Source organism: Ornithodoros turicata, chromosome 2 (assembly GCF_037126465.1).
Source record: "Ornithodoros turicata isolate Travis chromosome 2, ASM3712646v1, whole genome shotgun sequence".
In the NCBI taxonomy this organism is placed as follows: domain Eukaryota; kingdom Metazoa; phylum Arthropoda; class Arachnida; order Ixodida; family Argasidae; genus Ornithodoros; species Ornithodoros turicata.
The window spans coordinates 4593789-4665877 of NC_088202.1; the positions used below are offsets into that span (position 1 = coordinate 4593789).

Sequence of the window (72089 nt, forward strand, 5' to 3'; positions counted from 1 at the left end):
ACCTACGAAACGATTGTGGTTATCTAGCACTGTGTAACAAAATAAATATGACCATGCAAACTTTCACCTCCATCCATCAGTATTGCGCATAGGAAACACATGAAGACGAAAGTTTCCGTGGCCGTGTTTATTTTATTACGCAGTGAATGGTAACCACAATTTTTTCGTAGGTTTCTCTGGCATAAGTGATTCACTGTATGGCAGCACAAGTCCGTCTCTCAAATAGATATAGTGTCACGCGCGAAAATGTCACTGACCTTTTATAGCATACACCCTGTATATCAAGCATCGCCTTAGAAAGAGTCTTTTAGTAAACGACAGCGGTGCTTTGCCTCGCAAATATGGATACACCGAAGCAGCCCAAATAATTACTTCACGCAATTAGATCACACTCGTTAGGACAGTTAACCAGGTAGTGATGTAAGCTTAATCAATTAAGTTACTTAGAAAGTGGTAACACCTCCTTGAGACACAGGACTTATCTCTTTTTGAAGTACAGCCCTTCTATGTTTGTTTGCTTCTTCCTTTATTTGTTCTGATTATTTGCAGGCGCGGTTGTGCCAAACTGAATGTCCTTCTCCAGCACTCATGCTTTTGTTGAATGCAACTGCAGCGTGAGAAAAGCTGCTTGGGGACGGGGTCCTGCTATCCAGTGCTGACTTTGTCATGCTTGTCATGTGGAGCATGTTCAAAAAAATGCAGCTCCACGTATGGTCTTCAAATTGCAACAGGACTATTTGGAGCTTGAAACAGTTGTGATTTTGTCATTTTGGCCCTCATGTACCCAGTCTGTGAAACGCAAACAAAAAAAGCCTAACACGATATGCTTTTGTAATGAAGGCCACTGATGATGTGTAGAGATAATATACAAGCTCAAGTTTATTCAATATTTTATATCATTCATTATATTATTCAACATTTTATGTCAAGTTTATACAACATCAAGTTTATTCAAGTTCAAGATTTATTTCTTGCACTTATGCGTTCAGCATACAATGAACGTGCAGGGAGGACGCAAAAGACTACATTTATTGTTTTGTGACATTGCTACAATGGCATTATATATTTTAGGAATGACAATGGTCAGGTACGCTCTCTAAATTTGTAGCACTCAATTTTAGGTTCGAATGAGCAATGAATAGCAACTTCCGTCCTGATATTTTCTCATATATGCTAAATTTTAAATTTAATGTGATCGAATATGTGATAATATAATAATAATATATAAGAATATAATATGTGATAAATGAATGTGATCAACAGTAGATGTAAACAACATGAGTAGCCAGAGAAGTGCATTCTCAATAAATAATTTTCTTCTTATAGCGTATATGTGCATGCCGATTAACTGAAACAATTATCACAGTTCCCTGACAAGTTTTAATTTCTGAGAGTGTACTGTAGAGGCTGCTTAGATCAACAGTTCATACAAGGTATTATACACTGTGAATGCCTTTAAAAATCCCATGTGACACATATGCCTTTACTTTCTGGAGGTGCTGTGGTAGCCAAAGTTTGTGGGCATTACGCTGGTTCTGCACCCATTTCTTGAGTATGTCGACGCAGCTGTGAAGTAACCTGCATTGATGATGATTATTCCAATTTTTATGGTGCATCGACAACAAAGGAAATAATACACCAGGACATTGGTTTGGGTGCAACCAGTTAAAAATGAATATGTTGTTTAATAAATGCATTGGACAAATGTTAAAACATCAGTTTAAAACATGGTTTACAATCCCTGTATCTTCTAAAAATTAAAAAGATTACAACCTATTCTGAAAAGAATATGGGGAACTCTTCTAAAAAGAATTATAATCTCTAATTATTATATTGCTGGGTGAAGGAACCTAAAGTGTAAGGTGTGTTTCTGATGTGAACATGTAAGAAAATATGCAAAACTGAGAGAGGCTAACCACAGTGCGTGCACTGAGGTTGTTCCTTCCTGTAAAGTAGAAACCAGTGGATGAGGAACGTGATACTTACCTGTACACCCAGCCGTATCACACTGCACAGATTATTCACTGGGTAGCCCTCATGACGAAACCTGTATTGAGAGACCACTTTTGCCTTAAAAACTGCTTCAAATAGCACGACACGCTACAAATTATTACTGTCGTAACAAGCTGACGATACAGCTCAGACACAAAGGCGTTATTCAAGTCGCGCCACACCACCGTTACGTAGGATTCTTTGTCACAAATCAAACCAAGGCACAAAACAATACCAATACATGAAAAAAGGTGACAATCGTGGTCTCATTATGATGTAATACCGAACTTGTGCGTGAAGGTAATTCAAAGAAATGAATGTGGCACTTGCTTCCGCAGAGAACACCGTGTACCATGCTAGCAATGCATGCAAAAAAGCGCTCGAGTGCTCGCACATATATTGATGACAACGCTACCTGTGTAGTGTAACGTGTTCTTTCAAGCATATTATGCACTCAAACTGTATTTGCCGCCGGGTAAAATGCAAGTGTGTTCGATTGAACGTCGGAAAAGCGATCAAACTACCTGCATCCTGTGCTCGTTTTGGGCAAATGGTCAACTAAATATACAGAATGGACGCCTATTTATTCCTCGATAAAGAGTGACTCACCTGTATAAATTTAGGCCCTGTAACCTTGACAGTACGGTTGGTACGACCGTAATTGCAAGAAGTTGCCATGATCGCTGCGGCGACTGTTGTAGGTACAGTAAGATGGCGGCCGGTTTCTTCACGCTCGCGCTCCCTATCCGCGATCCAGCCTTTTACAATCGAGATCAGTGATCACCCCCGTAAAATAGAAAGGGTAAACGCTTCCCCGTTTTAGAGCTAATGAATTAAATCCTACGGTTATCCCATATCCGGTTTCGGCTTCTCGGTGACGTCACTGTTGTTCCCGACGTCAGAATTGTGCAAGACTACACAACAACAATCGGCACTTGGTTGAGGCGCAAAGCGAGATTTTCAGGTAAGATTTGACCAGTTGGAATTCGGTTTAATAACTTTGGTTAATACGAACTGTGTAGCGTGTCACATTTGTTATGCAGGTGTCGCTGCTGTAACTCAGAGAGACCCGCCTGACAAATGTTTATGCTGTGTAGGCCAAATCTGTGACGAGAACGAGGTCGACACATAATAAACACTTCGTTATATCTTAAAAAGGTATTGGTACTGCACCGAGCTTTTACCTGAGACCATGAATACTGGCAATTCGCAACTGTTTTAGGTTTGGTCTCCGCGAACCTGAAAAACGACACACACGTTGTGCTGTCGTTGTTGTTCTCACGATGCACTAAGCAGCACCTATGCCTCATGGCTCAACACCGTCACATGTCCAGTAACCAGTCACTGTTTTTAAGAAGCAGGAATGCCATGCGTATTGGAAGTACGGGAACCAGCAACGCACAAAGCACAACACACAGCTCGCCAAGAGGAGCCCATGTTCAGTCCGAGAGTTCTCGGAACACAGTCGGGCTGAGCTTTTGTGAGCCATTCTTTCGCAGTATTTAATCCTCGACATACGTTTTGAAAACAAAGCAACCGTGTACCTGGTTGCTCCCTCTATCTTTCTGCTAAAACACTACAACATAGGCGTCCAGTTATTCTTGCCTTCTCCATGTTGTGGATCTTGTCGTCGCCCCGGCGTGCATCGTGGACAGGCGCGCTAGACTCAACGCCCATGTGTTACTACAAGTAGAGACAGCTTCAAAAGCTGTGCTTCGAGTTCCGAGTTTGTGTGGTTTACGCTGTTTGCTGTGTACAGTATCTGCCACATTGCAACTACGTTCAGGGTCTCGGCGGGCATTCGGCAGCTGGGCCGGGTTCGGGTCGGGTGAGCCTCCATGGCGTCGGGATGGGCCGAGTTTTTGGGCAGCCAGGTCGCGCCGTCACTTCGTGTACGGGCCGGGTCCCGTGCAGTGCTCTACGACAGGCGCCTTGAAGGAATTACATATGCATTGTAAGTTGTTGAGGCGTATGACCCCCACCGTTACAGCAGCGCTACGCTTCCTTTACTCCTGGTGCGGGTTGGGTTAATTTGGTAACTCTGCGAATGATTCTGGCTGTTACCGCTGCAGACACTTGTCCCATGCTACAGTTGGCGTTAGAAAAAGCTGCTGAGGGGTGCTCGCATATGTTTTCTGTGATGGGTAGCTCTGTGGGACTACCGGGTATCCTAGAGCAAGTGGGATCTTACAACCTCACTTCCACGTGCCACCGTTGGCAAAGTTGGAGAATCTACGCGATAAATATAACTAAATGAACGAAAGAGAAATAGTGCTTTGTACAGTGGCGCGTTCCGTTGTCGTGCTGCACATTAAAACTAGACTGGTATAGCAGTACCAGCTACAAGTCATACATCTTTTTGAGCGCAGCTCTTGGGAGCCCGTGCCTGGGTTTGCGGCATCGGCGTTGTAAACGGCAGAGCCAACAAGGAACGAAGCGAAGGATGAAAGTACGGGAAAGCGTAAGGAGGAAAGCAGCGGGGGAGTGGACGGCGAGAGTGAAGAATGGGCATGGAGGTAAGTGAAGAAGGAGGGCGCTACGAGAGCAGCCGAATGAGCCACTCTCGATCTGCAACTTCCGCCTATCTAAGCACACACACACACACACACAAACACACACAAAAAAAGAAAAACACGCTCAAGAACTTGGATAGGAGTGCTACCTGAAGAAAGTACTATGTGTGGAAAATAAAAACAGCCGTGTATAACTCAACCGCAACAGCTGCGCCCAAATTTCGCATTACCGACTATCGTAATCGCACAGCGATTTTTCATTGACCCACCACAAACTTGCTACATTGGACCAATATTGGTAGTTACATCGGAGCAATATCAGACCAAGTTATACGGTCAATATTTGACCAGTGTAACTAATATTGGCTGCAATGTTGAACCGATATTTGCCCAATGATGGTGTGCCTCCAGGGTCTCATTTATGTTTGTCAACGTCATGTAAGACTTCTGCTTCGGATGATAGTTAACGAAATCTTTAAGTGGTTTTTCGTTATTGTTTAGCAGATTAGGAAGTGAAACAGGGGAAAAAAGCCTCCTTTGCGATATTTCTTAGAACCGATCCAACTTTGAGGTACGTGTCCAATTTTCCCGTGCACAGTGAAAATCTGACGGCTGTGTTTTTTTACCATTCTTCGCACAGCTCCGCTGTAACAGGGAAAACTAAGATATGAATGTATCATCTCGAGGGTGTTGATTTATCTGTAAGATTCGATACCTTGGTTTTAAACAATGATCGCTTATTTTCTTCGGAACGAGAGCACACACATACATGCATTGGATGGTGATGAGGTGTGCGGAACGAGAAGCAACCAATAAAGGTATTCAAACATGAACATCAAGTTAGTTTTACTATAATTCTTAATAACTTTTATACTCTTGGAAATTTCTATATCGGAGTGCTGACAAAGAAACTGTACGACCACTCGCCGCCGGTTGCACCAATCTCGGCTTAAGACGCCGCTCCCGCAAGCGTGGCTTATCTCTTGCGCTCCCTCACACCACGTTAAGCGGAGGGAGGGCGTCAACTATGCGTTGCACCAAACATTACGCTAACTTAAGCCCGTCATTTTGCAGAACCTAGTCCAGTCTAGGGAATTTCATTTAAAAAAACCCAAAGGGTCCGGATGACATTACATGGGGGTGAGGACGTCAGTACATTGGAACAGCATTGCATGGTACATTGACAAGGTATAGACACAAAGAAATAATAAATCAAAGCAAGGACAATGTCTTGAAAGAACAAGATAAAAACAAGAGAAGCAAGTAAACAAAGCGAAAACTCAGCAAAATCCAACGGGTAAACAAGCGGCAAAAAAAAAAAAAAAAAAACTAACACTGGTAATGCGGAAGCGTATACGATGTAGTCCTGTAGTCGATGTCCTGTAGATCACATCAACGAAAATGCAGAAACCGACGCTGAAGATTTTTGTTTAAGTTTAATTAATACCAGCTTTCGCGTGGAGGACCACGCTTCTTCAGGTCCTGAAGAAGCGTGGTCCTCCACGCGCAAGCGTGTACAAATTAAACCTACGCAAAAATCTTCAGTGTCGGTTTCTGCATTACTGATATTGCGGGTGAAGAAAGCAAGAAAGGGACCTACGGAAAACTGCATGGTCGTTAATAGTTGCGGTTGATGATGGGAGGTTGTTTCACTCAACGGTAGTGGTGCAAAAAATGATTTAGAGAATGCGTTAGTAATACAGTGGAACCGAGTGACCTTGTTAGTGTGATCGAAGCGAGGGAAAAATACACTTGAGCGGGTGTTGGGTGAGTATTGAGGAGGCAAGGTAAAATAATATATGGAAGAGGGTTTACCTTGCAAAGCGACGACGATGTTCGAGTGGCTCGAGGTTGAGACTTCAATTTAACGCGGAAACGCAGGTTGTGAAAGAGTAGTCGTTGACAATGAAGCGGGCAGCGCGATTTTGAATGGCTTTAATGGCTCCACAGATATAGTTTTGAGGAGGGTCCCATATTGCGGATGCGTATTCGAGCTTGCTTCGTACCAGAGTGGGGAAAGTGAGAACTTTGAGATGATCAGGGGCCAATATTGGAGTGAGTCTGACAAACCCAAGGAGCGAAGCATTGGACATGATGGGATTGATGTTTTCGTTTCAAGTTAAGTTAGAAGAGAGGTGAACGCCAAGAGATTTGTATAGGGCTCTGGTCGGGTTAATGCTATATCGTTCACTGCGTAGCGGAAAGGAGGGAGACAGGAGGCACGTCGGCGAGAAAATGACACGATGCAGCACTGAGATATATTCAGGGGCATTTGCCACTCGTCGCACCTACATTGAATTAGGGCAAGGTCGCTTTGTAAGGATACAGCGCAATCATCAGCAAATAGTCTGACAGTGGATGATATACCTGAAGGAAGGTCGTTATGAACGAAACAAGCTAAATGCGTTTCACAGGAAAAGTATTTGCGAAAACCGTGCTGCAGCGGGTAGAAAAACTCTTTTTCCTCAAGGAACTTCACTAAGTTCGAGGAGATTATGTGTTCGAGAATTTTGCATGCGATACAAGTGATCGAAATGGGGTGATAGTTAATAACGTACTGACTGTTGCCAGATTTGAGAATGGGGACGACAAACGCTGCCTTCCAGTCCTGCGGCAACACGGATTCCTGGACTGACTGTCTAAATATAAAACATAGCAATTCGCTTGAAATTACTCTCGTGTTGTACAGGAACTTCGAGTTAATTGAGTCAGGACCAGCACTTGAGGACAGCTTGTGTGACTCAATTGCCTTACAAATTCCGTGGGTGCTGACATCGATGGGGTTCATAGGAGAAGAAGGGTTCATGGAAAAAGAAGGGATCCCTGGTAATGTAGTTTGTGAGCAACCGTCGCCGGTGTTGAAGACAGATGAAAAGAAGAAGCAAACTCGTTGGCGCAAAGATTGTCGGGGATGATATCCCCGTTGGGGTCGGTTAGACTAATCAAGGGAGATTGAGGCGGGACAGAACTTTCCAAAATTGTTTTGGTTGTTCACCTGGAGTAAAGAAAATGTCAAGGTTGAATTATTTATGTTTCGCTTGTTTTATCGAGCGCGTGTACGTACGTGCACAGTCATGAAATTAGATCAGTCAGGAACCTTTGACATCTAATGAGTACCCAAGAATCCTTTATTATTATTATTTATTATTCCATGAAAGGGAATTGTAGGCAATTACATGAGAGAGGGAGTATGCACTGCATTGCAAGCAACATCATCAACAGTAACCAAGAGAAAAAAAGAAAAACAATAACAGCAATGATAAAGTTAAACGAGATGAGTATAGTAGTAGAAACAGTCAATATGCTAAGGTAAAGGATAACGATCTACGGATGTGCACATGGAGCGACAACGGTCAAGTGAATGGAGCTATTAATGCGTTAACAAACCGGTTGTGGTCCAGAAGTTATGGAATATGATGTGCGAGGTTACTCCAACCTGATGATGTCTGTTAAAAGAACGATACATCAACTGATGTAGTACGTGAGCGAGTTCGTAGTACCTTATGCTGGTGGTCAACGCGTTGGGAGAGATAGCAGGGGCTGCGAACGTAACTGCTGCGGAGCACGGGTGGAGTGGTAGAATTTGTGGAATAATAATAACAGTTGAATCATGCGGCGTGTTTTCTGGTTGATGAGCTCGGCTCGGTTCTTGAGTGATGTCACACTTGTGTGAGGTGAATAGTCTTTGAAAAGAAATCGAGCGGCGCGATCCTGGACAGCTTCGACATTGTTGGAGAAACAAGCTTGGCGGACGCCCCACATGACGCTGGCATATTCGAGCTTGGGGCGGATGAGGGTGAAATAAGCCGCTTTATATGTGAGCAATGTATCGCCGGACATACCCGCGACTACGATTTGCGTTAGAAAGTATGTGGGAAATGATGGGAGTCCATGTTAGGTCAGATGAGAAGTACACTCCTAGATATTTGTAATTGCTGGTGCTTTCAAGAGGTGATCCGCTAACAAGAAGTGCGATAGGGGATAATCCTTGTCTCCGAGAAAAAGCGATGTGCTTACATTTTGTACGGTTCAGTGACACCTGCCAGGTTTCGCACCATTTGCCTATTTGCTCTATCGCCTGTAATGCCATACGGTCTGCTATGGTATGAACTGGACGATACACTGCGTAATCGTCTGTAAACAGGCGGACATGCGATGAAACTTACTGGGAGATGCCTAATGAATATTTAAAACAACAATGGTCCTAAAACCTACCCTGTGGAACACTAGAGGTGCCTTGAACAGATGAGGAGTAGTGGCTGTTAACATATACCGTTTGTGAGCGATCCGTTAAGAAATTCCTTATCAATTGAAGTATTAATTGGTGAAAGTGGAGCGCTCATAGTTATTCAAACAGTTGTGAATGTGATAGGTAGTGATGTGTGTGTGATCCCATCAAGGACATTTGATAAGTCCAGGAACATAGCATCACATTCACTATTGTTATCTAAAGCGAGGCAGACGTCGTTAGCTAAAGAAATGTAGCAGCAGACCCCATATCCGGGTGTCACCAATCTCCAAAACGTATCTAGTTTACTCTAATCTACAGGGTAGCATACAGGTTTCGCATGGGTTGCAAACAAGAAATCGGAAAGCGGAGGAGGAGAAACTTTCATAGCTCGTACCGTAGACAGTGAATGTGACCCGTGACAGTACTCTGAGAGTAGCGGCACGACGCACGCAGACTGGGGCCGCGTTTTAACGCGGTAATCGCCAGTGTACGCCTTTTAAAGCATAATGTTTTTCGTTACATGAATGGTCTAACATCGGGCAATGCCCTGGCAAAATATAAATGGAATCAAAAGGGGCCTTTTTGAGAAACGGAAGCGCAAAATGCTTGTTTTTTTTTCAAATATACCTAAACATTTTCGTATTTCAGCAGGTACCTGTAGGAGGTATACGCATGGTGGATATATCAGACGAAAGAGCATTAAAAGCTGAGTACCGTGATACCAAGTATGGCTATGAGGGATGTCCACAGCAAGAGAAATCACACGTCGAAATTCTTTATAGCACATAAATTTTTTATAGCACAGAAAGTTGCACCTGCGCGCCAAGGTTTGCGCTCGGACTACTGGCCTTTATACATACTATAGCATAAAAAATCCACTACAAACTTTTTTTTTTAAACTGGGGAGATATTCGCGTGCAAACACGGAAAAACTGAAACACTCGAATTTAGGGCCGGATTTTTTCGACTTTTTTGCACGAAAACTATTCGGTAGAAATTATTCGTTTTACCGCTGCGATCATCATGTACGATGAGCTTCGGAATATAAAAAAAATAATGAAAATCCAGGAGGTCGATGGGAGCTCCCTGCCTGACCTGACGTGAAACCGGCCATTTGCATCTTCATGGCGCGTTAATTGAACGTTGTCGGTATCCTGTTAATTCTTCCACTTTTTCAAGATCCGTTTTGGTTGTATTAACGTATAAACTGCGTTGCAGTTACGTTCAATATGCGTCGTAGTCGCTGTTACTTTAACCCGTTTCTGGGGGTGAAATCAGCCAATTTGAATCAGCATCAGTTGCCAACGTTGATCCGGCGTTCATTTGGTTCATTTCCAACATGACTCTTTACTTTTGACAGCGCGAGCGCCTCTAACGCCAGCGTGGACTAGAGCGACAAATACGACTGAAATAGCGTGGAGTTCGACGGAGGCGAACAAGGTTTGTGACAGAATTGCTATTTGGCAGGACTGACATGCAGTCTTTTTAGAGCAGGAACCGAATAATGAGTCAGTTTGAGTCAGTCTGCGAGGAGGCGATCTTGATTACTCCTTCGCGGCTCACGAGATTTAGTTCCTTTGACTGTGTACGTTTACCCGACTTGCGCAACCCGCGAGTCGCAGTCGTGACGTCTGGGAATCATCGCACGTCATCGAACCCCATCGAGAGGACAGTCGCCGCGAGTCGAACCTCGTGGTGACCCAGTTTGGGGGATGCGTGGGGAATAGTCCCGTGACCTCAACCCCCCCCCCCCCAGGCGATCCCTGGAAATAGGGATTTTCCTCTGGCCAGTTTGGCCGCGTGGGCTGATTTGGCGCATCGAAGTAGGTCAGTGGAAGTTGTCGCGGAAGGGGACCCTGGGGAGGAAGAGGTCACTTGTGCCTGAGACTTGGAGAAGATCGGACACCGCAAGAATAAAGGGTGCAATGTGAGTTATTCCAAACCTGTGCCGGAGTCATTGTTGGTTGGCGATAGGGAACGTACCGGTTACTTAGACCACACCCCGGTTGGGAAGGCTACTTTCAAGAGCAATTCCCACATTTGGTGCCCAACATAGGGTTACGTTCTTTTGTGGTCAATCGAGAGTGGTTTTGAGCGCTCTACGTTTTGGGCTCTACATTCTACAACATGGACAATGAGCAACCAGCAACAAACGGGGAAACTATTATCCCAGGCGAGGCAGGAGCACGTGGCGGCAACGGCGACGCGGGAACCAACACGGGGGCAGGTGTGCATCCACCTGTCCCCACTCCACAAGCGGGATACCGCTAGCTTATTGCTGCATCACTGTCCCCGATGGGGTTCCCGTAGACGGCGTCCTCGATGCCGTCTGTGATTTGTCGGTGATGACCATGCCTCAGCTTCCAAGTGTCTGCGAAACATACACGTGCACGTGACTCCTTCCTCGAAGCCGGCGATGTTGTCATGGGCGATATTGAGGTACCGTTGGAACCTATTACAACTTCCAGGATAGTATACATAACTGTCAAGCGGCTCCCCGAGTATGTCCCCGACGATGCTCCTGTTCATGTCCTTGCTCCGTTTGGAACATCAGTCAGAGCGTTTTCGTTTCCGGTCTCCAAATATCGTCCGAATATCCGAAACGGCATCCGCCTGGTCAAGTTTGAGATGAAAAAACCAGTGCCCAACTTCCTATCCGTGGGGAGTGATCGGGCGATGATTGATTACAAGGGCATCAAGAAAGTTTGTGGCAGATGCGGCTCTGAGGGCCATATCCGGAGCGACTGTAAGGTCCCCCTCGTTGTGAACGATGTGCCGTGTTTGGTCACGCTACGGCGGGTTGTCGCGCCCTGTACCGTCGCTGTGGTCACAACTACGCAACGGCTGACTGCATCATGCGACGTTCGTATTCTTCGGCCGCGCGTGGCCTACAACAAGACTTGCCCAGGGCTACCACATCGTCTGAAGATGATTCACATCAAATGCAGGCACCAGACTTTCCTCCTCTGCCAGAGGTTAGCAATATGGCCTGTGCACCCGAAGAGACCCTTCCTGAACATCAAGCGGACGACGTCGCCGCTGATGGCGGAGTCAGTATTTCGGGAAGCGACTCTGCTTTGCTGGCTACTGGTGACGCTGAAATGGAAATGGACGCCGTCGCCATCCCGGAAGACAGAGCGGCCGCATCCGATGTGCTCGACCTGTGCATCGGCCAGTGACGTGTGCTCCCCCTCCAACTTACCCTATGATAGAAGAAGTAGTGGTAGAAGCAGCTATTCCCGACCAGGGCAACATGAAGGGGCTAGATGTAAGATCATCTCCTCCAAGCTCCTGCCCCAATGAAACTTCGACTTCAGTGTATTCGCTGCAACGTTCCGACAGCGATGAGCCCCCTGTTGGGAATTGTGTAAGGAAACACCAATCCAACCTCACCTCGTCTGGTGATGGGACTGATGCATCCAACGGGAAGCCGAAACGACATCACAAGAAGCCGCAGACTGGTTCTCCTAGGCTTCATGCTGTATCTCTTGAAGACGATTCATGCGACTGATATTTTGTGCTCTTTTGCATTCACTTATGGCTCTTCATGTCATGACTCTTAACGTGCAAGGGCTCAGATCAGCGGCCAAGCAGACACCTGTTATACAATTCGCGCGCAGCTTGAACTGTGACCTGCTGTTCTTACAAGAAACTCATTTCACGTGTTACGCGGATGTCATCTCATTCACTCAACGATGCAATGTCCGCGCATTCTTCAGCTTTGGCTCTGCGCACCAGTGCGGTGTAGGAGTTGTTATACTCAATGGCAACTTGTTGTCCCACAGCTATGCGAGATATGATGCAGACGCACATGCGCTTCGTTTTGATGTCTTTGTCGGGTGCAGGAAACTGACATTTTTCGCCGTTTATGCTCCTGCCCGTGTGAGTGAGACCAATTCCTTTTTCTATAATTTTCGCACTAGTTTTGTTTCGTCTGATGCCGTCTTGTGTGGGGACTTCAACTGTTTTGTGGACTCAGATCGCGATGTTCGTGGACCGGGCCGTGGCAGACCAACATGGAATGCCAGGGAGCTGCGTCGATCATTGGAGCAACGCTGCCTCGTTGATGCCTGGACACATTTACACGGTTCGATGTTTGCAGCTACGTGGTCTTGCGGCCAATCGTCGAGCCGCCTAGATCGCTTCTACGTCCCGCCGTTTCTCCAGGCACATATTTTGTGGTGCAGAGTAGCTAGCACACGTGAGCTTGGTGTTCACGTGAGTGATCATGATGCTGTGATCCTTTCCCTCAATATCGAACAGTTTCTGGTGGGCGGAAACGTTCGTTGGCGTCTTGATACCTCGTTGCTGCTAGATGACGGAGTTGTGGCCGATGTGAAGACCAAAATTGAAGATTACCTTTCGGTTCGCACGCCATCAGCAATGGAGTGGGAAACCTTTAAAGTTTGGGTGCGAGGCGTACTTTCGTCGTGGGGTCGTCAGCGTGCACGTGAGCCGACGTCTGCCCTCAAACGACTGGCGGCAAAGATACGTATCGTGAGAAGAGGGGCACCGCTGACGCCACTAATGAGAGAATACTTGGAAAGTCTACAGGAACGTTACCTTCTCGTCCTTCAGTCACCTTCTCGAAAAATGCGACAAAACCATTTGCAAGCGCAGGCCCTCGTTGGTCATGGTGTTGTGACATATCTACATTCCTCCCGGCAGATCGAGCACAGACCAGTTTCCGTCGATCTGATGGCAGCATTACTGAAGACCCTGATGAGGTTCTCGGCGGATTTGAAGATTTCTTCTGGGCCTTGTACGCTGATTCGCCGATTGTAAACGGACATAATGCCTTTTTGGATGGACTCCCAATCGTCCCTCAGGTGGATCGAGAGGCACTGGCGCAGCCTCTTTGTATCGGAGAGTTGGATACTGCTGTGCGAAGAACAGTACCAGGGAAAAGTCCTGGCCCTTATGGCCTTCCCTCAGAATTTTATAAGACTTTTTGGCCTTCTCTTCGGTGGGTCTTTTTCGAAGTGGTGCGCAATAGCCTGGATGGTGCTCCGTTGCCACAATCGTTCGGCTCCGGGAACATAGTGCTGCTCCCAAAGAACTGTGGTGATTTGGCCAATCCCGAAAACTGGCGTCCAATAACGCTTCTGAACTGCGACTATAAGCTTGTCACATCTATCTTGTCCTGTCGAATTCAGAGCGTTCTTCCTTCTGTGGTGCACCATTCCCAGACCTGCACTGTACCAGGGCGAACAATGTATGATACACTGTCAGGTTTGAGAGATATGCTGCCCTACGTGTCCATGCGAATATCGGATGGGTCCCTGTTGTCGCTTGACCAGAAGAAGGCGTTTGACCGTGTGGCCCATTGTTACATGTTCACTGTGCTTGAGACATATGGCTTCCCTGCAATGCAATCAAACACCTTTACCGCAACCATCGTAGTTCCTTGTACATCTTGCAAATGTTTTCGAGAGAATTCCCTGTTTCAAGAGGAGTGCGTCAGGAGTGCCCTCTTTCGCCTGCTTTGTTTACCCTAGTAATTGACCCATTCCTCTGGAACATTGACACGAATTCGGGGATCCGTGGTTTCCCTCTCCCACAATTAGGCGAGTGGAAGTTGACTGCCTACGCTGATGATGTAACGGTTCTTCTACGTGATGTTGACTCTGCATTCGAAGCATTGCGTGTGTACGAGTCCTATGCTGCGGTGTCTGGGAGTGCCCTGAATTACCAGAAGACCAGGCTCATGCCCCTCGGGAATCCTGCGCAGTACCTGTCTCTCCCCTTCCAGCACGCCACTTCGCTGAAGATACTCGGTGTTGTGTTTGACAATCGTGGGCCTACAGCTGACAATTGGACAAGGGCCCTTGAAGAGCTGCGAGCAAAATGTGAAGCTGCCTCGCCCAACGAACTTTCTTACCGAGAGCGAACGTACCTTCTCTGGTGTATTTTATCAGGCCGTTTGTGGCATCTGAGCCACATCTCAATAGCCCACAAGCAGTTGTGGTCCGGATTCATTCATGTTTTCTTTCTTTCTTTTGGAAGAAACGAAGAGGGCCTATAGCACGTGCAGTGTTGTCATTTGACGAATCTGCTGGCGGCGTGAATTTGCCAGACTTCGGTCTTATGAACCGTGGAATCGGCCTGAGTACGACCTTGCGAAGTCTCTTTAGCGTCGATGACACCCCTTCTAAGGTATTGTTAACCTACTGGATGGCGCCGTTTCTGAGTGAATTCCTGCATGTGGCCGTTGACCCGCCAGCAGCAGTGGTACCTCAGCGTTTCCATGCAGCCGTTCGCGCATATCACCAAAAACTGTCGTCCACTGTCCCCGTCCGCAGGTTGGCATCTGCTTCAGCCTCTTCCATGGCAAAGAAGGTGCTACAGAACAGTGTCACAACATGTGACGGTGTGCGAAGACGAATGGAGCATGCGGCAAACATATCGTGGGCAACTGTATGCGCTTCTCTGCCTGGATTTCTACGAGACGTCATGTGGAGCTTTGCCTGGGGAATCCAGCCTACTCGTGATCGTCTCCACTCGTGGAATGTAACAATGTCAGACATTTGTCAATATTGTACGCACCAGGAGACTAACCAGCATGTCATCTTCGAGTGTCACGTTGCTCGTACGGTCTGGAGCATAGTCAGACGGTCCACACGCATGTTGTGCCCTGTACAGTTCGACCGTAGGTGGCCACATCGGCTAAGTGTATTGCTCACCGCGTGTGGTGCTTCTGTGCTGTGGAAAGCTCGTTGTTCTGCTGTGGTCCGACGTCAGCGGACGACGCCTATCTTCTTGTTGGTTCGCAACGTGCGCGTTTTGCTCACCAAAGTGTTACAGCACGAACTACTCGCTTTAGGTGTGCAGGAGTTCGCGCGCAAATGGTGTCATCACCCTTCATTCTTGTATCACAATGGGTGTGTGACCGTCTCTGGTGCGCCCCCATGAACGTCATTCACGTGCTCTTATTTGCCCTGTAAATACTCTGCACCTGTGTACATATTCCTACGTATTATGTACTGCATTCCATACTGTACATAATCGCAGACATCTAGGGTGGTGGCCTTAGGGGTACTGTTTGTGTGTCTATATGTAAGGAAGTGTGAAGTAGTGGATCTAGAGTGGGTTGTAAGCATATGTGTATGTGAGGTGTATGTCAACTAACGTGTGAAGTAGCAGTTCGTATTCCGTTCTTGAGTTTAATAAATTTTCCTTTAACAACAAGTGACAAATATTGTCGCTTCATTGACCCAGCAACTGAACGCGGCGCAGACTAAGCCGCATTCTACATTTCCCCCACGGCTCCACTCGAGTATGGCAATTCCGACGTACTCGGGGTACTCTGATAGAAAGTCGGTAGCTGAGTTCCTATTGGAGATGGAGACCTATCAGGTTGCTTCACGAGCGTCCGACGAGGTAGTGCTAGGGTAGGTCTTGCCAGTAGTTCTAGTGGGGGATGCCACTCGATGGCGAAGGCTGCAGAAGACTTTTACCTCGATGACGGACTTCCCGTGGCGTTTTAGGGAGGAATTTTTGCCACCCGAATACGCGATGAGTGTGCGCGAGGAGGTAGGTTTTCGCACACAGCATGCTGACGAAAGTCTAATTGAATTTGTGCATGCAATTCAGGAGCTCTACGATAGGGCCGACCCGACGGCCACATTCCAGGCCACAGATCAGGATAAGGTTTCACGTGTTATACGGCAGGGCCATCCTATGTTCCGTTCGTATTTGCGTGGTCAAAGTTTCGAGAATCTTGATGCGCTTGCGCGAGAGGTCTTTGTGATTCAGGCTGATTTGTTGTCTGAATTGCGGTACCAACCTCCACCGCGCCCAGAACTATCAGTTGAGCCGGGTTGCACTTGGGCAGGTGTTCAGGACTCCATTCCACGGGGAAGGGAAGCAACGTCCTTGGTTGCGGACGCGGGGTGCCGGTCGGACGTCATCGTCCGGCCGCGCTCCCTGGATCCTTTCTCCTTTGAACAGAGGCGCCGTGCGGGGTTTGGCGAAAACTCACGCGGCGGTCCGAGGAGTGAAACATCCACTGCCCGGAGGGTTCAGGATAGGCAGAACCAGGTAGAGAGGGACCCCAGTAGCAGAATGCCACTGGCGGACCGCGGGCGGGCGCTAATCAACCAGGCTGTAATCAACCAGGGCATTATAAGCGTGACTGTCCTGTGCGCCGGGGAAATTTCCGCTGGGCGCAGGGAAACTAGTAACGCCGGCGGCGGGAGCCCTAATTCGTCGTCGGCAGTCAGAGAAAGCGCGGGGCGTGTGTTTCATACCTCGCCGCAGTCCTTTGCCGAGCATGGATCAGTTTTCGCCTCAATAGCTTGCAGGGTTCAGGAGACTGCTGATGTTTCCGGTCTGTACATAGGCGTAACGATAGCAGGAGTACATTGGCCTGGTGAACACCGGTGCCAGACTGTCGCTAATCGGAGACGCCGTGTGCGCGCACTCCCGTGAACGAAATGTCCGCGTCAGGAAGGTTGATATCCCATTGCGATTGGCATCGGGAATGTCCAGTGCTACAGGCGCAGTGAGACTTGTAATGCGCTTTAGCGAGGGACGGTGCAGACAAAGGTTCATTTACCTGTCAGGGCTGTCGATCCCAGTTATTTTGGGACAAGATTTCATTGTCCGAGAGGGATTGATTCTCGATTTAAAGGCAAACGGATATCGGTGCGGGGGGACCGCTAAGCCCATTGATTCATTTCGTCTCTCCTTCGCCGACTGGCCGTTTAACCAGTCGTATGGACACCCACTCGACAGAAACTAAGCTTGTGCAAACTGTGGGGAGAATTTCACAGGATATCGAGCGGGTGCTAGCGTCTTTCGGGGGCAGAGGAGTTGCGCGCGTCAAGCTTTTGGACGCTTTGCTACCCTTTTCCGAAATGTTTACGGAGCAGCTGGGAACGACCGATGTTCTAGAACATCGGATTGATACTGGTACGGCGAGGCCCTGGTGGTGTAACCCCAGGCCCCTCAGCGCGCGTAAGAGAGATCTCCTTGACGCGGCGCTGGATGAGATGATTGTGACAGGCGCGGTTAGGCGGTCGCAGAGCCCCTAAGCTTTCCCGTTGGTGCTGGCACCTAAAAAGATGGGACGGCAAGCCTATGCGTGGATTATCGCCAGCTGAACGCCGTGACGGTCAGAGATGCTTATCCTTCTCCGTCCATCGAGTCGATCATGTACGCATTGGGGAGTGCCAGCGTATTCACGATTTTTGACTGTAGCAGGGGCTTTCTGCAGATTTCTGTAGGGGAGGAGGATATCCAAAAGACGGCATTCACGTGTCACAGGGGCTTGTTTCAATTTACGAGACTCCCTTTTGGATTGTCCAACTCGCCCGCTAGTTTCCAGAGGCTGGATGACGCGACGTGCTGGATGACGCGAAGTTCAATTATGCAATGACTTACATGGACGGCGTAGTAGTATTTTCTAAGTCGTTCGATGAGCATCTCGTTCACTTGGGCAATGTGCTAAGTCGGCTGAGGGACGCAGGGTTGACTCTTAATCTTAGCAAAGCTCATTGGCCGAGTCTTTGTCGACTCTTGTGCTGCACTGGGTATTCAGCACAAGAGAGCAACGCCGTATCATCCCCAGGCGAACATTACTGAAAGAGTGAATCCCAACCTTAAGCATATGTTGATAGCTCTAACTGACAGGCACTCGCCCGCAGGCACAGGGATTGGGATGTGCGTCTTACTGAGTTGCAACCAGGACGACAGTAAACAGGTCAACGGTGTTTTCCCCGGCATACCTTAACTTTGGGAAGCAGGTTGCTTTTCCATTGGAGAACGGACTGAGACAGTGCACGGAGCCGATTGCTCGGAATCTGTCGAGGTACGCGAACGAGTTGGGTAGTTGGCTCTCGGGCGCGGTAAATTCCGCAAGGAAGGACTGGACGCCGTCCGCTCGGAACAAGCGCGTCAGTTTGATAAGGGGCATCGTCCTCTGTCATATGAAGTAGGGGATTTGGTCTTGAAGCACACGCACTCGCTGAGCAACGCTGCTGTAGGTTTCGCAGCAACACTGGCGCAGCGCTGGGAAGAACCTTTTCGGGTGATTTCCCGATTATCTCGCTTGTCGCACCGACTCCGTCGTGTGAAAACGTCGGAGGAGACTGGACCCGTTCACGTTGGCGACTTAAAGCGCTATCATGAACGCGACCACGCGACGGAACACGGGCTGTAGGTCAGCGCATAACATTCTCCGCACGTTCTATCTTTTCAGGACCCCGAACCCCAGACATGCCACTCTGAACGCCGTCATCAGGGACCGTTCGACGACCAGGAGCACCCGTCTCCCGAGCAGAGGCTCGAGGACTGCGCTCATGGCCGCACCCACTCCACGGGCGACTCACGTACCTCAGCGGCCAAACGAACACCGGCAGTCCCGGACGCTCCACCTGCGCCCTCCGCCGAGGACGCTGTCGCCGCCGCCCTGCAGATCCTTCGGGACTTTCAGCCCGAGCTTCTGCTGGAGGCCGGGTCATCGCCGCGCGGCGGAGCCATCGCCGAGGGCCTTCCCACCGCTGGCGTCACGCTCAACCCGGTGCCCCCCAGCGACCAGTCCCCGAAGTCGACGGCTGCGTTCGACCAGGAACTGATGGACATTTTAGGTTCGCCCCCCCCCCCCCCGTCGGGATCTTAGGTGGAAGGGGGAGTGTGGTGACCCAGTTTGGGGGACACGTTGGGTATAGTCCCGTGACCTCAACCCCCCAGGCGATCACTCGACATAGGGATTTTTCACTGGCCAGTTTGGCCGCGTGAGCCGATTTGGGCGCATCGAAGTAGGTCAGTGTACGGTGTCGTGGGAGGGGACCCTGGGGAGGAAGAGGTCACTTGTGCTTGGGACTTGGAGTAGATCGGACACCGCAAGAATAAAGGCTGCAATGTGAGTTACTCCAAACCTGTGTCACAGCCATTCATAGTTGGCGATAGGGAACGTACCGGTCACTTAGACCACACCCCGGTGGGGAAGGGGGCAGGAGCAAATCCCGCAACCTCGAGCACCTCGTGTTGAATCCTCCAATTTTAGAATAGGAGTTACTGCTACGGTGATGACGTCACGAAAGCCCCACAGCGCCATTTTGGCAAACTAAGAGTCGGCTCTCGACACTCGGTTGCTCGGGTATATAAGAACGCAACATTTACAAGGCGAAGAAGCATGCGTCGGCCATAGAAGATGTGTTCGTTTATTCAACTCGCGCGATTGCGAGGATTCGTCGCGTACGAGAAACATCGTAGGTCATCGAGTCCAGCGACTCACGCCGAGAAGCAAGTCGCTGGGAGTGCTGGAGTCAAGCTAGAGCATCTGTGGTGTTGTATCGAATTTTAGAACTGGAGTTGCCAGAGGAATAATGTCACGAGAGCCCCGCCGTTGCTCTAGTCCACTAAATGAACTCAACCAGAGATCATAAGCAACGGTGTTTGTCTGGAATGTGCCTGCGGTGTCTTTTTACCATTTTTGGTGCCATTGCTAGGGAAAGGAGCCCGCTGTCGGGGAAATGTGCGCCGGCAAAGCGGGGAAGTGTGTTGATATGTCTCGGGAGTGGGGGGCAGGCCTCCCTGGATTCTCCCATGATTTCTAGCGACTTATGGCCTAAGCTTGACGGCAGTATCTTTGCAAGCGAGTCCGCTTGGCAGCGGCTATTGTAACCAGGTTCTTCTCTGCGTAACTACCAGAGGTAGGAGGGGTGAAGCTCAGATTCATTAGGAATGTACCGTGTTCTACATGTGGGACTCTGTGTTGGTTGAATTAATGGCAGTTGAAATTGTCTTATCGTGTGCAAGCACTCGAGGTCGATAAGACAGATGTTAGCCACGCCACTCCCTTGCGGTAATGAACATTCAGTGTTCAACTTCGTAGTTGGAACGTGTGCCACAACAGAATTGAGTACCACAGGGATCACCTTTCTTGATTTCCACGAAGTGAAACAAGTTCAGCTCTAACTAACAGCTAGATCTGCTTCTAGCAGCTAACGAAAGATTGAGTATGGTATGCGTCGGGAAAATAAGCGTTAATCAAGCGAATAGGCGCGGCGGTGGTGATTTTCCACACATTTTGGAGATGGAGAAGGATGTTGGCAGCCATTTGGAATAAGTGTAATGCTTAATAGCTGCTTGGAAATTATAGACAATTATAATGTACTGGCTCTGCTTTTGAAGGTATTAAAGGGGCAATAAACGGGTGTACGAGGCGCACCTTGCTTACATACCTTTTGATACGTTGCTGACGGCGAACGTTTAAAAAAAATGATGTGGCAAAAAAGTAAACGATGGCTCCAAACCGACCGAATATTCACTGCACTCTTTCGCCCTCATGCCCCGCCCTGCGATGTTCTGGCGACAATAGCTCACGTCAGTTCCACGACGCGCGTCACCAGTAATTCAGAATGCGGGACGCTTATATATTAATTTTGTTGTAATGTCGATAAGTGAAATCAATTCTAAACATATTCCCACTTGTCAAATCCAAGATAGCCAATTCAAACCGTACAAAAAGCCTAGAATATTATATTTCACGTGTGCACTATGTTTTCAGTGCTGTATGGCTCCGCGAGGTGACCGCGTCGTTCCCGAACCGGTTCCCTCGCGAGCAGCAGCTTGTCTCCGAAGGGTTCGTTATTGGCTAGGACAGCGAAATCTCCCCCTCCTCAAGCGCCTAGAATTCGGTGTTGGTATTGTAACATAGTGACGTGACCCGGTTCCAAGGATAAGGGGAGATTCACGGGTATTATGCTCTTTGAATAACATTGTTTCGTGTTAAAGACGCCCGCTAGAAGCAAAAGAATTTAGTATCTCCATATTGTGAGCTGCGTTCTTTCATTATGCGCTATAATTGTAGAATGTTCATCCACCTGTTTTGCGCCCTGCCAGTAATAATGTCCAATATATTTAAAGCAAGCTTATGCTACTTCTGCGATACACTACGAATTTATCTAATTTATTGACACGTCAGTTTCCCGGTCAGCTTTTTATTGGCATCTTCTACCAAGAACTGTAACCTTGGATTATCTTAGAGAGGTGCACTGCGCGCATTTTCACGCGCACACGCATTTTCGTATTGCAATGCACGTGGGTATACGTCCACCAGCAGTTCACACCGGTGATTACTCAGACAGTTTATTGTATAAAAGAAGCAAATCCTCTTCGTATGCAAATCCGTTGCACAGGATCCAACGGGTTGATGGTGATAATTTTATTCACGATATAATCTGGCAGTATCTTTTGTATACTTTTTGCGACACTGGATCATCGCATAAAGATTTATAAAAGCCGTCACATGCCATAGGTACTCTCTCCGCTTTTGTTGCTACGGTCCACATTTCACAGTCTGAAAGGTAAACATTGTGCGTCATGAACGTCGGGAAATTGGGGAAATGCACACCTATGCAATTGGGTTAGTTCTCTCAAGTGAACGGGCATCCGTAAGCCTCCTTGTGTCGAAGCTTTCTGGAAACTTGCCCTTCAGTGATCATTTTTCATGGATTGTCCGATTTCACAAGGAAATACCAGGAAACAGGTAAGGTCGACCACACATACGGGAATGTATCCATCAGCGATCATTAAAATATACGAAGGAGACATTTAAAGAGAAAGGGCCACCCATCTCCTACTGGATGGAGCGCTCGTGCGTACCAAGGTCCCACGGAAAAACATAAAAGAACTGATGTTCTGAGGCTGGAACAACATAGAAGTGACAAATACATACAAGGCCTCAATTTGCCTAAGAACTTTCATCTTTCAAGGTCCCATGTCGCCAACGCCCAGCACCACACATCATGTCAGATGCAGACAGCCATCTATACGTTTATAAATAAAGAGAAAGAACGTCCGCAAGCGAATCACGCATATTCGAGAAACACGTGAGAGCAAAAGTGGACTTTTGTGCTGTCCACCATAATACACCGCTATTCGTTGTTGACAGTATTTAGAACTGAATCGAAGTGAATTTGACCAATATCAGGTGCTGCCTCTTTCGTGAATATGAGATTTTGCATTAGTTGGTGTATGTTTATGTGACCAAATATTTTCCCCTTCGTGCCTCACGTGATGGCTACTGTTATCAAAGTACATATACTTATGGTTACTGTCACTTTTCTTTTATTTGTGGCGAAATTCATTGGGAAGTACGAAATCGTAAAGCACTCAAATAAACCGAATCTTGAGCATTTTCCGATAGTATACCACACGTTTTTCAATATACTCTTTAGGGTTACATCTCCAACCGGTAACGTGGAAATAATAATTTCAGGGAAGTATAAAGTTGTTAGAGAATGAGGGAGGTACATCAGTTATGCCTTAGGCAGTTATGGCATTACGTTGGAGCTACTCCCAGCATAGTATTCACTCCGGGGCCCAGAGGTCACTGGAGGCAGTCAATACCAGTTGACCTGTACTTGGGGAATCCAGCAATTTACAGCGTTTTACCTGGGTGTATGGCCGGGTAGTTGGTACCAACGGTTATAGATATAGGTATATAAATACGTCTACACAGATCTAGGCCTATATCTATAAACGTTGATTGGTACGACGTAACTGGCAAAGCACAAAGTAAACGATAACACAGGGACACAATACACGCCCTGTATCGAGGGGCAGCGCCTCTCTCGTGTCCATTTGTCCTTGTCTGCGGTTCGCTACTTTCTTCCAGTTACAGCGTTACCTGCTTATACCCTGCCCCTGTAGCTTTGTTACCTACATCTTCACCTGATTGTAACCACAACATGATGCATCAGTCACTTATACCAGACTCACCACTGGCAACTTCGCCTACATCTGTTGCGCTGTCACTATCTAGTATCTACAGGGAGCCACGATTAAGCAACACATATATTGGACGATTGTCTGCTTGCCGACTGTGCGCGAAACAGACCAACAACACCGCCGTCCAGATGTTGGCAATATACCGTGTGTTTCACGAAGGTCTTTCGCTAATAACTGTTCGCTCACTAATTTCTAAGCAGGTGGCGCCACAAAGAACTCTCGCATACGCTCGCTAATTATATGCATATCCTAACTTTGCAATTTTACTTAGCACGCTTTCGGATCCGCTGTTTTATGTATCCGGACCTTCAGCGAAAAATATTCAAAGAGAAAAACAGACAAACAAACATGCAACACTTAGTGATTTTTCTTTTTTTCAAGTAATTGGTCGGCTTCGGTTTGATGTATTTCTTGCGCGGAACAGAGCATCAATGCACTGTTTGGATCAGCTGTACGGCTGCCAATTTCGTGTTCAACCGCATGGTCCACGCACAGAGACTACGGAAAATTAGGAACAGCCGCAAACGACGCTTTGGTATTCATTTTCAACGTGACTGGTAAACAGCGCTAGCGGTTCTGCCGTTCCATAGGCGAGATAGTGTGTTTTTATCATGGATAATGGCGAATACGCCACGAGCGCTGCTAATTAGACAGAGAAGGAGAGGAAAGAGCAAACCGTCTCTGACTGTCTCGCGGCTGTTCCTTATCTTCCGTCACTCCAGTGTGCAAAATATGAGGGGATGAGCAGACGGATGACAGCCGGGCAGCTGATCCGGAGAGCGCATTTGCACACTGCTTCGCGGAAGAAATATGTAAACCGGAACTGATTAATTTCTCGTAGACGTTCTTTTATATATATGTATGTATATATTTACTATTTGATCGTGCACTCCCAGCCAAGTACAGCTGTTTCGTCCTACTTGGGACTCGTCAGCCTGGCGCAGGGAAGTGACACGATCTTGGGTCGGCGCTAACAGTGCGTCTATAGGCGAGACGTCAATGTTCCACGGTGACGGCGCCACCTGTGGAGGCCGCAGTGCAAGCCAGCAAGTACATGTACATATATAAGTAAGTACTTATATGTAAGTATATGTACTTGCTGGCTTGCACTGCGGCCTCCACAGGTGGCGCCGTCACCGTGGAACATTGACGTCTCGCCTAGACGCACTGTTAGCGCCGACCCAAGATCGTGTCACTTCCCTGCGCCAGGCTGACGAGTCCCAAGTAGGACGAAACAGCTGTACTTGGCTGGGAGTGCACGATCAAATAGTAAACATATGCTCAACGTGCAGCTACAGAGATTCGGCTTTTTTCACTTTGTATATGTATGTGTATATATATATATATATATTTCACTTAGGGTCCCGATATGTAAAACTCTGGTTCCGAACTTGTGCGAAGTAAAATTTCAAAGGTAGGATATTTATTTAATTAGTGAGCGTTTGCAAATGAGCCGCTGTCCCAAGGATCGTCACCGAAAAGGAAGTTTTTCGATGCTGTAACATGTTTATGAATTATTCAGCCAGGGGTTCCAGGTGAAACATCCGGGATACGATGGAGTTTGGGCTGGAATTGTCGTGTCGAGCATTTGCTGCGATATGCTTCGAGACTGCAGATACTCTCGATATATCGAAAGGTGGGTACTTACATGCGTCGTGCGATATATGGGACATTCGGTTCGGGTGTTGCCAATCCCACGTTCGCAAAACGAGACATCCGTCGTTGTAGTACATTAGTATGTAATTCGCTAGGTCTGCAATGTTGGAAATACGAAAGACAAAGGTGAAAATATGAGAGAAAATGGCCAGTGCGGCGCTGTAACGGGCACGCTTTTATCAATTGCACGGTAGGGGAGAGCCAGGAGATATAGGACGGTTGGGTGAGTGGGACAGTAAAAATATTTGTTTTTTAAATCACCACGCAGTGCAGTTGAGGGTGCTCTCCGCACATGGCGCCACGGCGGCCACGCTTGTGAAATAGAATAGCTGACTGGTACGTAGTTTTTTACATCTTCTGAAGGAAGAGTAGTCGTTCCGCTGCGAAAAAGTTTGTGTCCTGCCTCCTGGTTTACTGATTCTAAAATCTAAATAGCATATGATGCGTCAGAAATGAGAAAACGCGTGAAATGTGCACTTAGAGAGTGCTTTTCCCCCACTGTACTTTCAGGTCTGTTCAGGGTAGTTTCATGTGAAGACAAGCTTTACTCTTTGCGGCGCGCTTTGGGAGGAATGGGACAGCGCAGTGACGGGAGGAATGGGACACTGTAATATTCCTGTCTGCTGTGATGCGTGCTTTTCTTTGAACTTTAATTATGTGATTTTACCGATATTTTCAGTAATTGTGAATCCCATGGGAAAACGGATCTCCAGAAGATGTCGAAACATTTAAAGTGTGTTTTGAGTGAATTGCCCCTCTCATACTGAAAGGTGTAGCAAAACTGGCCAAGTGTCGGTGGTGGTGGTGGTGGTGATAGGGCTTGCCGTTGTTGGCCTCACGTATGTGGGCAACGTCACGACTCACGCCCTGGGGGAATGTGCGTCCTGGGCCGACTTCTAAGGGAACTGGGCCGACATATGTCTGAATGCGTCTGAGGAAAACCCAGGAAAAACCCCAGACAGCACAGCCGGCACCGGGATTCGAAAGGCCAAGTGTCAGTATAATGAAAGACAGTACGAGCACCCATCACGCGCCAGTCATCGTTGTCGTTCGCACACGTCACAATACCCCGGGCGGAGGGATTGGTCATCCTGGTCAATCAGGAGGGGCAGAGTAGGGCTTTAGTCGACAAACGTGGACGATGTCTTCTTTTGCTGACGAGCGTGTTCGGGGACGGGAGAGGTTGGCATCCTGAACAACATAGTTGACAGGTGAGGTTTGTCGCAGAACGGTGTACGGGCCGAAGTATCCCCGCATCAGCTTCTCCGAGAGCCCAACCTTACGATCGGGCTTCCAGAGCCACACGAGATCTCCGGGTTTGTAGGTGACGCTCCAACCTCCACCAATTGAAAGGTGTAGCAAAACTGGCCAAGTGTCAGTATCAGGAAAGACAGTACGAGCACCCATCACGCGCCAGTCATCGTTGTCGTTCGCACACGTCACAATACGATGAGTGTCACGGCCTGCCACAAATTGACTGGCCTTGGAGGATCAATTAAGGTTTAAAGACACGACTTTGTCTTTGCAACATCCTGCAATAAACGGTCACTTGTCTTTTTTTATATTTTTATAGGCGACTTTTGGACAATCAGCATTGTGTGAGAGTCCTCCCAAACGACGTCCCAGTCTTCCCGCAGGGAAGAGTGGGGTGGGACAGGTTTAAGTGTTTACTGACTGTTCTTAAAAGCTTCCTAAAACAGGGTCCAGCAGGTGATTTTCAGAGTATGTGATAGAGGTTCTGCCTTACAGTTAGAGAACTCCAGCACAGTTCTATGTCGGAAATAAAAGAAGAAAAAAATTGAACTTGAAAACTGTCCTGTTCCTCCGCCTTGCCCCTATAGATACGTACATGTTGTCTGCGTATCCAAAGCAGCACGGAATATTGAACCCATATTCGCTGGTCATTGACGATACTGGTCCAATATGGGACCCGTTTTACCAGGATTTTCCCCATATTTGCTCAAACTGGGCAATATGGGCCCCATATTGCCCAGTTGCACATTGCCGTTTAAGCCAATACGGGGGAAATAATGGTAATACGGGTCCCATATTGCCCGTGTGCACACCATATTGACTGGAAATGTAGAAAGTGGTATGTACTCGTGTTGCACAAATGCCCAAGCAGCAATGCAAGATTGGACGTTGAACCGCGTGAACTGTCCAATTCAATACGTCGTTACATCCAACAACTTCCTGTAGACGAATTGTTGTTGTCCCGTAGACGAATTGTTCGACACAGTCAACATACGTGGCGATCCCACTATAACATTCTCTAGAACTCAGCAAGTCAACTATCCACTTGCTGGAACATGGAGGAAGGAAACACAGGAGCGCCCGGTTAGAACTGATTTCCGTGGGGCCCCTCTGGCGGTCGCTCCTGTCAAAACCGCCATTACTTCCCGTCCACCACGTGATCCCCTCTAAAGTTTCGGTTTAGCAGCGCTTTGTTTCTCGCGCTGCTTTCCGTGCTTTTATGCTTGTCCCCAGTCTTTACCCTTAAAAGGTGAGCACCATTGCGGAAACAACGTTTTGTTAATGTGTTCTTACCGCAGTTGCGGCTGTCGTTCAACAAAAAGCAGCTCTGTCACAGGAATAACGTTTCACTCGTAACTAGGCATGCTTTACCGCTTCAGCAAGAAGCAACAAACACACAAGACGCGGCCACGTCGTCACACAAACACCGCTGCCACGAATGATGTTTCTAGTCCTGCGTGCTTGTCCTGCAGACCCTGTCCGGTCTTGTAGTAGAATGGTAAACCAAGAGTAAACCTTGAAACACACACAAATAAAGCTGGACGCGCAACGTTCATCACAATGCAGATATCTGAACTTGCAGGACAATCACGACTCCCGTCGTCTGCTTTGGGAGCTAGCCCGCGCATGCTCTTTGGGTCATGTGAGCCGTCACATGGTAGACAGGAACATCCCAGATTGCAGTGCGAAGGCTGGCACGCCTGTCCCAATGGCAAAAAGTTGGAAGGGCCGCTCCCGTGTTTCCTTCCTCCATGTGCTGGAAGCAGCCGCTATCTTGCTTCACGATGCCAATGTCAATGCCAATCGGTCGAACAGACTGAGAGCGTGGTCGTTTGACCGAATTCACGCGTCCTACGACTAATGCGAGTGTCCGACATCGGATCGGACGTTTCATACGGACTAAACTGTGGCTGGTTCTTCTAATGACAACGGAATCGCGACAGGTCAAGTAAAAAAAAAAGTTTGACAGTGTTTGACAGCAAGGGATGTCTCTTCTGTAAAGCAATGTGCTTTCAAATTACTGCAGGGTGTGTGAGTTGCTGAGGCGTATGTCCGTCACCGTCACGAAGGTGTTTCTCTCCTTTGTACTCTAGGAGAGGGTTGGAAATTTTTTGTGCATAGACTATTGCGATCCCTATGAACGCTCCTGAGGGGTGTCTGGCATTTGTAGTTCCGTGGGACTACCTGCTAGCGCTAGTTGATCCTGCTCTTCGTTTTTAGGGGGAGAGCAGTACTATTTTTGAAATGTGATGTGGGCAAGTTTTCGCTTGTCCCATCTTACAGTTGGCAATACGCGCCAATACGCGCGATATTAATATATATATATATATATATATATATATATATATATATATATGCGATGCAATGTTGGTTTTTGTAATGCCATCCAACATGGATCAATAAGAAGGTCTGCAGAAATGAAAAAGCAAAGAGAACAGAAAAGGGATATGAGTGGTGGCCTGATGAAATTAAACCGGATAATGCATTATTATTACGGACCCCCTTGGAGTTGCTACGAAAATATTGGCGCAATATCGACAAAATGGAATTGCCAAAATGGGCTGCCCATATTGGTCCAATATGGGGCCTGGTTGCACTCGCTATATTGGTCCCATAGTGGCAGCCCATGATGGACCAATATTGACGTGCTGCTTGGGATTGCAACATGTACATTGTAGGATAACACTGCTTGAGTGTCTTTTCTAAAGTGCTCTACCTGGGCACGGACATAGTGGACATTACGGGAGGGTGAACTACATGATTCTCGACCCCGCAAGGTTTATTTAACAGAATCAATTGAATAAAATTTTACCAATGCAAAGACAGACGATACGCACATTATTCATTTCTCTACGCATCTTGACATTTCGACACACCTGCTCAAATTTGACTGTGCTCTGCAGCGAAAACTGGAAGCCAGACCTTCCCCTTAGCAGGATTAATTTTACACCAGGGGTATTTTCAAGGGCATAGGCTCTGTGAACTGATAGCCAACCACCGTGAATGGCCGTCTTGTACAGTATGTCTCTGGTTTCCCCTCGAGTTGATCAGAATGCACTCATTCAGCACTACAATGTATGGAGATCAAAGACATTTGTCGGAGGGGTCTATACGCACAGCACGAAAAAAGGAACTGCAGCGTCCAGATCCATCATCCGACCCGTTGACTAGGATTGTAAATAAAAATAATACAGAAACGTCCGCTATGATCACGGACGTACGCACGTATTTCTTCCGTCAAGACTGTTCCCCACATTGTGCGTGGCTGTGCCAACCACCTCGAAATCTCACCGGAAGGCGCCATTACCACAGGTGCGCGCCATTGAATAGGAATACCCACCACATTCGATTGGACTCACAGTGCACCTGTAGCGATGAAACACCTCAATCATCATCAACAAAAGAAAGTTGAGTTTCAGTTTAAATGTCTAAAAATGGGGGAGAAGAAATTTGAGTTTTTATTGGACTCGACGTAGTATGGATGTAGTTGTGAGTGTTTCGTTTCCATATCTCACACAATGGTTCCACGAAATTTGATGTTTAACCAGTCACTCGTCTTCCGTCTAGAATCTGTCCTGCAGCTCAAGTATACTAATGACAACGTAGTAATTACATCCGCGAAATGAATGATGATGTCTCTTGTCCCGCTGCAGACAAATAAACTGAACGCGGGGAAATCTTCTCCCGCTTCGCCTACGATTAGCTTGGACCACTTTGCAAAGGGATTCGCTGTAATGATCTATAACGGGGGTGCTTGGTTTTCGGCATTTTGCGAAACATGCCGAAAAACATTTACTCCATGTCTTTTGACAAATTCAGGGTATTCTGAAAAAATCCGAGTATGTGCCGTTCAGTTTGGAACTGCATAGACGATATACTGGTGCCACCGGCATTCCCCATTCTGAGGACAAGACTCCTGCCCTCATATCTTGGGTAAGGGCAGGATAAACACCACTTCGACATGAGAGAACTGATGTTCTGAGGCTGGAACAACATAGAAGGGACAATCACATACAAGGCCTCAAGTTGCCTAAGAAATTAACGATGAAAGATGAAAGTCACTGAGAAGGTTACCCAGCTGTAGGACTTGAACCCACATCTTCTGGATTACCGGTCCAGGGCTCTACCAATTGAGCTAAGCTAACACGCCTTCTAAGCGACTGCCAGGGTGCGTCATCTGAAGGGACAAACCAGTCACGCTCTCTCACTCATCCTTCTTTCACTCTTACATTTTTGCACACTCATACACACATTCATACGACAGGGATCGACGCAAGCGGCAAATGTTGAACATGAGAGAACTGATGTTCGATGTCGTGAAAAAATAAACACCGAAAAACAGAAACGTTGTACGCTGAGACTTTCAGTTTCGGATATCTGTCCTCGAAAAGCGCTGCCCTATTCCGGGAAGCTGTATTTCTCCAGGCAAGCTTTAATCATCTTACTTCAATACCTCTCGTGTAGAAGAACCCTGCTTTCGACTGTGTCCGCACTAGACACACTAGACTAGAGAGGTTTCACTGAATTGTAATGTGATGTAACTTCACTGAATCATACCTGCGGATGATTTTGGTTTTCTGATGGTCATCTTGTTGTCGAATGGCACCATCCCGTATTTTGATGTGGTCACTTGCATGGTCTGGAGATTGCTGTCGTAAAATCATCCTTATACTTATCCATATCAATCCTGACTGATATAAACAAAGCACAATATACTTACTATCGTTTGGCGGTTGCGTTACGGTAGCCGAAAACTGCGTTAAGCCGGCGGTTTTTTATATCCTTGCCGACTACCCTCATAAACTCGCATTCAAGCCTGCCTTGACTGTAATTACGCTTGATGACGAAATATTTGTCGGATTCTGTTATTGCCTGAAACAAAAGTTTAATTAATGTATCATGCTACACTGCCAAAGATGAGCATTTTTGGCACACAAGGATCTGAGGCTCACAGCCAAAGCTAGAGTCTTTGATGCTTGTCCACCATTAAAATCGAATCATCATCATCACAGCGAAAGGGTATAGCAACGTCCGTAGTGACACAAGCGCATGCCTTCAATCGACTCCATCCGGTTCTATCTGTTAGACCTAGACTCAAGGCACAGCATTTAGTCGAAAGAACACTGGTGCGTGGCGAAATCAAAATTACTAATTTGTTACTTTGCTCCCATGTCCTGAGTTAATATAATAAATGTAAAATAATCACCAAATTTGTTTTCAAGCACAACTGATAAATAAAGTATGCCAAGCGAAATGTATTTTGGTACAACTCTCTTATTAAAGCCATACACCAACGCATTTTTGAAGCCCCGGTGAAGCCGGGTCGCGTCACTTTTGGGTTCGTTCTTAAACCTACTCGAGCGGCTCGTGAGTAGGCAAGCCCAGTGCCAAAACGTACCCCAGTTACTGGACGACGTCATAACCTTGCACCAAAAGTAACTTGGGCCAACCTGACGAGCAGCTCAGATTACTCTCCCCAAACCTGTGGGTCGTCGCGCATGCTGTCGTCTGCTAATGTCCCACGTTTGTGCTGGTCTTCATTAGCTCCCCGTTCAAATGGTCTTCAATAATGTATCAGTGTGCGTTTTGTGACAAGACCTTTCCTTGCTAAAGGGAGAGACAGAGGGAGCTCATTGCGGTTGCAAAGTGGTACTTCTTAGAAAAAAGAAACATCGTGGTTGAAATGTTTGTTTTTCGGGAAATCTCGCGCAGAAAGCTTTCACATCGTTTGGGTGTGTAACTTCACCCAACAAATACTGTGCTTCGGTCGCAACGGATATTTCCAGACTCCCTTTATTCCGCGTACTCATACATTCTTTACATCGCGTTACGCTGTTTGGGATAGCTAGGTCTACGCTGTTTTGTGTATATGATACGACTACCTATTCTTAAAGGTACTGTAAAGCAGTAGACAAGCATGATATGCCGGTGATGTGACTAGAGACTTTGTTGCTTCTAAATACCATATGCGGAACCATACGACCGACAACGCGCTCTAAATATTTTTAATTTGTCATGAAAGATGCGGCGTAGTGGAGCGGCGCGACGCCTGGTGTCAAACAACACCCTGTACAGTGGGCAACACTGAAAATTGGTATTACACACTATTGCATCGGAACTTCGTTATTTTAGTAGCCATATTATTAGTTTTCCTGTTTACCTATGCATTCTGAAACCTCTGTTAACAGTGTTTTTTGCGAAGTAACCCAGCGGTGGCCGCATTTCGATAGAGGCCCTCCCTACTTCTCTACAGCGCCTGCGCGCTCCTTCCGTTCGCGACCTCTTTCGAACGAACAAACTTCTCTCTGTGAACCTCTGTGAACAAAGAAGTCCCGACGCTGTCTGGCTTCTTGAACGTCTGACACATTCTTTTCAACGGCTCAGCATTTCATTTCAGTTCGCTTATCCGTTTATCCTCAGATGTGGATCGTTGTGTGGATTGCAGGAGCAGATTTTATGGTGGATTGTGGTGGATTGTTATATCGGGCCCAGTGTTATACGCATGCAATGTGGTTGCCGCCGTATGTGTCAGGAGTACAGATTCATTTCGAATACCTATTACAGTGTTGCCCGTAATCTTTAATTGTAATTTTCGAATTAATTGCACCGTCGATTGGAATGAAACTTGCGCAGTTTTTGTCCGATTGGCTTGGACTATCGAATAGTCACACTAAATGACATTTGATCGGTGCTGCTTTACAGTACCTTTAACATGAGCTAGGAGGCATTGCAGAAACCGCAGAAGCGCATGCTGTTGTGACCGGACTACGTACTTCACAGGAGTCCGGTCTATAGGCCTGTCGCACTAACCAGGTGGCTCTGCGGTTTTCCGACACACGCGCCACGGGTGCGCGAGACACGGATTACTTCCTAGTTATCCTGCAGTCGGTCGTTCTGGGCCTGCTGTAATTTCTCCATGTAGAACCTTTCTGCAGTTTTCCTGATGTGCAATACTGTGCAAAATAAACCATATGCTAGCCCACCGACATTCGTTTGATGATGTGAAGTATGTGTATGTTACCTAGAACACGACAGACATGAGGTGTCCTATTCACATGCCAGATTAGAGTTATCGGGAGATTGTAAGCTTTTACGGACGAGGTCCCGTCGTTAGACCATCTTAATAAGTTACTGTGTTTCTGTTTTTTTTTTGTCTGCTCAAAGACAACGTAGGTGTCATTGTAAAACGTGAAAACTCATTTCCATCGTCTGTTATTTCAAAGCTAGAACCACGATGTTTCGCATATTTGTTGCCGAACTTAAGACACCTGGGGTGCTAGACTCGTCAAAGCAGAACTAAGTTCAAAAGATGACGTCGCGCGGGGAGGAGTTTTGAACTTCCGAAGTTCAAGTAAACTGTTTCCCTTTCCCGGCATCTGAAGTTGGGTCTACGTCAGTGCATGATCCATATCAGCGTGTGCGCGACCCGCCCACTGGCACGAGCGCGATAGAATGAAGAACGAGAAAGCGCACCACTTCTGTCCGCTCCGGTGAAGAGTGAAATGGAGAACAAAAATACACCTTTGAAGGACTTGAGGTCAAATCATGCATTGTCAAATATGTTTGGGCTGTGCGAACATCAGAATATTTCGGATTTCGAGGCGCATGAGTGTGTTCCGAATCGAATACGGAATTATATGTTCAATTTTGAATCGAATCAATATTTCTTCCAAACTGCACACATACAGGAACAGCATGACTCGAGGCCTGATCCCATGGCATCACAAAACACCCGCGCTACTAGGAAATGGTAATAAGGAAAATGAAATCTGTTGTACGAAAAAAGAAAAAAAAGTCGAAAAGACGAAGCACCCGGTGATACGGCTTTTCTTGTAACCTCCTCACTGTTGCTTCATATAGCTGCGTCATTTCAACCTTGCTGCCGCTATCAGAAGAAGCAAGGGAACTCAAGGGGAGACTCATCGTTTCTTTCCGCAGTATTTTACATTACGCGACGGAGTAATTAACACGGTCGAGATTTTGCTCAAAGAAAAATTTCCCCAGCTATTTTTGTTGTAGTAATGTAATGTGTTTTGTGTTGAAATTGGTTGAGAAAACGTAATGCCCTTTCTGTTTCGGGCAAGGAAAAACACAAAGAAAGACAACAAACAAACGAAATAAAAAAAAAGGTTGCGCTGAATTGGCACATTTCAGAGATCTATTCAGAATATTTCTCGCGACTGTAAATCGAACAAGTGCGCGCTAGTCACACCAAAAGTTTGTCGATGACAAGCGTCAGTGGCACCCCGAAGTAAAATTTGAAGCCTCTGTTTTGTGCCCCTTTACATGAAACACCCGCTGTATCAGCATGTGCGCTATACGTGTATTCGGGATCAATGAACACAACAACGCTTCGGTTGAAAACTATATTTGTTTCCTATTTCCTTTTTCTATGTATCTGCTGGCTTCTTTTTCAAAAAGACCCCTGTACATTTGAGCACATGTAAACAGACTAGTGCCCGCACTGCGACGACACAACCACTTCATGGTAAAATAGACGGAAAAGTCACATGTCCGAAAAACCCTGGGTCCGTGCACTTGCAAGCGCTCATTTCGAGGTGCTGCTCCGCTGCATAGAAGGGCACCGACGCTTTCCAATGTCCTGCACACGCAGTGTTCATGTCTCTGTTGTGTGCATCTGATATTTAGGATGCATCTCTAAATCAGAAGGAACGCTGTTGTCCTCCTCCGCGTCTCTATTGAATATCTCGTTTTTGTACAACAAGGAAACTACGTGAAAACAAGAGGGCATAACGGAACCTCCGGCCATGGGACGTACAGTGTCATATGTGGAGAACACAACAATCTTGTGCGCAATGATATCATTATCCGTGACGAGAAGCGCATCTTGCATGAATCCTACAATCTCAAAACGGAACTTCACCACATAGCACGTTGTCCGCAAACCATTGACACGAATGATAGGATTACGTACCCCTTCTGATTCGAAGAACGAGGGGGCGTATAGCAATTTGGATATGTGATAATTGCTATAAAAATGCCTATGTCCCCCTCTCTCTTCAAATCGGAAGCGATAAGCATATAATTCGTGTCTATACTTGGCGCACAACATGCTATGCGGTGAATTCTGTTCTGAGAGTGTAGGCTCTGCGCAGATGGTCACAAAGCGAACGAACAGCGTTCTTCGACAGTCGGTAACACTGACAAAAATCATCGTTATTTCAAACGACACTCATGATAAGTGTGGACTCAGAGGCGCAGTAGTAAAGCCACGGCAATAAAAGCGGCCGCAACTCTTTCTAACAAACTTCGAAGTTCGCCACTATCTTTCCTTGAACTTTTCTCGGGAGAAAAAAATGTTGCGCAACGTCATTTTGACGTCACGGAACTTCTGCCAAAAGCTGCATTTCCCTTTCCTTGTACTTTGGTTACCAGCTCCGGTGGCGCAGCGGTAACGCGTGCGCTTGGAGACTGGGAGGTCCGCGGTTCGAATCCGCGGGCCGGGTGTGCCGTCTGGGGTTTTTCCTGGGTTTCCCTCAGATGTGTAATAGGCGTATGCCGGCACAGTTCCCCTGAAGTCGGCCCATGGACGCAGCTATCCTCCCCCCGAGCGGATTCCACTCGGTCTTCCACTTCGCCCTTTCCTCTCCTCCTCTCCACTACCTTTCCCTTCCCGAGAAACATGCCGCCTAATCAGGCAGGCAGACCTCTCGGGTTCCTCCCAACGACGCTCCTCCTCCTCCTCCTGTACTTTGGTTTGATTGACAACACGGGGCGTCACGTAGGCCAGAGAAACTGTCCAACGGCTGTCTTTCCTCATATCTCCCGAATTGTTTACATTGCTGAAATCTGCAAAGACACCATCCTCCCGGGCAGCCAAAACGTCATTTTGACGTCATGAAAATATTTCAAACTGCGCGCGTCCCGGTAGCCTTGACCTGAGGTTTGATTGACAGTCAGGAGCGCTCACGTGGCCCACGGAAAGCATCCAATGGTTGCGCTCCCTCCCATTTCTTGAACTTTCTTCGTGTTTCACGAAACGACGAGTCTAGCACCCCTGCTGTCTAGCAAAGGACATGTGAACGTATTGTCTGTGCCCTAGATAAAGGCATCTGAAGTAACTTCATTGATAATCTTGTGAACATCGATATCACACGGGTAACAGCGCTAATCCAACGGTGGCTGCGATACCTTTCGCGCGGTTTGTTTGCAAAGCTGAAGACCCAAGCAGCACAATGTACCGAAAGTCGAGTGCAATAGAGGTGGACGGGTAGGTGGAAGGCCTTGAACAGACTGTAGAAACTAAAGAACATTGATAAGACACATACCGTTTACCCATATTGCACTCGACTTCCAGTACATTGTGCTGCTTGGGGAGAGACATGTTTATCTTCTGAATTTCACCTGCGCGACTTTCACTTTCCTGCGACCTAACTGGAATAACATCTCATTTTTAATATTGTCATTTAAAACTACCTTTTGGTCCAGTTGATGAATCATTGATGTAGGTAAAAGCGCTAAAACGGAAAGGGACGTAAAACAGTTCAGTGTCTGTGTTTCGTCCCTTTCCGTTTTAGCGCTTTTACACGCATCAATTAATATAGCGATGTGTTCGCTGTCGAGCGCTGCTCAACGTCTCGCATTCACAAGAAAACTACGAAAAAAAAATGTGCACACGGGAGGCCGCTTAACTAGGGAGTAGTTTGCCCATCGGTCACAAGCTGGCTCTGCGAAAAACTTCAGCGCGACAGGCCTATAACGTACCACTGGTACGTAACACCTGGTAGACTTGTGCAGGGAGGTACTCGATAAGAGTGCAGTGCAACGCACTCTCTCGCTGCGGTATATGTTATTCCCAGTTGTGTTCGCATATCATGGTGTATTGCATTTACCTAAATTCCACGGCTCTACGCATAGGACATTTTGCTCGAAGCACAACAGAGCTTTGTTGCACTACGAGCAAAAGGTTATGCCGCGTCAGCCACCCAGTTGGAAAACAAATGGAAGAAATTCAAAAAGAAATATCAAGGACCTGTAATTAGGACAAAAAGAGTGGAAACCACCGAAAAGTATGCTTGCCTGGACCACGTTAGGACGCTACAATCGCTAGAATATTGTCAGAAATCTTAGCATAAGAGAAGTGCTGTGGCACAGTTTCAGCTTGGCGGGCTTTCATGATATGCATAAGGTTTTCTCCGAAGACCCCTCAGGACTGCGCTAGTAATAGATGCAGTCTTGCTGCAAAGAAACTGAAACAGTCAGCAGCCGTGGGTAGTAACTTGTTAGCATCTGCAAAAGGCGGTGAGCTAGATATCACATGCGACACGCAATCAACTTTGTGATTAGATTAAACGCACGCTTGTTTTTCGTTTCATCTGCAACTTGGCATGATCATCCCAGTCGTCATTGTATTGGAACTGGAAAAGTTCGGTTTCCGGAGCCGAATTTAGGGAGCGTCGCTTCGTCATCCATTGTCGCTGTCATGTCCTCTGCAAACTGCGGGAACAATTCAAAACAAGAGAACGTCCTTTTATCGCGATCGTTTATTTTCATTCCCAACAAAGGAGCATGCGAGCAAAGGCAGATTTTAGACTTTTTAATCGTTCCTCGCTTTATAACAGTCGTTAGCCAGCCGTCTCTGTCCACTGCATCGTTGCAAACCCAAGCAGCACAATGTACTGAAAGTCGGGTGTAATAGGGATGGACGGGTAGGTGGAAGGCCTTGAACAGACTCGTGGCACTAAGGAACATTGATAAGATGCATACCGTCCACCCCTATCGCACTGGACTTTCAGTACATTGTGCTGCTTGGGAAAGCTACTAAGGACTGAGCTACTCATTCGTTCATGTGGTACAGCTTGGAACAAACGTTTACGGAACACGGCACCTGCGTATTTTTTCATCGGAGCGCTTCCCTGCTAGCTATCACGAAGCGATCGAATAGGAAACGGGTGGCGGGCTATTCTATCCATCTCTCAATATGTATGTCCATTCCTTTTTGCTGCTAGGTTGTCTCTCCATTGGACACCCCGGTGTTCCGTAAACTTTTGTCCCAAGCTGTACAACCCCGGTCACGTGCCTACAGCCTACCCGAGGGTTTGCTTAGGAACGCACCTTTTGATTGTAGCATGAGGCGGTGAGGGGACCTCACTGTCGTGACGCACGCTCTCCCCCTCGTACATCGCGCCGCATAGGCTGCGAGTACACGTGGCGGTGCACTACCACGTTTCGTACCGCCACATTTCGACCATGGGCGCGTCTCGCGTGGTGCTGTTCTCGTCGTCCAGCACTTTGGTCGCCGAGGATTACGGTATGGGCGGCGCGTTGAGGAACGTTCGCGCAAGCATAGAGCTGGCACATATGCCGCCATTGCTACAGTAGACGCAGACGCGTTGACTAAAATTGAGGAAAATTACAGGAAATGACGCTCGGTAACGCTTGGCGCAATTACTCTCGGTCACAGTGCGGCACTACGTTCGTCTATGCACGCAGGATCACAAACACCCTCTTGCAAGGAAGTAGACGGGTAGAAATCCAGCGAACCGGTAGGGAAGTAAAAAGGCAGTTGCCTCAAGACGAGAGCCGCCCATATTTCGAACAGATACTGTTCTTCTTCTGGGCGAAGAAGAACGGTCTCTGTTCGAAATATCGGCGGCTCTCGTCTTGAGGCAACTCCCTTCGTCCTTGGAAGGAAGGCGGCACGTCGAAACTCGCAATTCATCAAAGAGATCGCTCCATATCCAGTGATGGGCAGTAGTTGAAGCACCAAGTGCTCAAGTACTACTTTAAGTACATTTCTGCGTAATTGTACTTTACTTGAAGTACATTTTAAATCGTGTACTTTGTACCGTACTTAAAGTACTTTTTCCCGAGTACATTCCCACCAAGTACTCAAGTACCCAAACTTGGACTCCAGAGAAAATATCACAAAAGAGTATCAAAAAAGCACCCTACTAAAAGCGCTAAAATGACATGAAGAACACGAAAACACACAGATACCGGATGCAGTACCAAAAGTCCCAGTCTGACATTTTACCAAAAAGGATTTTTATGCTGTTAAAGAGCATATATTTGTTGAAGCAAATTTATTGTTGAGAGGCTTGAAATGTTGAAAAAGTATCAACGCTTCTATGATTATGTAAAACGAATGGAATGCAAAGACACGCACACAGTATGACACTGCAACCGGCAGCACAATGACTTGGTCAATTGTCATTTCAGTTCTCCCAATGCAGGGTTCTATGCTTTTTTTATATTGTTTCCTTCATTGATAATTAATAATTAATAATGAACTTATATCACAATGTGTAATTGCATTACATGATGAACGCTCTGAAAGACACACATGCTTTCATTTTTACATTTTACATTATTTTAATTGGTCACATGGATTATATCGCTGCAGATCACAGTCATATAAAAATGATGGCTTACATTGTGCTTCGTCCTTTTTTACTTTCTTCATGTTCTTTTTTAAACATGTTGTATTTCAAAAAGCAGCATGCATGGAATGCCCTGAAATATATAATCTCAGTTGGCCTGTACTTTTTTTCCCTTGAAATTTCCTAGCCTGTCATAGCAGAAGATTAGTACCGAAACACCACACTAGGCAGGTGATCTTGGATCAGTCAGGGTATAATACATAATCACAGCACAGCTGACTGATTACCTCTCTACATGTAACTGCAAACTATGTCATCTGATTAAGTTCATATTCACGGGTTAGCACTTAACCTAGGACTTGATGGCTTTAGCGCATTTATCAAGAATGCTCGCTAAAGTTTTGCCAAAAAAAGCAGGACACAGATACTAAACAGTGAAATGCAAAGTGATACAAATTAAATTCGCAATGTACTTGATGAATACTTGAAGTACTTTGCCTTGTACTTTGTACAGTACTTGAAGTACTATAATGACGCCAGGTACTTGGTACACTGTTAAAACAGAACTTCACCACATAGCACGCTCCTAACCAACCGTCATACCAAATGATATCATCTTGTGTCATGATTTGTTCAAAACAGGGGGGAGGCGCCTATCTGGGACAAGATAATCTGTCCCAGATAGGCGCCTCCTCTCATTTTCAACAAATCAATGCACAGAACGATATCATTCGGAATGATGGTTGGCTAGGAGCGTGCTATGTGGTGAAGTTCTGTTTTAACAGTGTACTTTACTTTAAGTATAATTTTGATGTACTTTGCCCATCACTGTCCACATCACAGTGCTTTACTAAAATCTATCGTCGACGATCTATCCTCCGCAGACACTAGAGGTTCCTCGTATTCACTGTCCCTGGTGCATATCACCAAGAAGCTGCACTATCATCTACTAAAACAGTACTGTCTGTCTGTGATGCCATCGTGCTAGGATCGCAATTTTCACGCATATTAGACGTCAGCGTCTTCGTTTGCATCAGGGTTTCTTGTACACAGCACAGTAGACAAGCAGAACGCCGTCGACAACAGCGGGAATTGGTAGCCATGCAGCTGGCAATGCAGTATATGGCTGCACGCCAGATGCTTGCGCAATGAGTCATATATTGCAATACAAAAGCTGGTCTTCAAGTCATAACATCATTCTTGGGAAGTCGCTGTTTGGTGCCAAGAGTACGCGACATTCTCATCGCATACAAGAAAGCACTCGGTGCTGGCCATGTCATACTGACTCAATGTATTCCTGGACATATTCGCATACGTCGAAATGAAGTTGCAGATGAGAGAGAAGATATAGCGCACCAATAGTCAACGAAACACACGGTGACATATTCCAAGTGTGATGCGAAACTCCTGTTAAGATTGCTTACCGAAAACATATGCAAAAAGCAATGGCTACGAGTAGACAGACGTTCATCCTTGCTTCAACAGATAGGTCCGGAGCTGAAATTTCGTGTTCTGTCCAGTATACCGCGAAATATAGAAACGCATCCGCATCAGTTTCGCCTTAACGTTCCGTACACTCTAAGCCCAGTGACGGATAGGTGCAGTCTGATCAACTGGCACATTTTTAAAAAAATGTGCCTGCTGACTTCAAGAGGCACGCGGTGCCTGCGAAAGCTGCAGGTGCTCTGTGCCTCCTGAAACAACTGGCACGACATCCCCGCTGATGCCAGGAGCCATAGTGTACTGGACGTATTCAAGGGATAATTGTACGCACACTCTTAATCGTGTGACGCGTAATAAGGGGCACTTTTTTGCATTATTTTGACACTTAGAATACGTGATGTTTTGTGCCGCGCAGAGAGTCGGTCGAAGGGTGCCGCTTAGTCTAGACGCTACGCTGTGCCAGCAACAGCATGTGGCACGTTGTACCGATTATGCCAGTGGTACAGGCGGACTGGCTCCAGCTCCGGCACTTCGTAGCACGCAGAATATACGGTAGTGTGTGCCGCCTCGTGGGCCTGGTAGCGCGTGCCACATAACATCGTCGACGGTGGCTTTACCATGCAAAATCAACCGCACGACAAAGTTGCACAACACTGTAACAAGAAGATGCATGACAACTTTACTTCTCGAAATGTGCACCGTACGCAATAAATGTAAGACAGGCTGAGACAATCAAATATTGCACACAGTAAAACAACATTGGAGAAAAATACCACCCGGAAGCTGTGCAAACGGTTAAACTAAAGTAAGCTGGTCCATAATCACCGGGAGTTGATAGTTGTCAACAGTAAAATAATAACATTGGAGAAAAATAAGACCAAGCAGCCTCGTTAAAAGTTAAAACAAAAATGTGTTAAAGCAAAAGTGAGGTGCTCCACAATGACCAGCAGTTCATACCCGTCACCGTTAAAACAATAACATTGGAGAAAAATACGACCAACAAGTTGCGCTAGTAGTTAAACGAAAGTGAGCGGCTCCATAATGACTAGCAGTTCATACTTCTCAACTGGGCCAGTGTACGAAACACAAGAAATCTCCATATCACAGCAATGTCGAGGACAGGTAGGTATCATGGAGTACGAAGACAAGAATAGGTGGCAAACCCTTTGCCACATCCGGTGATGTTACACCACAAAACAAAAGAAGACGAAAACAGCGAAGACTGGCTACGACGCGCTTGAAAATTGAAAATGGCGTGGTTGGCATGCTTGTAGCCTGGGTAGCTGATGTAGTCCCTTCTGTCTGGGAAGTAGAATTTCCGGTGGCTTGCTGGGTGTACTCAGTGCTGGGCTTGTCTGCCGATGCTACACCTGGGTGTTACAATCCGTTGTTAGGCGGTATGAAAATGGGTTAACTAGCAACATAGGAGGAAGAAAATCGGGAGGGAGTCGCGATTTACATGTGAGACGAAGATTTCGCCTCCTAAATGCTCTAACTACGGTATGTAGTCGGGCACAATGGAGGACAAGCGCCAACCCCGGCCCCCTTGGCTACAAAACACAACTCACCTGATTCAGGGCCAGCTCCGCCCCCGATTTGTGGCAAGTCCGGAAAGATGGCTGCACGCCGCTTGCATTTGGATTACCTTCACCAAGTAGGTCTGCTCATGAAAAGAAGTAAAAACAACGAGTGACAGAGACTGTTAACTTGTTCAAAATACGTCACAAAGCAGAAATAGTGCATGGGCGGAAGCTCTCACCAAGCGCGGCATGCTCCGTTGGCAAATGCCCGCAGTAAGCGCACCATCCGGGCATGAGAGGGGCACCGCAGTCGTTTCGATAGAATTCCAAGCAGTCACAAGATTTGCATATATCACGAACCACGCCTCGCGCGTCCTTGTTGTTTGACATCTAAAAATAACGTAAGATCACAACATATTCCAGATAGTGCGTGAGGCAATAACGATCACGTCAACGAAGTGGCGCGACTCCACTGCTTGGTGGCTGTGTGCAGTGCACTGTGCCAGTCTTTATTGTTTTAGTGCGAAATCATTTCTTGCCTCATGGGTAGAGAGAGAGAAATGCATGATGACGATGATATGGGGTAGAGGCAGGTTGTCACCAGAAAATATCCACCAGTTAACCATTCTAATTCTATCTAGTTAACCATTAATAATTAGTCAACTAATTAACTAACACCAATTAATAAACACTAATTACTCAACCAATTAACTGCCACTGATTAGTCATCTACTTAACTGTCACTAATTTGTCAATTAATTAACAGTCACTAATTAGTCACGACTAATTATTGAACTGATTAACCCTCATTAATTAGTCAACACTAATCCGGTGACCACAATGACATCATTAGTCAACACCAATTAGTCAAATAAGATCATTAATTAGTCAACGCTAATGCTTTCGCATTGACGCACGCAAGGACACCTAAGTGCCTCCCACAATTTTTGTCCTCTTCCTTGACACGTAATTTCGTTTCGTAGTCCTTATTTTCGCTGCTGCCGCTCTGTATTCTGGTAATCGAGCAACAAATCCAAACACTCCCCCTCGCTTTAGGCGACCCATCCGAAAATGTATTGCTTCCAACATAGCTGTCTGTGATCTGTTTCGCGGCTTCCGCGAATACCATAAATCCTGCGAATAACTATGGTAGCTAAGTAATAACCAGGCACAGCAAGCTCTACCGTACCTGTTTATTACTCAAGCACTGTACGCAGAGTCTGCAGAACGCTGCGGAACTACGGAACACAAATTACAGGCAATTATGTCGCAAGCAGTGCGAGGGGCCAAGCACACTACGACGTGGTCCCAAAAACTTACTGGTAATCTCAGGGGAATATTAGTAATAATACTTAGAGCTCTGCAGAGAGACGGAGCTCTAATCTTGCCCTTTCAATTTGCCACTTTACACTTCGCTGCCAATCGGCAATGCTCGTCTGCAAACGCGCACTGATGTGAATATCGTATCGCATCACAGCCTATGCTTTTTGGTCTGGCAGGCTTTCCAAATACTGTGGGAGCATCTCATACGCATTAATCGTTACAAAATGAGACGTAATCACATTTCTTACCTTCAGAATCCTGCCGGCCGAGGTTGCACAGGCAGAGCACGCACCGTTCGCGCCGATGCATTCGAAAAGCAAGGCAGGGACGCCTGTGGTCGTCCGCCGGATGCTACTTTGACGCCACTTCACCTTTGTCAACTACTAGGCTGTCAACTGTCTATGGACCATGCTAAACTAAAAGTACATTGCGTACCGTATCAAGCAACGTGGATTATTAAAGCTAACACGTCAGCACAATAAAATAGTGGAGGACTACGTTGCGCAGCGCAGTGATGTGACAACGCATTTGAAGACGCGGGCTGTTCGGTTGGTTCGGTGAGGAGTATGTATGAGGCAGAGAGGGAAGAGCAACCGTGTAAGGGGCACAATAGGCGGCACATTTCTGCTGAAGAGCGAGGTGCCGCCTGATAAGGGTTACAAATGGGTTTATACCGCTATAAAAGGCTGGGAAAATTTGTCTCGCCTATGATTTTCGGAAACAACGCCTAAAATAGCCGTTTTTTTCTCGTAAGGGGCACAATAAGCGTATTTGGGTTTAGAGTGCACTAATGCGCGATAAACATTGTGCTTCTCGAGTTCCCTAACAGAAAAATGACCTCCAGGCTTCGCGAAAAAGAAAACAGAGAAAGAAAGAAAGACAACGGGCGCAACAAGCGCAGACAACGGGGAAGAAAGCACGGAAGAATGCACTGCGGAAGAATACGCGGTGCCATGTCACTCCTCGCCGGCGGAGCGCGGAGCAACGTAGTACGCTCCAACGAAGGCACACATATTCAGACGGCACATGCATTATTCAACAAACACACGACTACACGGATCAGGAGGCACACATATTATACGGCGGGCACAAAGCCATTTCATACCGACGTGACGTCTTTGTACCAGCTGAAATTTGGCTATGGGGGGGGGGGGGATATGGGGATCGCTGTGCTTTCTATTTGATAAATTCTGTGCTGTGCTTGCTATTTAATAACTGTTACGGCTGTTTCCAGACGGTTCCGGCTGTGTTCCGGCTGCACTTTCTTAGGGAACTTTTTAAACGGGCACGTGTCCGTCACAGGATTTAGAGTGTATGCTCAACAGTTTCTCCATAAAGTGTCCAGGGCTAGTTCAGCAAACGCTCCTGCGTGTGCATGTGTTGAAAGCACGGAACACACATTCTCATGCACTGCAGAGAATATGCATCCCAAAGAGCTATATTCAAGTCTGCTCGACACCGCTTGGACAATCGAACCTTCAACGTAGTCAAGGTGCTAGGTGTATGGCAACCCAGGAAGAGAGATGCAGCCTTATCAGCACATGTCAGCTTCATATTGAGCAGTTGACCGCGTCCAAGGCATGTGTCGTCGATTCCCTCGTTCCTGTTATAATTTCTCGCAATTCCTTACACTTCTAGGGGATGCAGCTACGCGTGTGAATGTACAGCTACGCACAGAGTACGGTGCCCGAGAGTCGTGAGTTTTCTTTCTTCCTTTCGTTCGTCCATTCGCTATGGATGTAGCGGAATTCGTCAGGTGACGAATTCAATTTCTTCCATTTTTTAAATTAGCACTCAAAATCAATACTTACATTATGAGGTATATGCAAGCACGTGTTAAACCCGTAATAGAAGGCGTATCAAGCGCTTGATGACTGCAAATTGGAGGACGTTCATAACCGCCTACATTTAGTACAGGGTCCGCCTTCTTTAAACAATGAAAGAGGAGCCTCCTGCATGAAATACCAAAGCTCCCTGCTGAAAAGTGCGGCACTACATATTTACAAAGAACGCCATGTCAACGTTGAAGGTTGTCTGTGCTCTCCGTCAGATTCCCCAACCTACCGAGGTGAACATACGGGTATATCGAGTACAACCTCTATCTGCATATAGCGCTGGACGTTCTTTCTATACGGCGATACTTGAGGTTACCCGGGTGCCAGTTCCTGCATGTGTGCTCTTCCTGGACTTTTGTGAGGTACTCTAGAGAAAACGTAGGCGCATTACGCACGGTCCTCAGGGAAGCACGCCGCCACTGCAGGCAGAAAAACCGCTCGTTAACAAGGACATCACTACACTCTTAAAAATGAACTTCACCACATAGCACGCTCCTAGCCAACCATCACCCCGAATGACAACGTTCTCGCCCTAGATTTGTTGAAAACAGGAGGAGGAGCCTATTTTGTGCCCATTATGCACGGCACAAAATAGGCTCCTCCTCCCGTTTTCAACAAATCAGGGGCGAGAACGTTGTCATTCGGGATGGTGGTTAGCTAGGAGCGTGCTATGTGGTGAAGTTCATTTTTAAGAGTGTAGATTGCGTGAATCGCTCGTCCGACCAGTGGTTGAACTGAACATACCGTTCGCTACCGTATTTTCTTTTTAGTTGGCACGCATCAAACGTCGCGGGGGGACACTTGAAACTCGCTTTGGTAGGCCGGAATTTCAAGTGAACATTGCGATTGGCCATCGTGCGGGAGCTAGCAACGAATCATAGGGAGCCGATGCATTTATCGCGCGGTAATAACGACAGGTTGAGCATCGACCCCTCATATGCCAATGCAGTGACCTCGTTAAAATGTAACAAGGACTGACCGGATGTTCGGAACATGTTGAATATTTGTTACCATTTTTTGGGTGATCTGTGCGACTGCCCTCTGTGACTTTTATTACAGCTGCAGCTGTTAATGCCACACTTCCGCTTCACGCGTCCGCGTAGACGCTGACATAAAACCATCCCCATCGCTAGTCATTTCTGCGTTCCTCCTCTCTGCGTTCGTGTGTTGGTGTGGTCTCTCCATGTTCTGTTTATCGAATGTGCTGTCTAGCCACCAAAGTTATCGAGTCAGGTTGGAGCGTCCCAAGGCGTCGCCTGCACCACAAGACCACACTCCCAACCCAGCTCGCCAACTAGATGGCATTGTACCTGTGCGACAAACTGACAGACGCCACCACCAACTACAATCCGTGTCTTCGAGAACCCAGTATATTGGTGAAAGAAGTGTGAACTTTCACGGCGTATTTGTCAGATCACAAAGCTCTTATTGTCACTCTACGTGAGCGACAATGAAATAAAATACACTCAGTAGAAACTCTAAAATTCGTGAATCGCCACTTCTCAACAATATAGGGACGAACGTGTATACAGCAACCCTCTGCAGCTACCGCTGCTAATTCGTGTTAAATCCAAGCGTTAACCGTCCTTCCATTTTATTGTGTTTCTTTTTCAACCCTCAAATCGTAGTTCAAAGAAGTTAAAATTCGACAGATAAAATTGCGTAAACGCAGGCAAGCTGGAGGATGAACTCCATAAAGGCAGACCTGAGCGGAGCAAAAATACGTTGTATTACTGAGTTGTGTTGTCTACGTGTTTTTGTCCCACTCAGGTTTGCCGTTATGGAATTGAAAGATAAATATGTCGGCATTCGAAGGATACAGAATATTTCAGGATGACCATCTTGCCAGCGTCCTAGCCCTCCTATATGTTTCAGGATGTTCTGGAGATTTGAACGAAATTTACGAGACAGCCCTTTCGACCTTATGAAGGCAACATCCATTTTCTCTTATTCTTTTCTTTCGAAAAGTGGAAACAGCACTGGACTATGTCCACTGTACTCGAAGAAGGTAACCTCGAAGGACAGTGCCTCAGCTCTTGTATTTTGCTTTCTTTTGTATAAATCCATTCTGGATAGATTTTAGCGCAGCTCGTACTTTGGAACGAACGTACTCTTGCATTGCACATGCAATTTTTAGCAGCGTTACTTTCTGACCCGCCAGTAGTAAACCTGTGTGGGCACTCGGAAGAATTCCTAGACGCACATGCACGTGTTTCTCTATGCTGCTTACCTTCCAGATGTCTTTGTAGCCTCCATCAGACTCATCGTATATGCCAGCAACGGAAGCCCCAAAGAAAGAGCACATTACAAAAGTTATGAATATTAAATTCATCCTTCCTATCGTATTCTCGTCTGGCCGTTATCTCGACTGGACGTATACTGGTCCTGACTCGTGAAGCTGACTGGAGAACACGGCCGAAGACTCTACCATATGGCAGACGCTCTGTGTCGCAACCACCACGCTGGATTACACACGCGAGGCTAGAAATTGAATATGAGGACGAAAAGAGATAAACAGCTGCAGTGATGTTCGAACTAATTAGTGGATGTCTCAGAAAAAAAGATAAGTACTTTACGCACTTGCGGGAACTGTTCCTCATCATGTTGACGTCTTACGTCAACACCACAGAAAAAAAACTTACAAAATAAAATTACGCCACTTCGCTCCTCTGCGATTACCTCCTGAGTGATTGAAATGCCACATTCTGTGCAGGATGCAGCCGCTAGAATTCAGAAAACTGCTCACATTTCGCACTTGAAATGTGAAAAATTGTAACTTCATTTCTCACCCGTGACAGTCTTATAATGACTGTCGACTAGCTGTATTCCCTTAATGCATATTTTTAAATTTCCTTCTCCGGTTCGACAAATAACAAAACGAGTCGGTGCGTACCAATGGGTCGATGCAGACAATTCATATTGCCCTAAGACTGACAACAATAATGTTTTTAACTTGTCTTCCCCTTTTTTACGTAGTACTGCACACAACGCTATAGTTGGCGTTCCAACCATTCTTGTTGTAGTTCCTGTTGTAGCACGATGTTAGGGTCTTCCTTACTTAAAGCCCCAGGTCACTTTTTGTCGTCCGGAGGTACAGAAAATTTCGTTGACTGAAGTGTGGGAAAGGAAAATCAGTGACGAATTCAAAATAACAAGCAAATTAGCTTTCTGTGCGGGTCCATTTTTAACTGCGCTCCCCGTGTGTTATCGCTATCTCTAAATGACACGACTCGTTTGCCGCCAGCCACCTCGAAAGGAAACATTCACGTAACGTGGTCCAGCGGCTGAAAGTATTTCTACCAAGGCATGTTCGTCCGCTACAACTGCGATTGTAGTGTGCATGGGATGCATAGTTGTACCTGGCAAATGCAAGGTGCTCCAAAACCGAATACCATAGCAATCAGCGAGATTAGGTAAGCCTGAAAGGAAACAAACAAAACGCGGTTTAATTATACGACTCCTTCGTTCAATTTTAGCGTACCTTTCAACGTGGTCTCCAATTTTTATTTTAGATTTTCAATAACCCAATGTCCAACTGCATGGATCCACTGTATGAAGATCCACGTGTGTTAGAGTATACGCTCTTCAAAATGAACTTAACCGCATAGCACGATCCTAGCCAAACATCATCTCGAATGATATCGTTATCTGCCCTAATTTGTTAAAAAGAGGAGGCGTACGTCCTTTTTGTGATACTTATGCTGTTCATAATTGTCACAGAAAAGGCGTACGCCTCCAGTTTTCAACAAATCAGGGCAGATAACGATATCATTCCTGATGATGGTTGGCTAGGAGCGTGCTATGCGGTGAAGTTCATTTCTAAGAGTGTAGGCTACAGAGACTGGAACAGGGTAGAAGAGCGCCTGTGGCAACTAGACACCCCAACTTCCGTCAAAAATAAAGTTGTTCTTGAGTAGAGTTTGAGATAACGCTAAACCAGTGCTACGCGCTGTGGTGCACACTATTTATTTCTAGATGAAGATGAAGCAATGCCTAGATCAGAGTAATCGGCGTCTCACACACGGTGGTCGCATGTTGCCCGCAGTCAGCTATTCTGTGGCACGAGGGCTCTTGACCCCCTAATAGAGTAAAGCTGCCCTCCCCCCAAAATCATGAAGAATTAGGAGTCAAACCAGGGTTTTAGGAATTGTTTTTACCCTTGCTCACCGTAGTGCTGCTCCTGTCGATGTTAGGAGCCATATGCACATTTGAGCTGCTCTTGTGATGGTTCATGAACCTCAACAAGTAATGGTTACAGCGGCCCGGTCTGCGCGAACATTTTGGCAAACTATGCTGTGAGTAATATGATAATTAAGAAGTAATAGTAAAGAGAAGGAGAAGTGAAGAGAAAGGCTTCACCTTAATTATCACGCTAAGTTTATGGGCTTGCAGTATAGCAGCAGCGTCTCCAGATATCAGCCGCGAAAATCTGTACGGTACACAGAAGCGCAGAGAAAAAAACAGAAAAAAAAAACAGAGATGGAACAGTTATGTACAGGGGCCATTGTATTAAATTTTGAATTATCACTCTTTCTCTGGATTTTCTTTTTTTCACGTAGAAAATGTAAGCGAAGACAACGATGTAAATAGACAATTTCAGTGCTCCTGAACGTTGAAATAACTGTTCGTGAAGAACTGCGTACGAAGAACTTGAAACGCCCTCCAAGTTTATATTTCTCTAAGCCTCTCTCCACCCTCTAAGTTTTTCAGTGATTATAATTGTACATACACCGAGTGCCCAATGACTGCACGAATCCTGTTTTTTCACATATTTTTTTTTTCACGATTTCATCTTGAGTCCTCTCGGCTAGATGGTCTGTGATCTTTACTGCACCCAATTGCGAGGAGCGTACGGCAAGATAGGTGTGGGTTTGCGCTAGTGATGAAAACTATCGATAAATTCATTATCGGCAGTACTACCATAGTGTAAAAATTATCGATTGTTCACTATCGACAGTATCGATACTGTTGAAAAACTATCCATAGTTTTACGATAATTGACTATCGATAGTACTGTTATTTCATTTTTCTTTACTATCGACAGCTAGATTTGGTTTTCAGCATCGATACTTTGGTCCCGTCTTCCTTTTCACATTGTCACAATGGCACCAAATGGTAATGGCACAGTGATGTCACACGTAAGGTTTGTCTACCCAGTGTGGCACCATGTTGCGCGTTGCCGCAGGGTAGGACTGGGGATAATTTGGACCACCTGGGGTTATTTTGACATACGCCGGAAACGTCCGACACACGGTGCTGGATCGAACCCGCGATCTTAACCTCAGCAAGCCAGCACGTTACCGACTGAGCTAGTGAGGACGGTACACTGTCAGAGTGAGCAAGAAAACAGAATCCGGTGCGACACAAGTTATTTCCATTTACCAGTAGTGTATAACTGGTGCATTGCAGGCAGCGAAAGAAGATGTTCATCATAAAATCGTGCGCACTCATTAGACTGCAATGCGAGTCAATCCAGTGCAGAGAGTACCACGTCACCTGCGGTTGGTTTGAGCGGCATGAGAAGCGCAATGTCAGCGTCGGAGGGAATCCTACATAAGTTGTATTGTGAAACTTGTAGGAGTGAGGCATTTTCTTTTTCTAACTTTATCTGCTCCCCGATAGTTTCCATATTATCGACAGTCGACTATTGATAGTCTATCAATAGTCGAATATTGATAGTGCTATCGATAGGTTTGCATCACAAGTTTGCACACATCTCTAGGTCGCATTAGGCACGTTTACATGAACTCAATAGGAGCATGTCGAGTTAGCTTGCCGAGTTCGTCTTGCTTACGTAAATGCTGTAGGGTCCTGTTGGCCCATCGTCGCGTCGAGTCATGTAGTATTCTGGTCAATGTCGTCCGAAATCACGGAGTTACAGTATAAACGAGAAACTGTGGAGCATTCGCGCAAGTGTAGAGATCACATGTTTGCCGCCAGTGCTACGGGAGATGCGGACGCGTTCCCTAAAGAAAATCAACGTATGCGACGTGTCGCCGAGAGTGCCAGGAAATGGCGTCCGGCAAAGTACACTACAGTTGCTGCCCAATGACGGGCTGAAATACGCGTGACGCGTCATAAATACTCAACCATACTAAACCCCGAAATACTTTCGTATAACTATTTATTAAACGCCTACTCGTACTACCGAACCGAACCGCCATACGCACACTAGCCGAAGTCGAAGGTAAACGTCGTCGCGGAGAAATCCAGCGTGAGCGCCGAGCGGCACAGGAGACCAATTTGGACACCGTGGGTGATGTGAATGTGCAGAGCACACGCAACGGTACGACGATAGACTGTATGAAGCATCCCCGTTGCAAAATAAACTAGCGTAAATGAACGTTATCTTACCATAAAATCGTTGTGCCTAACTCGTTACAAGTAACTCGTTACTTGGTAACGGTAACTTTTTTGGTAACGAAGTAACGATTCAGTTACTTTTTAAGAAATTGTAATAGTAACGGAATCAGTTACAAAAATTGGTAACTCGTAACTGACATAAGTTGATCCTTTTCTTCACCGCGGGGGAGCACATTTCGGCACTCCGTGTGGCGGAATGCGTGCAGATTTGACCTGCGTGACCCACGACCACATGTGACTCAAAGTATTATTGCAGTCCCTCGCTGGATGTGTTGTTGACGGGCTGAATCGTCTTAAACGAAAGCCCTTGTCTTTTCTCTTGTTTCCATAGTCTCCAACCACCACTCCTTCCAAAGAATGGGCACCAATTGTGCTATGGCTACAAAAAACGCGTTTCGACCTTTCGGCCTTTTCTTGTCTTTGCTAAGCTTCTGAACGCCCTATGACGCTGCCCCTCGTCTGTTTTTGGGAACCGTTGGTGATCGATGGCAAGGAAAACCGCTGTCTTTTCTTGTGTTTTCCGGTTGAACACTGCAGTACCTTCCAGCGCATCGGTGGAGCGACTGTTCGGCTCGGCAGCAGATGTCTTCACACGAAAGAGAACGAAGATCACTAATTAAATTACGGGTATCAGCTTCTTCTGAAGTGAAATTCCTCATTAATAAACAGTTGAAGGCAAGTGACGGCACGTTTGTTGTCTCCTTTAGCTATGCGGCGGTAACGTAAAAGTAACTCGTTACCTGTGAGTTACGAGAACTCGTTACTTTTGTATGTTGGTAACGAGTAACGTATTTAGTTACTTTTTCTGAAGTAACGGTATTTAGTTCCTTTTTTTTTCGGTAACGGGCACAAGTCTGCATAAAATGCACAGTGACGCGTCGGAAACTGCCAACGGCGAACCTAGACTATGCCGGACCTAATCAATGCAAACACCGAACTTCGACTTATGTAATAATAACTTAACCAGCATATCACTCCATCGTGGCCGCCCTGGCAAGTGATTCTCCAGACTTTTTGCTTGTGAACTTTGCAGGTGACGTCACATTTGTGCCTGACATGGCGCATTCGACAGGATCAGCCAGATTCCATTGTGTTACGAGGCAAGATTCATTCGCGCAGGTTTTTCTTTGAGGCATGTTCTAAATTCAATTGGGTCTGATTCCTCTGCGGTATCTGTTCAAGATTTCTCAGTAGCCACATCTTTATCTTCTTTTCGCAGCATAATGGACTTTTCTTTGACCCTGTAACCTCTCGGAGATCAGTGACGTGTCTTGTTTCGTTCTCTTTGAAAAGCCGAAGTGGCTCGTGGTTCTGCTTATTCTTATTCCCTTGCAAAAATTTTTTTGGACATGCTTTAGAATTCCAATTGAAAAATGTCAAAAGAGGCAATTGAAATTCAGTAGAATTGCTTTTGAATTTATTTGGAAAAACGTTTGGAACTTCTTTTGACTCCATTTGGTTATTTGGTACGGACTTCCTTTTGACATTTGTCAAAATAATCTCTTTTGAACTTCTGCAATTGCCATTCAATTGACACTTTTATGACTTCAATTGGTCTTTCTTTTGACACCTATTTGCCATTCATTTGATTTTCTTTTGACGTAATGCACACATTTACCTCGTTGGCCCCTATATAGCACCCAGTACCCCTGGTATTCACGACAAAGAAGCCATCTGTTAGTGATAATACACAATTTATTACGGGTGATTATTCCATTTTCGAAAGCATGGACACAACACTCTCCTTGATCTCTCGCAGACTTGTTTTCTTGCATCTGTATGGTGCGAAAGAAGTGCGGATTACCATCTTGGTGTACTTCTGGCAGTCCAGCTGCAACTCTTAGAACATGGTTGTTGCGGCCAATGGCACTGGAAAAGTGTGCCACATGGATGTGATTAATCCAGCAAGCCAAATGGCGAGGTTGACACTGCAGGAATACAAATAACTAATTAAGCAGTATCCAGCTGCTTCATGTAGACAAAGTCAGAGTTTGGCCAAACCAAAAGCAGCCGGACATTTTCTGTATGAAATCACAACTCAACAATGAATTTTAGAATCAATAGCCTCACACTCCAGAGCAGCAACCTTACTTATAACAGCCTAAGCTAAGAGTTCAAAATGGTCCGCATTCCCAATATGCAGGACGGGGTGATCCACATAAGGGGGCCATTCTATGCCAAATGTCTCAGGAGTGTTTTGTTATGGAGTGTCACAGTTTTGTTATGAGATGAGAAAACTACGGTTTAATTTTTTGTCATCAAATTCTCTGTTGAAATCATCGAAATTGGACGGGTACCCTAGTCAAAAACTAATGGTGCTGAAAAGAAAGATATCAATGATGGTCGAATTCACGTCTAGCATGCTCGGCATGGAATTATCAGTGTTTGTTGGTTCTCGTCCAATTTACCTTCCTCACCTTTAAAAAGAATGAAAAGTGACCCACGGCTATAATCTGTGATGCCAAGAACGTGTTGCAAAGTGCCACTGGCTCGACACATGCAGAACTAGAATGCCAATGGATGTGCAGTAATGAAGACAGAAAGGGGTCCTTACCCAGAATTGCTTCACGCCGTGTCTCATCCACTGCAGGTTTCAGAGCAGCATCTTTGTGGGCGTTGCATTGTATCCCATATGAAGTTTGCCCAATCATCTCCTCAGGAGAAAACACTGCCTAAATGAGGGCATGGGCCAGCCTGCAAATTAAAGAGCATGTTAAGAAATGGAACAATGAAACTTGATACCAAAAGAGAAAAATGGGCGAATTGGGCAAAAGAGATAGCTATGCCCATGTAGTCGTACCTTGTCCTATCCCCTTTGCAGCTCCTCTCTATTCTGTGCAGAACACCGGCGTCCACGCAAACACCTAAGCCGATGTCCAGCTGCATAGAAAAGAGGTCTTACACGTATTATCCTGCAAACTGTTAACTTCAAATGATATATCTTCCAAGCACACTCTTACGGCTCATTCGCACTTACCAAACACAAATAAAATATCAAAATTCCGCAGGTGAGAAGAACATTACCATTGCTGCTGCTGTAACAGCAGCAGCGCTCTGGTTGGAGGCAGCCTCGATTAGATTTTCCATTTGATCCACCGTGTTGGTCATGACTGAAAATAAGTACCTGCTACATGCCTGTCACAACATATGTAAAAAAAAAAAAGCCAGCTTACCACACTTCTCTTTGGCTCTGCGAAGCTTCTTTGTCAGGCGGGCATTTGCATGCTCATTGCTCAAGCTCCTCTATTTTCCGGTTGTGCTCTGCACAATGTGTACAGTGCGCACCCTGAGGCCTAGTGGAAGATCAGCCAATAGTTAGGCTTGTGGCAGCAGCAAATCAATGAACAAGCAATCAAACATGAGAAATTGATGTTCTGAGGCTGGTTCTACAACAGGACCAATAATGCAGAACCGATTAATGTCTTTTTACTATAAGCAACAGTAGGCAAGTCTAAATTGGTAGCGCTAAATGACACGCCATTCCACGTCTGCGGATTGATTTAGACCGCAACAAATACTGGGCAGAAACAGTTAGGCTGCAATTACCACACGCCCTTCGAGGCGTATGTGTAATTGGTTGCGGAAACGTCTGGCCTCTCGCGCTTTGGGAAAACAAAGCATATTTCTCTGTACACGCTGGACTTACCCGCAGCAGCGACGAAGGCTTCAGAGGGCTCCGCATTCTTGCTCCACTGTATGAGGAATGTCTTCCCCTTAGCGATGTCCACGTTTGCCGGGTCATGCGAAATACTTAAACCTAATTCGATATCTTGCAGGCTGTCGACGGGATAAACGTCCAGCATATTCACGCCTGGCCACTTCACCAAAATGTGCATGTTGCACGTAGTTACGCAAATAGAAAATTGTGTGAATGAAAGGTGTGAAATACAGGACACCACACAACATGAACACGCAATTCAAAACCACGTGCGGCGACAAAGCAAACAATACCCTACACTTCGCTTGCGGCTTGGATTGGCTTCGATAGCCCTAGCAGTTTGCCTCGACTAAAGGAGAGGAACGGCGCAACTTAAACCTGTAACAAATATGCAAACAACTACGAATAAAATCGCACATTCCAGTTCTCTTGTTTAATCATAGTATTAATAATACATATATGCCTAAAGAGCGGAGAATAACACAGTGAACAGATGCAAACAAACAAGCCACTTCGATATTTCGGGCCACTTGCGGGACTTGCGGTGTCGGATTGGGCAGCTAATGAAATGTTTTATTGATTTTTGATTTGTGCAACATTTGTTGGACGCTGCGCAGCCGTGCAGCGGTATAATGTTACCTGAAGCGATGTTGACAAACAAACCGTACGGTTGTAAGAAACCTGTTGTTGCTTCTGCCTGCGCGGAACAGAAAAAAAAAAAAAAAGTCGCCGTCGCGTGTATCTATCTATCTTCATGTTGGAATGGTATCAGTAGTGAGACCTAGCTTATGTTTGGTCAGGTTTCGGGGCACAATTCATGCTGGAGTATCTTCATGTTGGAACGACATGAGTAGTGAGACCTAGCTTATGTTCTGTCAGGTTTCGGTGCACAATTCATGCTGGAGTATCTTCATGTTGGAACGACATCAGTAGTGAGACCTAGCTTATGTTCGGTCAGGTTTCGGTGCACAATTCATGCTGGAGTATCTTCATGTTGGAACAACATCAGTAGTGAGACCTAGCTTATGTTCGGTCAGGTTTCGGTGCACAATTCATGCTGGAGTATCTTCATGTTGGAACGACATCAGTAGTGAGACCTAGCTTATGTTCGGTCAGGTTTCGGTGCACAATTCATGCTGGAGTATCTTCATGTTGGAACGACATCAGTAGTGAGACCTAGCTTATGTTCGATCAGGTTTCGGTGCACAATTCATGCTGGAGTATCTTCGTGTTGGAACGACATCAGTAGTGAGAGCTAGCTTATGTTCGGTCAGGTTTCGGTGCACAATTCATGCTGGAGTATCTTCATGTTGGAACGACATCAGTAGTGAGACCTAGCTTATGTTCGGTCAGGTTTCGGTGCACAATTCATGCTGGAGTATCTTCATGTTGGAACGACATCAGTAGTGAGACCTAGCTTATGTTCGGTCAGGTTTCGGTGCACAATTCATGCTGGAGTATATTCATGTTGGAACGACATCAGTAGTGAGACCTAGCTTATGTTCGGTCAGGTTTCGGTGCACAATTCATGCTGGAGTATCTTCATGTTGGAACGACATCAGTAGTGAGACCTAGCTTATGTTCTGTCAGGTTTCTGTGCACAATTCATGCCGGGGTATCTTCACGTTGGAATGGCATCAGTACTGAGACCTGGCTTATGTTGGGTCAGGTTTCGGTGCACAATTCATGCTGGAGTATCTTCATGTTGGTACGACATCAGTAGTGAGACCTAGCTTATGTTCGGTCAGGTTTCGGTGCACAATTCATGCTGGAGTATCTTCATGTTGGAACGACATCAGTAGTGAGACCTAGCTTATGTTCGGTCAGGTTTCTGTGCACAATTCATGCCGGGGTATCTTCACGTTGGAACGGCATCAGTACAATGGAATCAACAAACTTAAACTAAAGGAAAGCTGAAATGCATCACTAAATTATCTTAGAATCCAAAGGCACAGGCAAAATTACACCAAAATAAGCCATAGGTAGCCAACAACTTTTCTTTGGGCAACAGGCAAAAGAAAGTCAAACCAAAAAAATGCCAAAGATGGTCTGTAGATTTTGTTTTGGCAACCGGCCAAAGAAAGTCAAACCAAAAAGCAGCCAAAGGTGATCTATAGATTTTGTTTGGGCAACCGGCCAAAGAAAGTCAAACCAAAAAACAGCCAAAGGTGATCTATAGATTTTGTTCGGGCATTGGTCCAAAGAAAGTCAAAGTCAAAAGAAATACCAAACAACCCAAAGGATGTCCAAACAATGTCAATTGACAGGCAAAGTTCATTTTCATAAGGGTTTGCGAGGAATTAACTTTTATTCTTCGTCGTCGCAGGTCACTCTAGGGCTGATTGATGCTTGATCCGAGTTGAACGTTACGCATTTACGTTGTTTTATGGCTTCGCGCACTGAGGATAGTGACAGCCTGACGTCCTTTGCTCATTTCTACAAAATTCGCATTTAGTTCCAGTCGGATACTTTGCCCCTGACGTCTCTCGAAAAAATAAACTGCTCTGCCATGACAAAGTGCCTCTCGAAAATTATTTCCAATGACCTACCCTCTGTTTTCCTTCTCCAAGTTAGCATAGCACGCCTCGGTATCGTAGCTTGTCTTGCGAGTTGCGGACATGGCTTTCTGGTGTTGACGTAATACACTCCATGTGATCGTACCAGGCCCCGTTAGCGTAGCTTGGCATGCGAGTGCCGTCTCAGGTTTATTAATGTGTTGCTCGTTGTTGTTGAGCATCAAGCGTCCTTTTTTGGAGAAGCTCAGGAATCAAGAACGCAAGACCCTGACTCGAAGAATCAAGACCGCCAACGTCAGAGAAGCTCTGAACAGGTCCTCTAGGTCCGCCGGGCCTCTAGCCGGTGCCTCAAGACCCCAAGACAAGCTGCCTCGCGATGGGAATTTTTCCGTGCCTCACCGCGGACGTTTTAATGAAAGTGCCTTCTGAACTAAGGACAGTTTGTCCTTCAACATGTAGGTCGTGTCAGCATGATCATCATTATCATCATCATCATCACTGCCTCTGACCAATACATCATCTTCGTCGAAGCGTCCTCCATCCATAAAAGCGATGCGCGCGCGAGACGCCACGAGAGTTCACCGGCCAGTGTCGACGCATCACCATCCCTGAAGACTCTAATTCGACCCTTTACCAACCTAAAACCTCAGTAAACGTCTACCTTGACCGTGGTACATATCCTGTTGTCGCTTACCCATCTCTACGACGCATTCGCCACGTTTACATGAAGTCAATAGGAGCAGGTCAAATTGGCTTGCCGAGTTCGTCTCGCTTACGTAAAAGCTGTCAGGTCGTGTTGGCCCATTCGCGTCGAGTGATGTACTCTCGTCAATGTTTCCCGACATCACGGAGTTCCAGCATAAACTAGGTACATTGTCACCTTTCGGGTGAGGGCCCAACATCGGCCAAATGGGGACGTCACCTGGACCGCCGCTTTTGTCATCATCGGCTGTCAGCAACCAGCGGGGCCCCGCCGTCTTCGCATTTGTGCCTGACAACGCATTCGGGCGGTCATTTCCTATTCTACGTTGCAGGTTAGCATAGGTTCTACAATGCAGCCATATGATTTGCAGCATTATTTAAACGTTGATTGTTCCGATCGATGTTGACTGGGGTGCTAAAGTAACGCTACTTCTACCATATCTTATCAGCTGTAGATATGAAGCGGATCATTTTATATCATGTTATATTTTTGATTAGCTTCATCAGTATTCACGTTTGCTTGGCCCGTCATCGTCATAGTTGCTCATGCACCAATAAACACCAACCCATCATGATCTTCTCGAGTTGAGAAATAAAACACTTTAATTAAACAGTAGGCTTTCCACCACAGATATCTAACAGATACCAACGTTGATTCTGCATTCTACGTTCAACACATTGTCAACGTTGGACAAAATTTAGGATGGATACGCCAGGTAATTTCAATTTGTTTCTGGACCTACTAAATACCTACAACCGAAAGTAGTAAGAAACACAGACGTTATCCTGGTGGTGTGCTCATGCTTAAAGCAGTCACTCTGGTACTTTTGTATATAATCGAATGAAATTTAGAAATGTCACTCTTCATTTTCACTCAAAGGCGAGCAGGACTCGCGAATTTGCGGAAGCAAGGCAAGCAATATATAGTGCTTGAGTTTTGCTCGCTCATATGCCTTGCTCCTGGGAAAGATTTTCTACGTGAGGTTTGGAGCAGTTGGCCAGCAAACTGTGTCAAGTGGAAACCAACAGGGGTGCATTAAAAACCCTGTACCACCTCCAGACATCTCCTAGTGACATCCTGCGAGGTCTTCATAATTATTAACTTTTACACATTGCAATACAAAGTACCCAATGTGTCAATTTGACTGTTGTTGGTTTTTCCTTAACGTGTCCCGACATCCCAGCACCCGTAATATGGCGTTTGACGTCCCTAGAAGAGGCAACTTCTCTATGCAACTTGTACCCTGCTTCCAAGCCGCTCTCCGCGAACGTCTGCAGTCTGCCACTGTATTTCCAGCAGGCAGCTCCTAAACTAAACAGATATTTCCCCCTTGTATTAAACGGCAACTTTAAAGTTCATAACAGCGAAAAGTGCGCAGAGCGGCAATGCATGGAGCCTTAGCAGTAATGCAACTTATCCTCCAGCGTCTATCAGTCTGAAACACGCGAGGATAGTCTGGTGGCGCAACAATGCGTCACATGGGCGTTTACGTACGAACGCTATGCTGAAATATGCGGACACGTTGTACAAGCAACTTGTTTATGACTTCATATTTTACCCGGCTTTCAGATTGTTAGATTTTTTATATGTAGCATTGTTAGTCTCATGCAGTTGCTTCACCATTATGTGGCATAGATGCTCGGTCATAATGGCCCCCACGTCTTAGCTCTAAAGTCAGTTTCGCAACAATGTAGCGTTCGTTTTGATATCTTGTTACAGAGCCACGACGACATGCAACATCATAACCGCTTAATATTACTCCACATATATTTTTACTTATTGCAATTCATATGCCAAGGGATTCGCTTTGTAATTGTCTATTTATTTTGTAGAACATGGGAACAAAGTGTCGAAACGTTACAAGTAGATTTTGTTGCCTGCCGTGTGAAGCTGGTGTTTCATCTTTTTTCGTCATGGGAACAAAGTGGAAGTTGCAACCCAATCTTCTGGGCGCCGCGAAGAAGAAGAGTCATTCCCGTCCAGTGCTCCTCACTTAGCATTTCAACACCCGTTTCACTAGATAGGAGAAAATACATCTATCAGGCCTTGTTATTTTGAACCCGAATTGTTCTGGGCTCCCAAACATAATAATCAAACCAAATTCATCGAAGTAAACTCTCCGAAATCATCACATAACTCTCTATCGCTATTGCAAAGAACCATCTGCTGAATTTGAAACTGACAGAATTTATGGGAACCACCAAGTCTCATCTGTGTTCCACACTATTTTCTCGGCCACATTTGTTGCGCAACAGCAACCCTGTATAAACTCTGTCTCTGTGTCAACCACGTATACGGTATACGTTGGCAACCTGTAGAAATGTCATTTATCGTACCCTTCAAGAGATCCTGGCCGAGATGCCCGCTGCGATGTCGACTATCATAGCATAACAGAGCCAAAACAGAAGGGCGACTGCGTCAAAATGTCGTCATGTCGTTAAACGTCAGATATGCCGATTTTGAAGTGCCGCAGAACTGAGCGATACTCGCGCTGTGTGTTCATTACCGAACACTGAATATGTGTACGAAATATCTTGCTCCAACTGTTCGTAGTTTTTTAGAAAACAGTTTTTTTAGTTCCCACGCCCGGCCGTCAGACCGTCGGCAACCCTGCGCACGGGCGCACCGACGTCACTGCTCTCGGTTTATCTGTCTTTGACTTGGCATGGACTCTTGGCTTGGCTGCTTGGCTTCTTTCGTTTCCTCCTCTGTGCATCGTACATAAGCGAACACCTGTTATGTTGTTGCTAAGCCGGAAACAAAGCATGTGAATGTTTTTTTTTTGGCACAGCGTCGTTTGGAAAGTGCACTTCCTTGTTCTGACCTTGCCTTTTATGGGCTGGAGCGATATGATTCGTAAATATGCCACGGCGAAGTTGTCGAAGATGCGAGAGTGCTACGCTGTTAGAACAATTCATCGGTGCATTCAAGTGTTACCTACTACAAGCTGCCAAAAGACCAAGCAGTGCGAAGCTCTTGGCTGACAGTGGTGCCTGCTAATTTCCACTGCAAGGATTTCGTCCACGAATGTTATCATAGGTTACGCGCGACTCCAGAGGCAATTTGGAATCTCGGCACGAAATCGTCTGATGAAAATCTGAGGTGCCCGACGCATAACATTTTGAACGTGCCACGGAGGATCAAGGCAAAAAACGAGAGCAAAAAATGGTAAGTCGAGGTTCAGATATAAAAAATAGCAAGCTTAATGAATCGATTGTGCAGCTGTCCTACTGCGCTTACTCTGATATAACCACGATTAACAACACAATAGAACTATTGATAATCTAACTTCTGAATTATCATAGGTGCACGCTGAAGGCGGAAATGAAGCATGATCTGGCTTGCATCTGGTCATAAAGAAATTGCTGACACATTAGTTGCAGTCCACCTCAACCAACAGGTATGACAATGTGATGTTATAATTTCAGTATTCATCTATGTTCAACTTTTCATGTGCACTCGCATGCAGCCATTTTGACACCACTTTTAAATCTGTCCTCAAAGTTACAACCTGTGCTTCCAGGGTGGAAAACAAAGATCGCCATTCCGATTAACTGCTATCTCCCAGTTCAAGCACTTTTGTGTCTGGACACTGGTTCCTGTGGATGGGGTGTTACAAGCTTTTCTGTCTGATATAGAAGGTACGTTACATTAGTTAATTTAATTTGTCTTGTTACTGTTAGCTGGATTACTGTTGGACATACAATCCTTTGACACACCGAAGCTGATGTCGCCTCTGATAACATTTTAGAATTTTCAGTTTCATCAACGTCCATTGAGGAAAGTGCCTTTACTATCTGTGAATCTTCAACTGAAGAATACCCCAGAATTCATGTTAACATTGTCTACTCTTATTAATTCACTGTCTGTTTTCTGAGAGCTAAGAAAAATGGAAACTATTTATTTGTCACAACTTCACACTGGATACTGGTGTGGTACTGGCTTGACATGTAAGCTAAAATACCTGGATTCTACAATAATTGTGTTCAACTTGGTGCATTACCGTGGGCAATGCCACATTCACTACATTTTTAGTGGGTCCGGTGCACAAATACTGTGTGCATACTGCATACATACGTACTGTTCGATAGGCAAAAATACCTGAGCAGTGCTGTGTAGTCTTTTTACCCAAAGTCCATACTCTTACTGCAAAGTCACAGTACGTAGAACAGCAATGTGCAGGTATGCTGCGATAGAGATTCACAACAGAAAGAAGACTGTTGAGAGCATCTAAATTTTAATGAGACGAGACTTTCGTGCACAAGGCTGCTCTTGTTAATGTCTAACATGAAGTTACAAAATCCCAGAATATATAAAACATATTGTAATGTAGAGAGCGAGGGGTGGTACAGACATAAAGATAATTATATAATCATATATAATAAAATAAAAAGGGGGTACAACTGCCCCCTCAACTCAACTCGACAACTCAATAACTCTACTTATTCTCTACCTTACAACATGTCATATATTCTGGAATTTTGTAACTTGATGTTAGACATCAAGAAGTACAGCCTTCTGTGCAAAAGTATTCTTTCTGTCGTGCACAATCATTATGCAGTAAATGCGACTATCCACTTCTTGTCATTAAATGCTTTTCCTTTCTTTCTTTCTTTTTTTCTGCAGTGATGAGCATCCATAAGGACACATGCCAGAAAGGGAGTCTCTTTGGGATGACAAACCCTCATCACCTCATGAGGATACAATGGTTGACAAATGGTTCTCAAGCACATCGAAACTTCCAACAAATAATTCATGAAAAAGCCAGTCAGTGCTAGCACCAGGAATTGAATGTGGGCCATCCTGCTACCAGTCAGAGATGTTCAGTGGTGTAGCCACGAGGGGGCTAGGGGGGGCTCGAGCCCCCCCCCTACCTGCCACGGACCGACCCACACAAATCGTGCAAATCCGAGAACATAATATATGGGGGGGGGGGGGGACCAGTGTGACTATCGCGAAAGTTCTTGCAGTTCATGGCGTCTATCTAAGAAGCATTATTGAACGGTTTTCAAAGTATGAGCTTTTCAAAATACTTCCAATCTCGTGACACCACTTCATTGGTCATGACAGCCTATACATGTAATCGTACTGTGAACGTCTAAATCAACTATTTTCGTTCCATTTTTTAATCCTCAGTTTGAAGTGTGCACAAGTATGTGTGTGTTGTCGACACAGGATCAGCGGGGGGGGGGGGGGTTTCGTATCGAGACCCCCTACCTTTGAGGTCGGGCTACGCCACTGGAGATGTTACATTTCAGGCGCTCATTAACTTTTGGTGAATTACTTGTTGACTTTATCCCAAGGTGGAGCTCGCTATAGCTCATTTGCTATCTGTTAATGTTGTGGCTTGTGTTGTGTTTTTCTCTTTGTGTGTTCCAGACTCAGAACGGTTAATTTGGATCAGGTCAGGTACGTTTCATTTAGACATGGCAAACATAAAGTGGTGTTTCTCAACACAACTTAGCAGTGGTCTTCATGCATTACTGCTACGGCCATTAAGCGTGAATAGAAACCTAGCCAGAGCAGCTGATACACAGAGAGAACATAGCCCGTGTGTGTTTGTCTTTTCCACCGCAGCCCTTGGGTTTCCTCCCTGATGGCTACACATGTCAGGGATAGGTTTCAGAACCGGTAGTTCCCGCAAAGTGTGAATTGCTTTTCAGGGGATCATCACGCTGGCAGATGAAACATATGGTTTAAATTATTTGCAGGACAGGAATTGCGCAGCTTCACACAAATACTACTACTACGACGTAAGAGTGGTTTAAAATCTATATTTTTTGTGTTCCTGACATTATCGCACAAGATGTAGTATCCACTATGATCCTTTATGTGGGGGGGTACAGTGCAATCAACAGATGCTATTTACAAATCTGTGTTTTCTACTGTGTTCAAATGGGGTAGTTTGTATCTGAGAGCCATAGTGAAACACAGGCCCTCGAGAAACATGGCAACACATTGCAGGGACTCTGGATGCTGCCTAAATTTCCAGAACACACAGCTCAAGGCAGCGGTTAAATAACAAGTGTTTAGAGAAATCCAAGATAGTTGCATCCGTAAGCAGTCCGCTGTTGGATTTGCTTCTGTCAGAGATACGTTATCTCAAAGGGAACGCACGGACACACTCAGAATGATACTAGGGCTGCCTGTGAAATAGAATGAGGAGAGGGGAAGATATATAACCCTTTTTCTTGTCTGTTATTCTATTGGTGAAATTGTCATTTTCTTAGCAGCATATGTGTGTATATTCCAGAGTCTGCTAATAAATATATCAGTTTAGAGGTAGCAGTCGCATTGTAGATGTCTCATCCTGTCCTTGGTTGCTTGTGATTCACTATGGCCATGCTTGCTAATGCAAAAACAGAAAACAAAAAAGACAATAGAAAAACACGGAAAGAGCGACCTAAAAAGCTGCCTGTTCTAGTGCTCACATGGAGGCAATGCAATGAGGTAACATGTTGCATTCATGAACTGTGCATAGTAGTACATATCACAACAGCAACCGATTATTCAGATTTTTCTTGAAGTACTTTGTTTTTTTTAGCTTTGTTTGCACAGTCTATTATTGGAGCTTTATGTGATTCCCCTCTTCAGATACTTTAAGATTGCTGATGCTGTGCAGTTTGTTAATTTTGAAACTGTACTGTGCTGAGGTACAAAAACAGAATTGTCATATCTGCATTTGAGCACATAGGAATAATTTGTAAGTACTTTACTTGTTGACATTAATATTTGCACCAAGTCACAACATTGTTGATTTATGGAAAATGTAAATAAATATATTTATTTGCTTGTCAAACAATGCACAAATGTCTTCTTTTCTAGTGAGATATTCCCTGTTCACCAGACATAAATGTGGAAAAGTTAAAGGGGCACAATGATGGTAGAGTCTAGCGTTGCTTTTTGCCACTTCACGTATATGCACTGTTATTCGTGTGCACATGTAGGAATAGGAAGGTAGAGGATGCGCATAAAAAATTTTGTATGCAGCCACACATATGGTTCAGAAGATTAATGAGATGATGTCCAAGCATATATAATTGTGCTTCATGTGCAATGGGTACGCTAACGGATTGCTTCCATGAAGCCTTTTTATTTATTTTTTTATAAATTCTTTTTATAAATGTTATTTTTGATTTTATATAAATTTCATATTACATATTGTATACTTATATTTTTATAAATTTTATACTAAAAACTCAAGTTACACGGCCCCTGTAAGAGTGCCCTTTGCAAATGGTTTGGTAACGTGTCTCGAACTGTAAAGGTAAGAGGCAATCGAGAATGCTGCAGACAAGGTTGCAACTTACATATTGCTTATCACGTCCTACATACAAAGTGCTTTGTACAGTAATTCCTGAGCACGGAATTAATCCCGAGGCTGGCCAGTGGTGTCACCCACGACGACAAGTCACATAATTGCCTTTAATACTTTTACACCCCATGGGCTGAGTTGTGAATTGAAAGAGCACTCTACAGAAGGATAAGGTGCACCTGATTTCTAGGATCTATGCTATGCCCTAACTCTTCAGACAACACATTTCTAAGTGGCAATATGTGCTCTGGTACTTCTTTTGCGTCTGCATAGTGTGCAACCACATGGCTACTGGAGCTTTCGTGTGCATGTTTTTGTGCGACGGTGCTCATTACAAACAATATCCAGATGTTAGACATAAAATGCAGTAGTTTGTAGCGTACCACACAACGCAGCGTGTCATGGGAGTGCGTGATTCAAAGAAAGCTTCTGGAAAATGCACAGAATCCCACAAAAAGTTTAAAATGTGATTTGTATTTCGTTTTACGTCTTTCGTCGTTACATACCATCGTCGACGCTGTTGCACATTGATAAATCGTACGTAAAACTTGTCCCATAGCAGTATGCGGTTTCTCAAATACATAGCACAATTTTCCTGCAGTAATAAAACGCTGTCGGCATTTTCTTGCTGACACGGCTGTCGAAACGTCAGCCTCTACAATGGGCAAGTGCTGTAAAGGGGCTAACGCAGACGCGACTTGATACAAATTGTACGTGCTCACAAAACACAAACGACGAATTCCAGTCACAACATCGCACAGAGGTTGGTTCGCGAATGAGTTCGCAGCTGCTGCACTGTTTACTTATCGCGGAACGGTGGAACCCGGCTGTCCGCCATCTTCAAGCACAGATACGTGAAGCCGCGAGAAGCCGTAGCTGAAATCCACTCACAAGTACGAAGGCGCGTACACGTCACAATGCCCGTTCGGGCGCATCTACGTCATAAAAATGGCTGCGCCCATGTGTGTTTCGGAATGAGTTACCTATTTTTTTGACATGGTACTGTACCGAACTGAGAGAATGAAGGTGTATTTTGGGGAGAGCTGGATGTGGGCTTTCAGAATATCACAACCGTTTCGACTATTTGGGATATCGGCATAGCTGACCTTTAAGGGTGATCGTCTTGTGGAGCGTGATTGAGAATCCTAATCTCTTCCTAGTTGCATCCTAATCTCACGCACGCAGAGCTCAAGCGCTCAAACTCAACGGCCTCGATATCAGTGTTGCTAGACTGCGCAATGACAAGGAGGAAAACGATCCAAGAATATGCAGATGCGTCGCGCGTAACCCTCGCCACGGAGTCAAGCACAGGTTGAATGGAGTTATTAAAGCATCAAAGCATAGAAACGCACAAACAGTGAGTTTCAAGAGTGTTTGGTGAGAGTTCACCCGCAGCAGGAAGTGTAAAATTGCTTAATACTCTCTTTCGACTCCCCCTTTTTTTTAGACTGTTGAATCGCCGACTGCGCGCAGTCCATGTACGTTGTTCTGAACATCGTCGTACATTGTGTGCAGTCCATGCACGTCATTCGCCGATTTTACACCAGGCAGGTTCCGCAGCTTTGCTAGATGCTCTCTTTCAATGCGGCACTTTTTCGGTCATGAGGATTTCGACGGCGTCATTGTAGCACGATTCTGATGCTTGCAAGCCCATGACTGCAGAGGCAGCCGACCCACGTAGTAATCTTTACCGTCTTGGTAAGGTTCCGGTTATTATGAACAGTTGTCTGATGCTATCCTCAAAAAGGCTGCTACAGAGTCAACTCACCGGCAAATGACTGCTGCTGAAGTTTCGGGAGCTTGACTCCAGTGTGTGGCCGCTCACCTTCGGACGGTCGTGCTGATGGCGAAGGGGTCGCTGTTGCTGTGACCTGCTCGACAAGTTGTACCTCCGCAATCCTTGTTTGAAGTTCGGCGATGGCGTTGTGCGCCTGATCTTCATAGGTGATCATCGTCGTGTACTCCTCTTCGAGGTCTTCTTCTTTGGCTCTACGTCTTTGTTGATCTGCTGTAGATCACTGTCGTACGCGGCGAGTCTGCTGAGCAGTCCGTTGAGTGCTGCCTTCGAAACGATGCTATTGCCTTGAAGTTCCGCCACCTCGTTGACCAACTTCGTAATTTGCGTTCGGCGGGTGTTCCTCTTCTGCTTAAAGGATGACGGAATCGAAAATATGCTGCAAAGCTGTTTACCTCATATTGCGGTGTGTACCAACACAATGCGGAATTCGACTAAGATTTACGTATATTCGTTGAAATGACGCTATAATCGCGATATAAAATTTGACCGCGGAGCACTCTGAGCCCCGGGTGAGCGTAGCCGCGCCGCCGTAGCAGACCACGGAAGTGACGCACGTTGTCTCTCCTGTTCGAGTTCCTGATTTTCATTTAGCGGTTGTTTTGCAATCGGAGGTTGATTTTCGCGACAAGAAAAATTGTACACGCTTGTGAAGTGTTTCCTGGCTGTGCTACTGCATGTTGGCGACTTCCATTCGGCAACGCGAGGACAGTGTTCCTTGGACAAACGACACACGTATAGCAAGCACAAACACAGCGTCAAACATCGACTGACGTTTATTACAAAGAACACTACCGAGGCTGGCCCTCAAAATCCTTCTGAAGGAAGGTGACATCATTCCCTGTAGGGGTGAAAGTCTTGCGGCTTACATTGCTGGCTGTCTTACCTTGTGTTCGGCCAGGATATGTTTTAGAAGAAACACGCTCTACTAGTCTGTGGTTGTTTTCGTGGCCGTATTGGCCATTGGCGCTCGATTGGCAATCCAGAGAAGTGTAGTTCAAATTCCGCCGAAGTCTGACTTTTATGATGACTGTCATATTGCAATTGTTTCCGAAAGATAGGAAACTTATTCTCGCCGCGATTGCCTACTATGCCTACTTGGAGACAAGTGAAGTCAGACAAGTAGTGCGCAGACATATTGTTGACGAATGGTTCTAAACAAATCCGGAGGTGCTCATTAGCCTTGGCTTGTCAACGAAGTACATCAGGCTTAAAGAAGGAGTGGTCCCTTCTGTATTTTCACGGAAAGGGAAGGCACAAATCTTTACCTCCACTTCGCGTTTCGGCGTACCTCTGATTCCCGCTGCGGGGGAAAAATAAGAAGAAACATAGGTACGAACCCATCTCTTATCGGATATATCGCCTTCAGACTTCCACGAGATCTCCGAATCGAACATCCTGAGGCATTGTTCTGAATTCACCGTGTTTATCCCGTTCACCTGGCAGCCGCACATGGAGCTCGAGGCATTTGACGTCACGCGCTACCCAGATTCTCCCGCAATGCCTTGTGGCAGCAGATGCGCTCCATGGGCGATAGTGTTGGGAGGGCGGCCCAGCAATCTCGTAATCGCCAAAAAGCTGCACATTCGTACACCGTACTTACAAAATAGTGGTGGCACCATAATTCTACGTAACATTTACAGCTTGTTCAGATCCTTTCTTGCAATTGACATATTTTGCTGCCGTTGTCCTTTAAGGCTTTCCATGTCGTCTTCGTTGCTCAAATCTAATGTAGTAGTTGATTGCAGCTCAGTCAGATCCCGGGTTTCGGTACCATAAAATGTTATGAATCAAGGAAGCACTCGTTTAACTTGTTCGCACCTGACCTACGCTGTTCGGTATAAATTCAACTGCATTGCATTGTAACGCTAGAATAGAAGCAAAGACGTCCGTTCTCGTTGGACAAGCACAAACTTTATTCTATACAACAAGTGAAACAACTGACATATCCACAGTCACAGCGAGAGGGGAAAAGAACTCATTCCCAGAAACACCGGAAGCGCTCTGGCCCTCGGGGTCCCCCACACGGGTGTCAGTCTTGGCGCTGCGAATGTCCTTAGGGCGCGTATAGGAAAACCCGCGGGCGGAAACACTTCTTGGAACAATTCCACAACAATCTGATCATCAGCTTGCTCTTGGACTCGTCGGAGTGCTCCAGGTTGATAGTAAGTGTTCATTTACGTTCTTTCTACAATTGTGCTGCGAGTGGCGCGGAGGAAACGCGCCAAACAAAATGTGTAAGAGCAAGCTGCATCAGTAGCTGACTCGGGAAAACGTCTTTCGTAAGCTGCATCTCTGAAGTAACCTGCAGCTAACCTTTCGGTGTGCATCCCACGGCAGAGTATACTGAAACGGCTGACATATTGGTTCTTGCGCAACAACAAGTGCGAAATAATATGCGCTATCTGTTGCGCCTTTCTGTGGATTGAAATGCGGTAGCTTCTCCTCCTGCCAGCCAAGCCAGGCCAAAGTCCTGGGGGCTTAATCGCTTCATCGTCGTTACGGTCGTTACAAGCTAACGAGTGGCGGGAAATTCAAAAAGGTGGGCACGTGACACATTGCGCGTGACGTATACCACGGCCTTCACGTATCGCGCGAAGAGCGCTGTGCACGTGTTTTATCACGTGCCCACCTTTTTAAATTTCCCGCCCGCCTTTTTGAATTTCCCACCACTCGTTAGCTTGTAACGACTGTAACGACGATGAAGCGACTAAGCCCCCTGGCTTGTTAAGTGGTGTGGTCAAGTCTGGTGTGGTGGCCAAGGTCCAGTGGGTCCTTTTCAAGGTCCTCGTAACCTGCAGGTTACGCAATGTGCGAACTCCGGAAAATTTACTAGTATTTAACATTGACTTTCATCAGTTTCATTTGAGACGTCATTCATCAATTCATCTTCGTACAGCCAACGTATTACATAAGTAATATGTTGCCTGTAGAAAGTTGAATAGTACTATACGCATTGTGCAAGTCGCATAAGATCGGATCTCATGCATTTGCAATGGGTCAGTGCTCTGGTCACTTTGTCTGAACTCCTTGTCTCGGGTTTGTTTAGGAGGGTCAATGCGTGACATAAATTTTGGTCATTAGGGCAACAGGCCGTGGCCTTCTGGTCTTTCTGGTTTTAGTCTAAATCAAGAGGGGGTCTGGGTACAGTCAGACACCATAATTTAAAGGGACTGTAAAGTGAAAAATAACCCGCATATTTATTTATTTATTTATTTTATGGTAGTACCAGCGGGCGCCCCATTGGGGCATTACATGATGGGGTAAGCGAAGATAAATGTTAACACAAGCAGGGTGTCGAACCGAACCCGAACCCGAACCGAAAACCGTACCCGAACCGTTATTTTTGCCGGAACCGAACCCGAACCCGAACCGAAATTTTCATGACACTGTTGAACCCGAACCGGAGCAGAACCGTAACAAAAAATAGCGGTAACCGGTTCGCAACAAAACGGTTCGGACATAAAAGAAGTCAGCATAAGAGTTCCTCTCTATCCCCGAACGAAGACACACTGGTATCATCATCACGCGCCTATATCATGGATTTCAGAAATTTTGACCTAGAAGTGAGACGACGACGTATAGTAAGTATACTTTCAGTGTCTTTTTAACATGTTGAAGCGCAGTTGTCCTTGTGAGCGCCGCGGCATCGCTTCAGAGACGATGTGCCACGCGGACAAATGAAACAGGAATAGAGTAGGCCAGTTATGTAGCTCTACAGGACGAATATGCGATCAAATAAGCGCCCAAGATTTCCCTTTACACGTGTGTAGTACGAATTAAACAAGTCACAAACATGAGAAGTCGAAAAGGAGCGTACGCAGAACGGTGCCTGTTTGATTGGTCGTGGCTTGAAAAGTAAATGTGGTTCTGCTTATTGGTAGTGCAGT

The 72089-nt window shown here is 46.0% G+C and overlaps 1 protein-coding gene and 1 long non-coding RNA gene across 2 annotated transcripts in view; one reads left to right on the forward strand and one right to left on the reverse strand.

Annotated features, from left to right (window-relative positions):
* Nucleotides 1-21892: 21892 nt before the first annotated feature.
* Nucleotides 21893-48302, reverse strand: LOC135383014 (uncharacterized). Its single transcript, XM_064612655.1, has 5 exons — nt 48080-48302; nt 31106-31257; nt 30943-31034; nt 25124-25228; nt 21893-22042 (listed from the first exon to the last, which is right to left on the reverse strand). The coding sequence occupies exons 1-5, from the start codon at nt 48179-48181 to the stop codon at nt 21912-21914; spliced, it is 582 nt and encodes a 193-aa protein (XP_064468725.1). The 5' UTR covers nt 48182-48302; the 3' UTR covers nt 21893-21911.
* Nucleotides 48303-71748: 23446 nt separating this feature from the next.
* Nucleotides 71749-72089, forward strand: part of LOC135383015 (uncharacterized) — a 21566-nt gene continuing 21225 nt past the window's right edge. Inside the window, exon 1 of the long non-coding RNA XR_010419609.1 lies at nt 71749-71783. This is a non-coding gene — a long non-coding RNA (uncharacterized LOC135383015). The remainder of the gene's footprint in view (nt 71784-72089) is intronic.

Bases quoted from the DNA above. Each gene is read 5' to 3' on its own strand.
- LOC135383014 (XM_064612655.1), bottom strand. From the start codon at position 48,181: ATGAATTTAATATTCATAACTTTTGTAATGTGCTCTTTCTTTGGGGCT. The intron at 31,258-48,079 runs GTAAGCAGCATA...CTTTTGTTTCAG, and splicing joins GCTACAAAGACATCTGGAAG to GCAATAACAGAATCCGACAA. The intron at 22,043-25,123 runs GTAAGTACCCAC...TTTACCTTTCAG, and splicing joins CCATATATCGCACGACGCAT to ACTGTGAAATGTGGACCGTA.